The sequence below is a fragment of the Pristiophorus japonicus genome, chromosome 6 (genome assembly GCF_044704955.1).
Source record: "Pristiophorus japonicus isolate sPriJap1 chromosome 6, sPriJap1.hap1, whole genome shotgun sequence".
Classification (NCBI taxonomy): Eukaryota; Metazoa; Chordata; class Chondrichthyes; family Pristiophoridae; genus Pristiophorus; species Pristiophorus japonicus.
The window spans coordinates 110,245,666-110,317,754 of NC_091982.1; the positions used below are offsets into that span (position 1 = coordinate 110,245,666).

Consider the following 72,089-nt stretch of genomic DNA (forward strand, 5'->3'; position numbering starts at 1 on the left):
GTGAGACACCGGTTTTACACCACCGGCGGCGAGAAGGTAAATCGTTCCAGACTTCGTGGCAGACCTTCGGCGACTGGCGAGCCTATGTAAGTTCCCAGATGCATGCAGAGCGGAGATACGAGACTTTTTTATTGAGGGCATCGGGCATGCTGGCGTTTTCAAGAAACTGATTGAGACCAAAGACTTGACCCTGGAAACGGCGGCTTTGATGGCCCAGACATTTATCTCAGGGGAGAAAGAGATCAGAATGATGTTTGACAAAAACCTTGGTTTAAATGCAGCAAATGGACAGGGAGTCAACATTGTTAACGCAGCACACAGTTCTCCAGGCAGACAGGGGCAATCGGAAATGCCCGAGCATGTAGTCGAACCCAAAGGGGGAATTCAACAGAGACAATGGGTAGCTGAACGGTGATTCATGCCATCGCAATGGACAATGTGGCCAGTAATGGGGCCATCAACACCTGTCAATGATGCGCTTAAGGACAGTTACAGAGACAGTCAGAGACGATCGACTGGCAATGGACCTTTTGTTTCCAACAACGGCTCATGTTGGAGGTGTGGAGGAAAACACACAGCCAGAGCTTGCAGGTATCAGCAATATACCTGCAGAAACTGCAACGTCAGCGGTCACTTGGCGCGTATGTGCAGGAAGCCTGCAGCCAGGTTGATGTACGAGGAGGACGGGCCCGATGTAAGCCCTACGAGACCAAATGGACACTGGGGGAAATCGCCGGAAGCTGAAGTTCAGCGAGTTTATGTGGAGCACATATACAGTTCATATACCAGTACGCCACCGATAATGATGAAAGCGCTGCTCAATGGCATCCTAGTATCAATGGAGCTAAACACAGGGGTCAGCCAGTCCCTGATGGGTATCAAACAGTTCAACAAGTTGTGGGCGTCCAAGGCCAGGAGGCCAAAATTATTGCCGATTGTCGCACAGCTACGGACATATACAAAGGAGATCATTCCGGTGCTAGGCAGCGCCATGGTAGTCGTGACCCACAAAGATTCAGAGAACAGGTTGCCACTCTGGATTGCCCCGGGGCACGGTCCCGCACTACTGGAGAGGAGTTGGCTTGCTGTCATGAACTGGAAATGGGGCGATGTCAATGCAATTTCTTCTGTGGAGTGAATATCATGCTCACAGGTCCTGGACAAATTTGACTCACTATTTCAACTCGGAATTGGCACTTTCATGGGGACCAAGGTAGTGATTCACATAAACCCGGATGCCAGGCCAGTACACCACAAAGCCAGAGCGGTGCCGTACTAGTTGCGGGGAAAGATAGAAGGCGAATTGGACCGCCTGCTGAGGGAAGGCATCATTTCGCCAGTTGAATTCAGTGATTGGGCGAGCCCGATTGTGCCGGTGCTCAAGGCGGATGGGTCGGTCAGGATATGTGGTGATTACAAAGCCACCATTAATTGGGTGTCACTCCAAGACCTGTACCCACTACCAAGAGCGGAGGACCTCTTTGCGACGCTATCCGGTGGCAAACCTTTTTCAAAATTGGACCTGACCTCAGCTTACAGGACCCAGGAGCTGGCGAGTGAGCCGAAGAAGCTAACCACCATCACGACACACAAGGGGTTGTTTGAGTACAACAGATGTCTGTTCGGGATTCGCTCGGCCGGCGCAATCTTTCAACGAAACATGGAAAGCCTCCTCAAGTCGATTCCAAGGACGATGGTTTTTCAAGACGACATCCTCATCACGGGGTTGCGATATGGAGAACGCCTCCACAACCTGGAGGAGGTGCTAAGCAGACTGGACCGGGTAGGTCTGCGACTGAAAAAGGCGAAGTGCGTCTTCCTAGCTCCAGAGGTAGAATTCCTGGAGATGAGGGTAGCAGCAGACGGGATCAGACCTACTGCGTCCAAAACAGAAGCGATCCAGAGCGCACCCAGACCCCGTAACACGATGGAGCTGCGTTTGTTCCTGGGGCTCCTGAACTATTTTGATAACTTTCTTCCCAAATTGAGCACGCTGTTAGAGCCGCTACACATGCTCCTACGCAAAGGTCGCGAATGGGTCTGGGGGTTCAGCCAGGAAAGGGCTTTTGATAGAGCACGCAATTTGTTATGCTCCAACAATCTGTTAACGCTATATGACCCAGGTAAGAAACTTGTTTTAATGTGCGACGTGTCGTCCTATGGGGTTGGGTGTGTGTTGCAGCATGTTAATGCCAAGGGTCAGTTACAGCTGGTAGCTTATGCCTCCAGAAGTCTGTCCCAGGCAGAAAGGGGCTAAGTGATGGTAGAAAAGGAAGCGCTTGCATGTGTATATGCAGTAAAAAAAATGCACCAGTACCTTTTTGGCAGGAAATTTGAGCTGGAGACAGATCACAAACCCCTAACGTCCCTTTTGGCCGACAACAAGGCCATAAATGCAAATGCATCAGCCTGCATACAGATGTGGGCATTCACGTTAGTCACCTATGACCATACTATTTGGCACAGACCCGGCACTGAGAACTGCACCGATGCACTCTTCAGGCTCCCACTAGCCACCACCGAGAGGGCAACCGAGCATGCTGCTGAGATGGTCATGGCTGTTGAAGCATTCAAAAGCGAAGGCTCACCCATGACAGCCCGTCAGATCAAAGTCTGGACAAATGAAGACTTGCTACTTGCTTTATTCAAGAAATGTGTCCTGAATGGGGACTGGGCAGCCGTACAGGGCATGCCCTGAGAAATTTAAACTATTTCACAGGCGCAAAGATGAACTCTCGAATCATGCCGATTTCCTACTATGGGGAAACCGAGTAGTCATGCCCCAGATGGCCAGAGAGGCGTTCATCCGAGAACTCCACAATGAGCACCCAGGCATTGTCATGATGAAGGCAATTGCCAGGTCACACGTTTGGTGGCCAGGGATAGTTGCAGACATGGAACTTTGTGTTCGCAGGTGCAACACGTGTGCCCAGATGGGCAATGCGCCCAGGGAAGCCCCCCTTAGCCCCTGGTCCTGGCCCAACAAGCCATGGTCACGCATCTATGTGAACTACGCAGGTCCTTTCATGGGAAAAATGTTTTTGGTTGTAATAGACACCTACTCCAAATGGATCGAGTGTGTCATTCTCAATTCAAGCACATCCTCTGCCACAGTAGAAAGTCTATGGGCAATGTTCGCCGCCCATGGTCTACTGGACGTCTTGGTCAGCGACAATGGCCTGTGCTTTATAAGCACTGAATTCCAGGACTTCATGGCAGAAAATGGTATCAACCATGTCAGAACGGCACCATTCAAGCCGGCCTCAAACGGCCAGGCGGAACGAGCAGTGCAGATAATCAAACAGGGGATACTCAGAATCCAAGGGGGTTCCCTACAAAGCCGCTTATCACGCCTCCTGTTGGCCAATAGATCCTGACCACACTCGCTCACAGGTGTTCCACCCGCAGAGCTGCTAATGAAAAGGATGCTCAAAACCAGGTTATCCCTTATACACCCCACCATGAAAACAATTGTTGAGAGCAGGCGCCAGTCACAATGTGACTACGATGACGGAAATGCGAGGGCGCGATGTATTGATGTCAATGACCCTGTCTTTATCCTCAACTATGATGCAGGGCCCATATGGCTTGCAGGCACTGCGCTTGCCAAAGAGGTGAATAGGATTCTGGTAATTAAACTTACCAATGGACAAATCTGCCGCAAACTCGTGGATCAAACAAAAAGGAGATTCAGCAACCCCAAAGAAGAAGCAGAGGAAGAACACGATGTAGAGTTTACTCCACCACAGATCACCGAACACCGGAACCACGTGGAGGAGAGCCCAGTCACTGTAGGCAGTCCGGACAGGCCTGAGGCACCGCAAACAGCAGGCACTCAGGCCAGCGCCCAACAACCAGAGCCCCATCTCAGGCACTCTACAAGGGAGCGTAAACCACCAGAGAGACTTAACCTATGATCCCAATAAGACTTTGGGGGGGAGGTGATGTCATGTATTCAACTGTCATTGTAATCCATGTCTAAACTGACCTAAGTTGTACACTGTGAGAACACTGACCACTAGGTGGTGAATTTGTGGGAGACACTCCTAACCTGGACTTTCAGGTATAAAAGGGGAAGCTCCACCCATCTTCTCCACTTCAGTGCTGGCTAATAAAGGTTACTGGTCACAGAGTGACCTTCTCTCTAGTATGGGCCTCGTGTGCATTTGTACTGTATAGCAAGGACATATTAGATCATATGTTTAGATGAAAGTTAAAGTTAGCTCCTGACTATGAGGGATGTGGGTGTACTCCTAGGAATGACTACTGACACTATCCGGAGAGAATATCAAAGGCAGATCCAAAATTTGAAACAAACACTTTAGGACATCTTTACTATGTTATGGAGCTATAAAAATACAAATTGTTGTTTTATAGTTTTCTGGTTATTTCTGTTGATGTTACAAAATGCATCTATACTTTACTATACATTCCTTTCTTCAAACTACATATCGCGAGCATCATTATAATTTTTATGAAGAAAACAATTCATAATGCTGCATGACAAAATGTAACAAGCTCCCTACAATATACCATTGAGTTAATTGAACTCAAGTGATCCCCCCCCCCACTGTTGTCCCTAAAACTGAGAGAATTCCACACCAACTTCTGCTGTTACAAGTCATCTCATTACGGCACATGTCTACGAAAGAGGATTTGAGAGAAGTGTGCTTGTAAAACACCTTTTAATGTTTTTTTAAACATAAATTCCCCAATACTAGTCACCAAGTAACCGACGGTTTAGTTTTTCCAGTGCCGACGGTATTTCTCCAGCGAGCTGTTGTTTCAGATACTCCCTTTCGCCACCTCCTCACTCCAGAGCTGCAACATCCACACAGCAACACGAAAGGAGATGAGTGTTTGATACTGGAAGGAGCTGATTGTTACTGATGTTGAATGTGAGCGATAGTTAGAGCATGGTGACAACAAAAACACAGACACAAAACATGCAGGTGGTGTCGGGAAAACTCACAGGTGAAGAACAGAAAACATATTAGTACTGAGGACAACAGGATTGGAGCGACCAAGAGTCTGATGTGGGTCACAGACCTTGGCCTGAGAATTTACCCCACACAAAATACCGAGTGAAACCCTGATGACTTGCCCTCTGGATCAGAGCTTCCATCAAAGGAGGACTACATGTCACAGCAGATTAACAGCAGCAAAGTCAGCTCAGGTACCAGCAAACCAGCGTTAGTTTACATCTTGGGAAAAGGGTTTTTATGGGACACAAGGAAGGTATGAGCGAACTGATGGAAGTATGAATCAAGTTAACAGCGACTACAATTGAACTAAGTCCTGCAGATCACAAAAGGTCCGAATTTTTATTTTATATGTTCTTTTTTATATAATCGTTCACGGGATGTGGGCGTCGCCGGCAAGGCCAGCATTTATTGCCCATTCCTAAATGCCCTTGAGAAGGTGGTGAGCCGCCTTCTTGAACCGCTGCAGTCCGTGTGGTGAAGGTACTCCCATAGTGCTGTGAGGGAGGGAGTTCCAGGATTTTGACCAGCGACGATGAAGGAATGGCCGATATACTTCCAAGTCAGGATGGCGAGTAACTTGGAGGTGGTGATGTAGTTATAAACAGAGATACTCGCTATAATTTACAGGTTAGGATGGAATGATCGACACAATCCATGGTCACATTGACTGGTGAATTGGAGTGATGGACTGACGGGAAAGCTGTGTCTCTCCCAATAATTCATTAACTAATTTGCCGGTAAAGACTAAAGCCTGTTTTTGTTCTCAATGTCCAAGGTCTCACACTTGATGTAATTGTTGCTGGTGTTAACTCTCCAGTCTACCAGTGTTAGCCCCACACAGCATGCTGACTAACCCCTCCGTGAACTGAATGGATTTAATATTCAATCCAAAGATGGTTTCTGCTTGGCCACTGGCAATAATAATTTTTTTTAAATTCTCGCACAGTCATAAGGAAAGGTCAATAACCAGGGGGCATAGATTTAAAGTAATTGGTAGAAGGATGAGAGGGGATTTGAGGGGAATTTTTTTCACCCAGAGGGTGGTGGGTGTCTGGAATTCACTGACTGAAAGGGTGGTAGAGGCAGAAACCCTCACCACATTTAAAAAGTACTGGGATGTGCACTTGAAGTACCGTAACCTACAGGGCTATGGACCGAGAGCTGGAAAGTGTGATTAGGCTGGAAAGCTCTTGGTCGGCCGGCGCGAACACGATGGGCTGAAATGGCCTCCTTCCATGCTGTAAATTTCTATGATTCTATAAATGTTTATTTGAGTCCCTCTGGGTGCAGGGGCTTCATAACTGAGTACTGTATAATGCAACAAGAAGTTAAAAACCATCGCAGCAGAGGTGTTCTTACTTCTGACTGTACAAAGTGATTTTCTTTTAGCACATTTTGCCTATATTTTGTGTGTGTGTGTGTGTGTGTGTGTGTGTGTGTCAGAAAACATACTTAAACATTCCTTCTTGTATGTGTTACAATTCTGTTCACACATTTATATTTAATGACAATAAAACTTAAGAATACAATTGTTTTGTCCAAATTCTTATGGTTTTTAAAGTTACAGTGGTGAGATGGTGTGCACACTTTTAAATAATTGTTCTTTGGTTCTGTAACAGATGGTAATGTTCTCAGAAGAGCCTGCCAAGCAGAGAAAGAGAGCAGTCAACGTTTATAGATTAGCAGGATCCCCTCAGGTACAAAGTGCCATTGATGCTTTTCATTTGATATTGAAGGCACTGGAGGCGGTGTTGGATCTCGTCATCGATGCCTGTTCTTGTTGATAGGAGGCTCCCAAGAGAAAGGAAGTGGTCCACCGTGTCCAGGGCCGTGCAGTGGATCTTGATGACTGGGGGGCAGTGCTGTGCGGCGAGGACAGGCTGGTGGAGGACCTTTGACTTACGGATGTTTAGCGTAAGGCCCATGCTTTCGTACGCCTCAGTAAATACGTCAAATATGTCCAGGCATCGACGGCGAGATCCAACACTGCCTCCAGTGCACCAATGCCACCTGAGGAAACATAGAAAATAGGTGCAGGTGTAGGCCATTCGGCCCTTTGAGCCTGCACCACCATTCAATATGATCATGGCTGATCATTCACCTCAGTACCCCTTTCCCACTTTCTCTCCATACCACTTGATCCTTTTAGCCGTAAGGGCCACATCTAACTCCCTCTTGAATATATCCAATGAACTGGCATCAACGATTCTCTGCGGCAGGGAATTCCACAGGTTAACAACTCTCTGAGTGAAGAAGTTTCTCCTCATCTCAGTCCTAAATGGCCTACCCCTTATCCTAAGACTGTGTTCCCTGGTTCTGGACTTCCCCAACATCGGGAACATTCTTCCTGCATCTGTCCTGTCCCGTCAGAATCTTATACGTTTCTATGAGATCCCCTCTCATCCTTTTAAACTCCAGTGTATAAAGGCCCAGTTGATCCAGTCTCTCCTCATATGTCAGTCCAGCCATCCTTGGAATTAGTCTGGTGAACCTTCGCTGCACTCTCTCAATAGCAAGAACGTCCTTCCTCAGATTAGGAGACCAAAACTGAACACAATATTCCAGGTGAGGCCTCACCAAGGCCCTGTACAACTGCAGTAAGACCTCCCTGCTCCTATACTCAAATCCCCTAGCTATGAAGGCCAACAAACCATTTGCCTTCTTCACCACCTACTGTACCTGCATGCCAAATTTCAATGACTGATGAATCATGACACCCAGGTCTCGTTGCACCTCCCCTTTTCCTAATCTGCCGCCATTCAGATAATATTCTGCCTGTGTGTTTTTGCCACCAAAGTGGATAACCTCACATTTATCCACATTATACGCATCTGCCATGCATTTGCCCACTCTCCTAACCTGTCCAAATCACCCTGCAGCCTCTTAGCATCCTCCTCACAGCTCACACCGCCACCCAGTTTAGTGTCATCTGTAAACTTGGAGATATTACACTCAATTCATTCATCCAAATCATTAATGTATATTGTAAAGAGCTGGGGTCCCAGCACTGAGCCCTGCAGTACTCCACTAGTTACTGCCTCCCATTCCGAAAAGGACCCGTTTATCCCGACTCTCTGCTTCCTGCCTGTCAACCAATTCTCTATGCATGCCAGTACATTACCCCTAATACCATGTGCCTTGATCTTGTACACCAATCTCTTATGTGTTACCTTGTCAAAGGCCTTTTGAAAGTCCAAATACACCACATCCACTGGTTCTCCCTTGTCCAGTCTACCAGTTACATCCTCAAAAAGTTCCAGAAGATTTGTCAAGCATGATTTCCCTTTCATAAATCCATGCTGACTTGGACCGATCCTGTCACCGCTTTCCAAATGCACTGCTATTTCATCCTTAATAATAGATTCCAACATTTTCCCCACTACTGATGTCAGGCTAACCAGTCTATAATTACCCGTTTTCTCTCTCCCTCCTTTTTTAAAAAGTGGTGTTACATTAGCTACCCTCCAGTCCATAGGAACTGATCCAGAGTCGATAGACTGGTGGAAAATGATCACCAATGCATCCACTATTTCTAGGGCCACCTCCTTAAGTACTCTTGGATGCAGACAATCAGGCCCTGGGGATTTATCGGCCTTCAATCCCATCAATTTCCCCAACACAATTTCCCACCTAATAAGGATATCCTTCCGTTCCTCCTTCTCACTAGACCCTCGGTCCCCTAGTACATCTGGAACGTGATTTGTGTCTTCCTTCGTGAAGACAGAACCAAAGTATTTGTTCAATTGGTCTGCCATTTCTTTGTTCCCAATTATTAATTCACCAGAGTCTGACTGCAAGGGACCTACGTTTGTTTTCACCAATCTTTTTCTCTTCACATATCTATAGAAGCTTCTGCAGTCAGATTTTAGGTTCCCGGCAAGCTTCCTCTCATACTCTATTTTCCCCCTCCTAATTAAACTCTTTTTCCTCCTCTGCTGAATTCTAAATTTCTCCCAGACCTCAGGTTTGCTACTTTTTCTTGCCAATTTATATGCCTCTTCCTTGGATCTAACACTATCCTTAATTTCCCTTGTTAGCCACGGTTGAGCCACCTTCCCTGTTTTATTTTTACTCCAGACAGGGATGTACAACTGTTGAACTTCATCCATGTGATCTATAAATGTTTGCCATTGCCTATCCACCATCAACCCTTTAAGTATCATTTGCCAGTCTATTCTAGCCAATTCACGCCTCATGCCATCGAAGTTACCTTTCCTTAAGTTTAGGACCCTAGTTTCTGAATTAACCATGTCACTCTCAATCTTAATAAAGAATTCTACCATATTATGGTCACTCTTCCCTAAGGGACCTCGCACAACAAGATTGCTAATTAGTCCCTTCTCATTACATATCACCCAGTCTAGGATGGCCAGCTCTCTCTTCGGTTCCTCCACATAATGGTCAAGAAAACCATCCCTAATACACTCCAGGAAATCCTCCTCTACCTCATTGCTACCAATTTGGTTAACCCAATCTATCTGTAAATTAAAGTCGCCCATGATAACTGCTGTACCTTTATTGCACACATCCCGTATTTCTTGTTTTATGCTTTCCCCAACCTCACTACTACTGTTTGTAGTGTTTGAAGACGAGGCCCTCAAAACTGCCGCCAAGCTCATGGTCTCCAGGGCTGTAGTAATATCCGCCCTCCTTTATGGCTCAGAGACATGGACCATGTACAGTAGACATCTCAAATCGCTGGAGAAATATCACCAATGATGTCTCCGCAGGATCCGACAAATCCCCTCGGAGGACAGGCGTATCAACATCCTCAGCATTGAAGCACTGATCACACTCGATCAGCTCCGCTGGGAAGGCCACATAGTTCGCATGCCAAACACGAGACTCCCAAAGGAAGTGCTCTACGTGGAGCTCCTTCACGGCAAATGAGCCAAAGGTGGGCAGTGGAAAGGTTACAAGGACACCCTCAAAGCCTCCCTGATAAAATGCGACATCCCCACTGACACCTGGGAGTCTCTGGCCAAAGACCGCCCTAAGTGGAGGAAGTGCATCCGGGAAGACGCTGAGCACCTCGAATCTTAACGCTGAGAGCATGCAGAAATCAAGTTCAGGCAGCGGAAAGAGCGTGCGGCAAACCAGTCCCACCCACCCCTTCCGTCAACGAGTATCTGTTCCACCTGTGACAGAGTCTGTGGCGCTCGTATTGGACTGTTCAGCCACCAAAGAACTCACTTCAGGAGTGGAAGCAAGTCTTCCTCGATTCTGAGGGACTGCCTATGATGATGATTGAAGACACAGTTTGAAAGGCCCCTCAATTTTATCAGCAAGAAGTAGTATCATTCTATTAATGTCCAGCTAGTATGTAATGCTATTCTCACTTCGCACATGAATATGAGATACTAATGTTGCTGAATTCGATTAATTTGTGCTTCAGCAATCTGTGGTAGCTATATTGTTCATCTAGAGCCTGGGCAGAACATAGCATAAGAAATAGGAGCAGGAGTAGGCCATTTTGCCTCTCGAGCTTGCTCCGCCATTCAATAAGATCATGGCTAATCTATCTTGGCCTCAACTCCACTTCCCTGCCCGCTCCCCATAACCCTTAACTCCCTTATCGTTCAAATATCTGTCTATCTCCACCGTAAATATATTCAATGACCCAGTCTCCACCGCTCTCTGGGGCAGAGAATTCCAAAGATTCAAGACCCTGAGAGAGAATAAATTCCTCCTCATCTCCGTTTTATATGGGTGACCCCTTACTTTCAAACTATGCCGCCGAGTCCTAGATTCCCCCACGAGGGGAAACATCCTCTCTGCATCTACCCGGACAAGCCCCCTCATAATTTATTATGTTTCGATAAGATCACCTTTCATTTTTCTAAACTCCAATGTGTATAGGCTCAACCTTTTTTCATAAAACAGCCCCTTCATCTCGGGAATCAAACTCGTGAACCTTTTCTGAACTGCCTCCAATGCAAGTATATCCCTCCTTAAATAAGGAGACCAAAACTGTATGCGGTACTCCAGGTGTGGCCTGACCAATATCCTGTACAGTTGTAGCAGGACTTCCCTACCTTTATGGGTGATTTTAACCTCCATATTGATTGGACAAATCAAACTGGTCAGGGTAGCCTTGAAGAAGAGTTCATAGAGCGCATAAGGGATGGGTTCCAGTATGTAATGGAACCAATCAGGGGGCAGGCTATCTTAGATCTGGTCCTGTGTAATGAGACATGATTAATAAACAATCTCCTAGTAAAGGATCCCCTTGGAATGAGTGATCAGAGCATGGTTGAATTTCAAATTCAGATGGAGGGTGAGAAAGTTGGATCTCTAATCAGCGTACTAAGCTTAAATAAAGGAGACTATGAAGATATGAGGGCAGAGTTAGCTAAAGTGGACTGGGAAAATAGATTAAAGTGTAGGACGGTTGATGAACAGTGCTGTACATTTAAGGAGATATTTCACAACTCTCAAGAAAAATACATTCCAGTGAGGAGGAAAGGGTGTAAGTGAAAAGATAGCCATCCGTGGCTAACTAAAGAAATAAAGGACAGTATCCAACTAAAAACAAGGGCATACAAAGTGGCCAAAACTAGTGGGAGGACAAAAGATTGGGAAGCTTTTAAAAGCCAACAAAGAATGACTAAAAAAATGATTAAGAAAGGGAAGATAGACTATGAAAGTAAACTAGCACGAAATATAAAAACAGATAGCAAGATTTTCTGTAGGAATATGAAAAGGAAAAAAGAGTGGCTAGAGTGAATGTTGGTCCCTTAGAGGACGAGACCGGGGAATTAGTAATGGGGAACATGGAGATGGCAGAAATTCTGAACAAATATTTTGTATCAATCTTTATGGTAGAGGACACTAACAATATTCTAACAGTGGAGAGTCAAGGGGCTATAGCGAGGGAGGAACTTAACAGAATCACAATCACTAAGGAGGTGGTATTCAGTAAGATAATGGGACTAAAGGCAGATAAATCCCCTGGACCTGATGGCTTGCATCCTAGGGTCTTAAAAGAAGTAGCGACAGGGATTGTGGATGTGGATGCATTGGTTGTAATTTACCAAAATTCCCTGGATTCTGGGAAGGTCCCAGCAGATTGGAAAACTACAAATGTAACGCGCCTGTCTATATCCCTTTCCAGATTCTTTGTGTCCTCTTCACAACTTGCTTTCCCACCTATCTTTGCATCATCAGCAAATTTGGCTACATTACACGGTCCCGTCATCCAAGTCATTAATATAGATTGCAAATAGTTGAGGCCCCAGCACTGATCCCTGTGGCACCCTACTAGTTACAGTTTGTCAACCTGAAAATGACCTATTCATTCCAACTCTCTGTTTTCTGCTAGTTAGCCAATCCTCTATCCATGCTAACCCCGTGAACGTTATCTTGTGCAGTAACCTTTTTATGTGATACCTTATCGAATGCCTTCTGGAAATCCAAATACACCACATCCACTGGTTTCCCTTTATCCATCCTGCTCGTTGCATCCACAAAGAATGCTAACAAATTTGTCAAACATGATTTCCCTTTCATAAAACCATGCTGACTCTGTTTGACTGTATTATGATTTTCCAAATGTCCTGCTACTAATTCCTTAATAATGGACTCCAGCATTTTCCCAATGACAGATATTAGGCTAACTGGTCTATAGTTTCCTGCTTTCTGTCTGCCTCCTTTCTTAAATAGGGGGGCTATATTTGCGATTTTCCAATCCGCTGGGACCTCCTGAATCCAGGGAATTTTGGAAGCTTACAACCATTGCCTGCCCTGCCATCTCCATTGTTTTTTATTTAACGAATTAGGTTTTCAAGTTTTGAAATATCAAATTTTCTACTTATAGTTTTTAATCTGTATTTAGTTTAAAGCCCTACCTAGAGCCTTAGTTATTGGATTCTTCTTTTAATTTAAACCAATGCCCAAGTTTAGGAAAAAGAGGGAAATAGAAAAATACTCACCAACCAATCACTTACCTGCTTTCCTGTGACATCACACTTTGATTTTTTTTTCCTCTCTCCCCTTACAGGTCCATTGGCGCTGCTCCCAGTTAGCTCTTTTAATCTCCCGCTGCTCTTGCGCTGGTCTCCGGTGCTCTTTTAATCTCCCACTGGAGAACAGAACAAATCGTCCCAATTAAGTCCTGGAAGTCCTGAGCAATGCTACTGCTCAGGGTATCTTACAAGGAATCAATTGAAGCAGTCATCGAGCAGTTCTGAAGCGCACACCTGTCCTTAGATCTTCCTCCTGAGCCTTGAGGCTGCAGACCTCTCCTGGAATGCCACGTGTGGTCTACAAAGTCACTCAAACCTCTGTCACTGTGTTGCAGATTCAGATCATGGACTCCTTCAAACATAACCACCATCTGCAGGACCGTCATAGAAACCATCTTCACTGTCTGCACATGAGTTCCATTCTCCTGACATTTTCCGTTGGAAGACTGCTCCACGAAGATCTGGGACGCTAGACTTTTCAGCCAGGGGCAATTGTTTCTTGTTCCTCCAGACTTGAATGCCTCCTACTCTTGGGTCCTTCTGTTCACCAGTGCTCTGTGATATTTACTCTACATCACTCAGAACATTCAGCCCTGAATGGGTGTAACTGACCTCTTGCTTGAGTAAGTAAAGTGCCAAGATGCTCACCTGCTCATCAATGCTCAACTTGGGTTCTGCCAGGACCACTCGGCTCCAGACCTTATTACAGACTTGGTCCAAATAGGAACAAAATAACTGAATTCCAGAGATGAGGTGAGCGTGACTGTCCTTAATGTCAAGTCAGCATTTAATTAAGTGTGGCATCAAGGGGCCCTAGTAAAATTGAAATCTGTGGGAAAACTCTCCACTGGCTGGAATCATACCTAGCACAAAGGAAGATAGTTGTGGTTGTTGGAGGTCAATCATCTCAGTCCCAGGACATTGCTGCAGGAGTTCATTGAGCAGCATTCGAAGTTCAACCATTTTCAGCTGCTTCAACAATGACCTTCCCTCCATCATAAAATCAGAAGTGGGGATGATCGCTGATAGACAGCACAGTGTCCATTCGCAACTCCACACATAATGAAGCAGAACATGCCCGCATGCAGCAAGATCTGGACAACATTCAGGCTTGGGCTGATAAGTGGCAAGTAACATTCAAGGCATAACAAGCGAGAGTCTAACCACTGCCCCTTGACATTCAATGGCATTACCATCGCTGAATCCCCCACCATCAAATCCTGGGGTCACCAGTGACTAGAAACTTAACTGGACCAGCCACAAAGATATTGTGGCTACAAGAGCAGGTCAGAGGCTGGGTATTCTGTGACAAGTGTCTCACCTCCTGACTCCCAATAGCTTTCCACCATCTACAAGGCACAAGTCAGGAGCGCAATGGAATACTCTCCTCTTGCCTGGATGAGTGCAGCTCCAACAACACGAAGGATGCTCGACACCATCCAGGACAAAGCAGCCCACTTGATTGGCTCCCCATCACCACCTTTAAACATTCACTCCCTCCACCACTGGCACACCATGTCTGCAGTGTGTACCATCAATAAGATGCACTGCAACAACGCGCCAAGACTTTTTTGACATCAGCTCCCAAACCCACGAACTCTACCATCTAGAAGGACAAAGGCAGTAGGTGCATGGGAACATCATCATCTGTAAGTTCCCCTCCAAGTCACACACTATCCTGACTTGTATAAAAATTTCTGTTCCATCATTGTTGCTGTGTCAAAATGTTGGAACTCCCTATCTAACAGCACTGTGGGAGTATCTGCACCACATGTTCTGCAACAGTTTAAGAAGGCAGCTCACTACCACCTTCTCAAGGGCAATTATGGTTGGTCAATAAATTTTGGCCTTGGTAGCTATAACCTCATTAGTGTCAGCCGTGGCTCAGTGGGTAGCACTCCTGCCCCTGAATCAGAAGGTTGTGGGTTCAAGTCCCACTCCGGTGACTTGAGCACAAAAATCTAGGCTGGCACTCCAGTGTACTACTTAGGGAGTGTTGCAGTCTTTCAGATGAGGTGTTAAACTGAGGCCCCATCTGTGCTCTCAGGTGAACGTAAAAGATCTCATGGCACTATTTCGAAGAAGAGCACGGGAGTTATCCCTGGTGCCCTGGCCAATATTTATCCCTCAACCAACATTTCTAAAAACAGATTATCTGGTCATTATCACATTGCTGTTTGTGGGAGCTTGCTGTGTGCAAATTTGCTGCCACGTTTCCCACATTACAACAGTGACTACACTCAAAAAGTGCTTCATATGCTGTTTGATTCTACTTTTGGTTTATCAGTTCCAGAACTATTGAAGGTGGGGATGAGACTGTTTAACTGACGGTCAAATTCATCCAATCATCTAATGTAGAGTCTGTTTGCTTTCCAATTGACGTGGGAGGGCGGTGTGCAGTGAGGATGGACATGCTTGGAGCATGGGGGCGGGGTATTGGAGGTAGGAGGTTATGTGACGTCAGCTCCCAGAAATACATCATTCGCAGCCCTGGGTGGAAGTTTCACTCTGCCTCCTCACTGAAGGACAAGCCCAGGAAAGTCACGTGGCTTTGCTAATAGTAAACAGGATGAAGTCACACTTCATGGAGGGGAAATATTAAAGTCGAGTACCCATATTAACAAAGAGTTTATGCTTTAATTTAAATTTGTATGGGAACTTGCACCTTAGATTTGTGCTCTCTTAATTAATGCATCTCTTGTCATTCCGCAATGATGCCCAAAGAAAGCCTGAATTTACAATAAGGGTGAATGATATTTAATTGTAAAAACAACACTGACCTATTCTTGAGGTAGATGCAAATGAGATCTCGTAAAAGCCCACTCTGCCTGACAGTCTGTTGACCACTAGTTTCCTGGGCAGTCACATTTAGAGCGCAGGTCATTAGGCATATCTTTTAGCTCCTGGATTAAAACACTTAAGAATAAAGAGAATGTATTTACACAGCAGTGCAAAACAGAATGAGGTATCTATCTAACGAACAGATGCTGCACATTGTAACTCCATAGAGGCAATGATAATCAAGTTGTTCAGTTTTAAATCAACTCGGCAGTTGTTTTGAAACCATAAACAATAAAAATGCACTTGTCTTTCTCTTTTATACACCAAAGGCTTCATTTTATTAAAAGATGATATAATGTTAAGCTCCGGAATAATCCCAGACTGTGATCTTAACGTTCAATTTTACCACAAAAATTTTCATCGCAGGGTTTATATTTGACAACCAATAGAAAGGAGCGCAATAAATAATTGTCGCTTCAACCTGTAATGAAAGTGTTGTTACCCAACAGTCATTTAAAAAATGTTAAAACGTCCAGTGTCAGTGCAATGTATGAAGATTTGATTGATGGCCAGACTGAATCGGTGATCTGTCCATTTATCTAAATTTTATTATGTTTAATTTTTGGTGCTGTTGGAAAAGAAGTTATGAATATTCTTTGGAGCCTCATTTATCTTCATAAATGAAATGATGCAAATTGAGGAGCATTTTCACGTCAATGCATTATCTGTGGCAACACCGATTTTAATGAAAGGAAGCATTTGTTCAGCAAGAGTAAGTGACTGCATAACCAAATGAGAATTTAAAACCTTTTCCTTATAACACTGGAAGGTTATTGGCTGAGGAAATGCACCTGAGGCCACAGGGAGTATTCAGATGTCAAGATACAAGAGTGAAGAGGCATATCTTTTTCAAAGCAAGCCTTTATTTACATTGCCAGAAGCAAGGACGTCCATATATCCTGGAAGGCTGTTTGCATCTATTGCATTGAAATTTATTCTATATTCATTGATGCCGTCTTATTAGTGAAGCAGTGAACCTTAATTAAAATCACTAAAGTTCTGGTGATTTCGTTGACAGCCATTCCTTAACAAATGCATAGTAAAATAAAATCAGACTCCAGTTCTTTTGGCTAAAGTAAACAGTTCACCTTTTTAATTTTTAACTTTGTAGAAGAGATCAGGCTTGCATAGTAACATAGGAAACACAAGAATATGAGAAGGGGCCTTCAACCTCTCTTTGGAATGCAAAGATAACCCCCGCTACTATTCTCTACTGCTAATCGTCTTCTTAAATCCACCCTCACCCCTGTCTCCACCACACTCACCTCCAACAAATGGACTTCTTTGTCTCAAAGATTGAGACCATCCGTTGCCTCTGCCAGTTCCCTTCCTTCCCCCTAGCTCACCGCGTCAAACTTCTTCTGAAGTTCCCTGCCCCCCCCGACCCCTGCCCTAGTCCTAAACTCGAATCTTGCTCCAGTTTCTCTCTGATCTCCCCTCTTGACCTCTCCATGCTCATCTTGTCCATGAGACCCACGTCCTGCTCCCTTGACCCTATTCCCACTAAACTGTTGACCACCCAATTTCCTTTTCTGGCTCCCATGTTAGCTGACATTGTAACTGTTCTCTCTCCTCAGGTACTGTCCCCCTCTCATTCAAATCTGCCATCATCATCCCTCATGCAGGTCAGCGAGCACAGAGATGATGGGTGAAAGGGACTTGGTGCGACTTAGAATACGGGCAGCAGAGATTTGGGTTTATGGAGGGTGGAAGATGGGAGGCCGTCCAGGAGAGCATTGGAATACTACGTTAAAGGTGTTATAGAAATACAAGTTGCTGTGATTGCTGTTGTGGTAATAACGAGCTGCTTTTATTTCCAGGCCCTCAAGAATATTCCTGTCAAAGAACAAAGTAATACAAGAAAAGATATTGGAGTGTAATTGCTGCAATGTGCTTTCTCCTATCAAGGGGCCATCTAGTGTTCAGTTAACAATATGCAAGAACCATACATTATCACAACAAATTACTAATCTGTATGAGACAGTACACTGTAAAAACTGACCATGTGTTTATTGTGTTATCGCACCTAGTCATCTTTTCTCAATAACTAATTTTGTCAATTTTGATTCATTCAAAATAAACCAATTCCATGAGCACGCAAACTGGTTTAGAAGTGTGACTGTCAGCCAGAAGATTACGGTGATAGAACTGGAATGAAACATCTGAGGGTGACCAATATTTCATATTTTGTAGTTTATGAAAGGCTCCAGGGTCTTGAGTATATCACGGCAGAAATGGAGTGACATCTCTCCCTGCTTTGCAAGTGCCTGCTATGTCAGGTGTTGGCAGACAGGGCATATTATCAACCAGGGTTACAATGCATTTGTTGCTTATCGCCCTTGCTGTCTCACTGAGATGCACGTCAGTAAATTTACCATTGAAAAGATTTGAATTTTGGGTGATGTCATCTGCAAATATTTGTTGTCTGTCAAAATCAAACACAATTTAGCTTACCATTTAAAACTGGATTGATAGCTAGTCTGAACTGCTGGTAATTTGCAGCTAGTGCTGGAAACATATACTGCAAGCTTGTAGTGCGGGATACAAATTCATAATCAACGGCAATTGTGTAAACTGTTGGTATTTGGGAATTGAAGAAATGCTAAACTGAAGTTATACAAAAGCCCAGAGAAAATTGTTTAATAGAATGCAACATGATCCGAAATGAAATTGGCATTTGCCCATAGAGATAAAGGAAATCCCACTCCCAATACCATTCAAAGAATAATTGACAAAGGACAAAAGTCGGTTGGAAACCTGGAATTTAAATGTACAAGTAATGGGAAATGTTAATTTTTTTCAGGATTTATATTTGACTTGGTTTTGGAGATCAACATTAATTAATATACGTCAGAAAAACTATTCACAAAGCCAAATCTGCTAGTGCTTTTGCTGCAATCAGGAAGGTACTGAGCAGCACAGAACATCCATAACCACATTAAGGTGGACCATAAATAGCAGACGCCTCAAATCGCTGGAGAAATACCACTAACGATGTCTCCGCAAGATCCTGCAAATCCCCTGGGAGGATGGACGCACCAACGTCAGTGCTCTCGATCAGACCAACATCCCCAGCATCAAAGCACTGACCACACTCGACCAGCTCCGTTGGGCGGGCCACATTGTTCGCATGCCCAACACAAGACTCCCAGGGCAAGCGCTCTACTTGGAGTTCCTGCACGGCAAGCGAGCCCCAAGTGGGCAGAGCAAATGTTTCAAGGACACCCTCAAAGCCTCCTTGATAAAGTGCCATATCCCCACCGACACCTGGGAATCTCTGGCCCAAGACCGCCCTAAGTGGAGGAAGAGGGAGGACGCTGAGCACTTCGAGTCTCGTTGCCGAGAGCATGCAGAAATCAAGCGCAGGCAGCGGAAGGAGCGTGCAGCAAACCAGGCTCCCCACCCACCCTTTCCTCCAATGACTGTCTGTCCCACCTGCGACAGAGACTGTAATTCCTGTATTGGATTGTACCGCCACCTGAGAACTCACTTTTGGAGTGGAAGCAAGTCTTCCTCAATTTCGAGGGACTGCCTATGATGATGATGATGGAGGTTCAGGGCAATGGTGGCCTTCACTGCCACTGCCAATGCATTGCAGGTGGTTCATTGCACCTGCAGGTCTTCTTTGACCAGGTGACATGTCTCTGTCAAGGCTCCCCTGGTAAGGCTGAGCTGTCCATTAAACCTCTCTTCTGCCATGCCCAGGAAACTCACTGTTGTCACATGCCAGCTGCCTGGCATCGTATCGACTGGAGGTGTATGAGTTCTATGGCCTCTAACCCCTTTGGACCACCCTCTGCTGCTGCTTCTCTGTTCCATTGCAATATACCCACCAAAGACTATTGCATCCATGCTATCAGACAGATAGCTCCCCCATGTTATTCGCTTGAAATGGGTTATACTTTGAAATCTACTTTTCAGTTAGCTCACTGATGCCACATCTGACTTAGAATAACCTACTTTCAATGTGGCTTTGCGGCTGTGGAATGCTGCTTAAATTCACCACTGATTATCTCTACCAAGGTAAATGGGCCTCTCTCCTTACTTTACACTGGCCTCTTTAATCGCATATATGGTATCACTGTTATGTATACAACCCCAGGCAACCTGTACAATACCGCCACCGGAGGGCTTACCTATTGGAGTCTCAAGTGATCCCAGCATCCCTTGGGAGCACTGTATATAAGCAGGCCTCCCAGTACCAACACTCTGGAGTCTGAATAAAGGAGCTAAGGTCACACTTACTCATTGTCTACAATACTTAGTTGCATTACTTTGTTATGAGCATAACAATTGGCGATGAGATAACGAACAACCACACGAAAATGCAGAGAAGTGTTGATATCCTGGAGAAGTTCTCAGAAGGGGACAATTGGGAGGCCTTCGTGGACCGACTCGACCAATACTTTGTAGCCAACGAGTTGGAAGGGGATGAGAACGCTGCCAAAAGAAGGGCGATCCTCTTCACCATCTGCAGGGCAACAACCTATGGCCGCATGAAGAATCTTCTTGCTCCGGTGAAACCAACAACCAAATTGTATGAAGAACTGTGTATGCTGGTCCGGGAGCACCTAAATCCGAAGGAAAGCGTTCTGATGACAAGGTATCGATTCTACACGTATCAGCGGTCTGAAGGCCAGGAAGCGGCGAGCTACGTCGCTGAACTAAGGCGCCTTGCAGGACGTTGCGAATTCGATGGATTCCTTGGGCAAATGCTAAGAGACTTTTTTGTGCTTGGCATTGGACATGAAGTCATCCTTTGCAAACTATTGACTGTTGAAATCTGTCAAATCTGAGCAAAGCCATAACGATAGCCCAGGCATTTATGTCCATCAGCGATAACACAAAACAAATTTTGTAGCATAAAGAGGTTTCGGCAAGTACTGAACACAAAATAATGTCGTTTTCAGGCAAGAATGCATATGGCAGAACGTACACGCCTGCAGCTGCATGACTTCAGATGACCCAGAGTGTGCCATTAATCGTTAAAGCGAGGCAGTTAACAACTTCTTGGTGCTGTGGAGGTGATCATCAAGCCCATTAATGCCGCTTCAAACACTATGTGTGCAAACACTGTGGAACAATGGAACACCTCCAGCGAATGAGCAGCTGAGCTGCAAACCCTGCAAACCACCACGTTGCAGAGGAGAACAAATCCATGGCGGATCAGGCTGAACTAGAGACTCGAACCGAGGAGGCAGAAGTGTACAGGGTACACACCTTCACCACGAAATGTCCACCGATCATGCTAAAAGTTGAACTGGATGGAATTCCAGTATCCATAGAACTGGATACTGGTACGAGTCAGTCTACCATGAGCAAAAAAGCCTTCGACGGGCTATGGTGCAACAAAGCACACAGGCCCAAGCTTAGCCCCATTCATACCAAGCTAAGAAGTTAGACTAAAGAGCTGATCCCTGTAATTGGCAGTGCAGCAGTAAAAGTCTCCTATGATGGAGCAGTGCACGAACTCCCACTATGGATTGTATCAGGTGATGGCCCCACACTGTTCGGCAGAAGCTGGCTGGGAAAAATCCGCTTGAACTGGGACGACATCCGAGCGCTCTCGTCCATTGATGACGCCTCATGTGCCCAGGTTCTGAGCAATTTGCTGTCGTTGTTTGAGCCAGGCATCGGAAGTTTCTTGGGGGTGAAGGTACAGATCCACTTGGTTCCTAGTACACGATCCATCCACCACAAGGCACGGGCGGTATCGTATATGATGCGAGAGAAAGTGGATATTGAGCCGGTCAGGCTGCAGCGAGAAGGCATCATTGCGCCGGTGGAGTTCAACGAGTGGGCCATTCCAATTATTCCGGTTCTCAAAGGCGATGGCATGGTCAGAATTTGTGGGGACTATAAAGTAATGATTAACCATTTTTCGCTACAGGACCAGTACCCGCTACCCAAGGCAGATGACCTATTTGCGACCCTGGCTGGAGAAAAGACGTTTACCAAGTAGGACGTGACCTCGGCCTACATGATGCAGGAGCTGGCAGAACCTTCGAAAGGCCTCACCTGCATCAACACGCACAATGGTCTGTTCATCTACAATAGATGCCTGTTTGGGATTCGATTGGCCGCAGCAATTTTCCAAAAGAACATGGAGTCTGCTAAAGTCGGTTCCACGCACCGTGTTTTCCGGGGCGACATACTGGTCACAGGTCAGCACACCATCGAACACTTGAAGAACCTGGAAGAGGTTCTAAGTCGGCTAGATCGCGTGGGACTCAAGTTGAAACACTCAAAGTGTGTTTTCCTGGCGCCAGAGGTCGAGTTCTTAGAGAGAAGAATCGCGGCAGATGGCATCAGACCCACGGCGCCAATACAGAGGTCATCAAGAACGCGCCGTGACCACAGAATGTGACGGAGCTGCGGTCGTTCCTGGGACTCCTCAATTATTTCGGTAATTTCTTTCCCAGGTTAAATACCTTGCTAGAACCCCTACGATGCTATGCAAGGGAGATGACTGGGTATGGGGGAAATCACAAGAGGCTGCTTTTGAGAAAGCCAAAAATCTGTTATGTTCCAACAAACTGCTTGTCTTGTACAACCCATGTAAACATTTAGTGCTAGCTTGCGATGCATCTTCATACGGGGTCGGTTGTGTGTTACAACAAGCTAACGAATCGGGAACATTGCAACCGGTCGCCTATGTATCCAGGAGTTTGTCCAAGGCCAAAAGGGCCTACAGCATGATTAAAAAAGCTCTGGCATGCGTTTACAGGGTGAAAAAAATTCACCAATATGGTCTCAAGTTTGAGCTACGAACTGACCATAAGCCGCTCATATCGCTATTCTCAGAGAGCAAAGGGAATAATACCAATGCCTCTGCCCGCATCCAAAGATAGGCGCTCACGCTGGCTGCATACAACTATGTAATCCGCCACAGAGAACTGCGCTGATGCTCTCAGTCGGCTACCATTGCCCACCACCGGGGTGGAAATGGCACAGCCTGCAGACTTGCTGTTAGTGATGGATGCATTTGAAAACAAAAAGTCATCCATTACGGCCCGCCAGATCAGGACCTGGACCAGTCAGAATCCTTTACCGTTGCTTGTAAAAAAACTGTGTCCTCCATGGGAGCTGGTCCAGCATCCCAGCAGAGATGCATGAAGAGATCAAGCCATTCCAGTGGCGCAAAGACGAAATGTCTATTCAGGCGGCCTGTCTTTTGTGGGGTAATCGCGTGGTTTTGCCTAAGAAAGGCAGGGAAACTTTCATACGTGACCTACACAGTACCCACCCAGGCATAGTAATGATGAAAGCTATAGCCAGATCCCATGTGTGGTAGCCCGGCATCGACTCAGATTTGGAGTCTTGCGTGCGCCAATGCAACACTTGTTCTCAACTGAGCAATGCACCCAGAGAGGCACCGCTACGTTTGTGGTCATGACTCTCCAAACCGTGGTCGAGGATCCACGTTGACTTCGCTGGCCCGTTTCTAGGCAAAATCTTTTTGGTTGTAGTGGATAATTATTCAAAATGGATTGAATGTGCAATAATGTCTGTAAGCACATCCACTGCCACCATCGAAAGCCTATCTGATGTCCTTGTCAGCGACAATGGGCCGTGCTTCACCAGCGCTGAATTCAAGGAATTCATGACCCGCAATGGGATCAAGCACATCACATCTTCCCCGTTCAAGCCCGCATCCAACGGTCAGGCAGAATGGACAGTCCAGACCATCAAGCAAAGCTTGAAATGCATGTCGGAAGGCTCCCTGCAGACCCGCCTGACCCGAGTCCTGCTCAGCTACCGCACCAGACCCCACTCGCTCACCGGGGTTCCCCCAGCCGAGCTGCTCATGAAAAGGGCACTCGAAACAAGACTCTCTCTTGTCCACCCCGATCTCCATGATCACGTCGAGGGCAGGCGGCATCAACAAAGCATGTACCATGATCGTGCAAACTTATCACACGACATTGAAGTCAATGACCCTGTATTTGTACTCAATTATGGACTTGGTCCCAAATGGCTTGCTGGCACTGTCATAGCCAAAGAAGGGAATAGGGTGTTTCAGGTCAAACTTGCCAATGGACTAACTTGCAGAAAGCATTTGGACCAAATCAAACTGAGATTCACAAACAGCCACGAGCAACCTGATGAGGACACCACCAACTTCGACCCTCCAACATACACACAAGTGACAACTGACATCACGGTTGACCACGAAACTGAACTCACCATCCCCAGCAGCCCGGCAAAGCCAGCTGCCCAGCGAAGAACCAACCAACTCACCCACACCTGCATTTGCACCGAGACGATCGACAAGGAAGCGAAAAGCCTCAGATTGTCTCACCCTGTAAATAAGTGTACTATTGACTTTGAGAGGGAGTGATGTTATGTATGCAACCCCAGGCAACCTGTACAATGCCGCCACCAGAGGGCTTACCTGTTGGGAGTCCCAATGGATCCCAGCCCTATAAGCAGGCCTCCCACACTGTACCAGCACTCGAGTCTGAATAAAGGAGCTACGGTCACACTTACTCATTGTCTACAGTACTCGGTTGCATTACTTTGTTATGAGCATAACAACTGTGACCATTGAATGAAAGAATGCCATACTCCTCAATCATTTTCAAAACTAAAAAAGAATAGATAGTGTTCCCAAGGCATTGATCATGGGTAGTCCAGGGTCTGGAGTGTGGTTTCCGATGTTGACTGTGGTTCATTTATAGCATATCACATGACTGAAACAAGATAAAAATATTTCCCACCCCACCAACTCTGAAAGAGCGAGGCCTCACAACTTTAAGATCTGTAACACTATTTATCTACCATGCTCCAGTCCCTGACTCTGGGCTCTTATGCATCTCCCTCTTCGCATGCCATTGGCTGGTGGGCCTTTAACCACCTCGGCCTCATGCTCTCCTTCACACCCATCTCTTTGACCAAGCTTTTGGTAACCTCATCTAATATCTCCTTCTCAGCTCAGTGCAATCAAGCCTCTGCTTAGTGCCTTAGAATGTTTATTCTACATTAGAAACTATACAACATTGTAAGTTTTTGTTAAAGTGCAGATGTTGTAGTTTTGATTTTCAGAAGAAACGTTAAACCGAGGCCCTGTCTGCACTCGCTGATCCCAGGGCACTTTTCGTAGAAGAGCAGGGGAGTTCTCCTGGTGTCCTGGCCAATATTTATCCCTCAACCAACAACACTGAAAAACAGATAATATGCTCATTATCTCATTGTTTTTTGTGGGACTTTGCTGTGCACAAGTTGGCTGCCGTCTTTTTCTACATTATAAGTGACTACACTTTAAAATTATTTAATTGGCTGTAAAGCAATTTGGGATGTCCCAATGTCGTGAAAGGCACTATATAAATGCAATTTCTTACTTTTGTTCTAGATTTCAGCTGCTCTTCTTGCGGTGCTGAGCATTATCAAAAGCTACGACTTGCATTTAAATGCAAAGCTTGTGCAGTTACATACCAAGAAGAAAAAAATATTCTATTTGTGCCAAAATTGACAGGGTGTCAAGATTACACATGTGCCACACACAATCTGAAATGAATGATTTATTCCACACACAGCTTGAAGTAGAAGCCACACTGAGGTGAAATCTTTCTTCAGCGAGGGTTGAGTCAAATTGTTCTGCTCTCATCCATTCGGTTCATTATCAGCGTTTCCGGAGGCCTGGGAGCGGTTTTCCTGACTCTCACCTTAATTGGGAATGGTAGATGGTAGGAAGAGGGATCGAAAGAGGAGGACAAATCATTCAGAAAATGGGAAAGGAGAGTGGCTGATTGCTGATGAGGCAGCGTCTTCTGACTGGAGGTGAGGAAGAGATTGTAGACACCAGCATATGTCATTGCATGATCATAGTCAGCATGATCACTTGGCTGAGGAAACCCTTATTGTGATAATCTGTCGAAATTCAATTTACATATAGGGATCTTTGGAACTCATTTCAGCAAAAAAAAAGGAAAAGCATTAGGGCATTTTAAATAAAGATAAGGATTTGTAAGAACTATGTAATCATGCAAGCTGCAGTACAGAGTCTTTTCAAAGAAACAATTCACACATCTGTCAGTCACTGATGGAATTTAAAGTAGGGCCAGTTTGTATCAGTATTGCACGTCAATTTTGATCTGCCAGGGATTGGGATTTTATTTTTCAGGTTGTGGTATATCTTGAGTCACAGTGAAAAGCAAGAATTGATATTATTTCATTGTAAATGATTCCTTAAGGAGAGAACTGAAGTTCTGTATGCATTCGAGGAAAGAAATTGTAGGGTTAGAAATTACTGCTCGCGATATTAATGAACAAACACTTAACATGTTTGTGTAACATTCCGTTGCTATTTGAGGCGTCATTACCCTATCTAAAATAAAGGGGTAAATGTCCACTTTAATATGATCAGTGACATTTCAAATGTTTGAACAGCAATACTGCAAAGAATAATGTTAGGCTGTTATGGAATGCCAGAGGAGTCATCTGATTAGTATTCTATGGTCAGGTTTGTGAAAGCATGCTGCATTAAAAGGTAATGCAAATATATGCGGTGTGGTCACAGTGGAATCAGGAGTACTCCTCTTCAGGTGCTGTATCTGCTGCAGAGCACCGAGCTGTACTGCACCCCATAATGTGAAGTCGGCTCACTAACTTCTTATGTGCAGCTCGAGTGAGGGACAGGAATGACTGCAGCAATGGCCAGGTTGGAGAATGTGTCAGTTCAAGACACAGCTCTGGATGGTCCTGCTGCAGGAGGTATTGGCCAGCAGGGTGGACTTTCCTTTGGTGCTGAGGGGCACTGTGGTACGAGAGTGGCATAGATGGAACTGGCAGAAAGAGTCAATGTTATTTCACCGGTGCACAAGAAAGTTTACAAGTCTCCGTGAGGTTGCCACGGTCACACTTTGACAAATGTTATAATAGTGCCTTACAACGCAGACTCACTGAACCTCATATTAAGCTTGGCACAAAATCACAGAGTGAGTACTCTGCAATTGTTCGCCTACTCCCTAAATGCACAGGCTAGCCCATCCCTTTGCCTCACACACTGCATTGTTGCCATGCCAATGTATCTGCCCTGTGATTCACAAAATTGCAACAAATGTTCTTGTCATGCAATAGATTCCCATCATGAGGAGAGCTAGAGGCCCATGCATGCCCCAGGCCCAGCTCCTCACAGCAGCCTGCATCACTCAGTCTCTACAGTGACAAGCACCAGTGTGGGACTGGGGTCAGCTCGTGAGTTGCAGGATGGAGCACTTAGTGAGGAGCAGAGAGGAGGAGTAAGTGCAGATGCAATTGGAGGAACTGCAACCTATTGGTTGGTTGGTCAACTCAAGGTCTCCGGTAGTTGCCACGCAAAGGATTTGGACCTCACAGAGCCTGACTATGAAAATGAGGTTTGATGGCTCAGTATCAGCTGTTTAATCAGACATTTGAGAGTTTGCCAATTACATAAGAATATAAGAAATAGGAGCAGGATTAGACCATTTGAGCCCTTGAGCCTGCTCCGCCATTCAGTAAGATCATGGCTGATCTGACCTTGGTCTCAACTCCACTTCCCTGCCTGCTCCCCATAACGCTTGACTCCCTTATCATTCAAAAATCTGTCTATCTTTACCTTAAATATATTTAATGACCCAGCCTCCAAAGCTCACTGGGGTAGAGAATTCCAAAGATTCACAACCATCTGAGAGAAGAAATTCCTCCTTAATTTAGGTTTTAAATCGGCAACCCCTTATTCTGAATCTATGCCCCCTAGTTCTAGATTCCCCAATGAGGGGAAACATTCTCTCTGCATCTACCCTGTCAAGCCCCCCCCCGCCAGAATCTTATATGTTTCAATAAGATCAGTTCTCATTTTTCGAAACTCCAATGAGTATAGGCCCAACCTGCTCAACCTTTCGTCATAAGACAATCACCTTCATCTCAGGAATCAACCTCGTGAACTGCCTCCAATGCAAGTATATCCCTCCTTAAATAAGGAGACCAAAACTGAATATAGTACTCCAGGTGTAGTCTCACCAACACCCTCTACAGTTGTAGCAGGACTTCCCTACTTTTATACTCCATCCCTCTTGCAATAAAGGCCAACATTTCATTTGCCTTCCTAATTACTTGCTGTACCTGCATGCTAACCTTTTGTGTTTCATGTACAAGGACCCGCAGATCTCTCTGTACCTCAGCATTTTGTAATCTCGCCCCATTTAAATAATAATTGTTTTTTTTATTTTTCCTACCAAAGTGGATAACCTCACATTTTCCCACATTATACTCTATCTGCCAAATTTTTGCCCACTCACTTAATCTATCTAAAGCCCTTTGTAGATTCTCACAATTTTCTTTCCCACCTATCTTTGTATCATCAGCAAATTTGGCTACGTTATACTCGGTCCCTACATCTAAATCATTAATATGGATTGTAAATAGTTGGGGCCCCAGTACTGATCCCTGTGGCACCCCACTAGCTACAGTTTGCCAATCGGAAAATGACCCATTTATCCCAACTCTCGGTTTCTGTTAGTTAGCCAATCCTCTATCCATGCTAATATATTATCCCCAACCCAGTAAGCTCTTATCTTGTGTGGAACCTTATCAAATGCCTTCTAGAAATCCAAATATACGACATCTACTGGTTCCCCTTAATCCACCTTGCTGGTTACATCTTCACTCTGCTCGTTACATTGGCCTATACAGTTCAAGAACATCCATGGAAGACTCCACAACCTGCATCTGTCCAATGCTGCATGACTGCTTGACTGAGCTGCAGACCGTGACTGAGAACTTGGCCGCTTCAGGGCACTGTGCGCACAGCTTCTCCATCTTCATAAAGAGTGATATGAATGTGGCTTTACAGGCCTTGGGCTCCAAACTATAGCATACTGTCGTCTCTGCATTTATTATGTTGAGGAGCTAGATAATTGTGGCTTCAAGATATAAATAGATACTATTACTATTACACAACACACACAACACAACACACAGAACACACCGATAATCCCCAATTAGTTATCGCCCATGCTATTCATCGTTAACGTTACATGCTAATACGCTTCGTATGCAATTGAATGCATGGTTATATCTACGGTCTGAAAATACATTTAATAAGATCGAGGTTAGGAACTAATGCATGACACCAAGATTACCAGCCTAATTAAAATCCAGCAGATCTACATTTGAATTAATGAGTCATTCCATCATTACAATTTATTTAATAAATGTAATATTTACTCTTCCGGAACCAACGAGGTCGTTCCAGCGCTTGCGGCACTGGTGCGGCTCACGGACCTCATGTGTAGTGGAAGAGACTACTTCGGCAATCTCTGCCCAGATACGTTGGTACACCCGGCGGGGGGTGGTTCTCCACGACCACCCTGGCTCAATTGGGCCCAACGATTTTCAACCTCCGCAACAAGCGCAGCATTGGGTAGCCAGAGAGCAAGAGAGAGGTGCTGGTGTACAAAACACTTTCTTCGCCCCCCCCCAAAACTCTCCACCTCCTCCCCCCCCACCCCGCCCTGCCCCAATACACTCTTTCTCTCCTCATCTCCCCCTGCTCCCAATCAAAACTCTCAAGCACAACCAATAAATAAAAAATAGAACCGAAGCCCAACCTTGCCCGGGAATTCAGCAGACCGGCCGGCCGGTGCGGGAGGCCACTCGGCCGGGGATAGGGTGCAGCAAGATCAGGGCATCCCTTTGGCTGGGGATAGGGGTTGCGAGCATTGGGTCCTGCTCACAGCTCGCTGGACACGCTAGGAGGGCAGGAGCATGCGCGCAGACTTCACTGAGCATGCGCACAGGTTCCGGCACTGTTTTCGGTGCTGGCCTGTTGCTCCGCCCCCACTTCAGAATGCATGCCAGGACTCCGGGGACTCCGAAGAGCGGCCAGGATGGGGCCCCTTTTTTCAGGCGCCCTTTCCAACGCGCAAAGTCGGCGCGCTTAAGGTAACTGCGCCGAAAATAGGAGTTGGGCAAAGTTGGGCCCTCAGTCAGGGTGAGTAAAATCTAGGCTAATGTTTCCTGCTGTGAGACAAATTAAGTTGATTGGGCAAGAAATGCTGTTGTATGCATGGGTTTTGACGTGAGCCCAAGGCCAATGCAGACATCATTTTACTTGTTAGATGACTGTTAGATACCTTGACCAGATGTGTGGTCGATCACTCATCTGCCTTACAACTCTTACTGAGTGACCTGTTCCTTGTGCAGGCAAGTCTCGTGTCTCCTGTTTCGGTCATCTTCTGCACTGGTTGTTGCTGTTTGTTCTTTCCTGCCTGCTCCTTTGCAAAGTGGGGTGAAGTTGTATAAGATGCAGCAAGCAATAGTAATTGTGGAAACTTTGGCCAGGCTGTCCAGCATGCCTGCTCTGACCCTGGCCTTACTCCCCCAGAAGCAACCGATAGAGACCGATGGCTAGTGAGATACTCATGGGCAGTGCACAATCACATGTTCCCACAACTAACACCCACAGGTTGCAGATAGGTTGCAGTTCTAACAAGATGTGAGCAGCTGCAAATTGAAACCCAAGGGCACCATGACACGTAAACAAGGTCAACAAACAACTACTTGGTGCAACTGTCAAACAGACTTCTCTTCACGGAACAACATGACTCAGTGGGCCAACCTTTCAATGCCATTGTGTGCTGTCATTGTGTTCCAGCAGTACTCTTCAGGAGCTGAGCCTGCATTTTGGGGCAGGGACCACATTAAAAAAAACAATGTTTAGCGACTTAATGAGCATACCTCTTAGTGTCGTAGACAATTTATACTGTTTGCGCAACAGGCCGTAAGCCTCAGCTCCTGGTAATACAGGTTGCCAACACCGCTAGTGTTGCTGTGCACCTAATGCTTATCAGCATTACAGGCATTGAGCAATGTATTATCAGTCCTATGCTTTATCGGTGGAATTTTTTTACACATTTAAATAAAACAAATTGAGAATGAGTAACATAGAAACATGGAAAATATGTGCAGGAGTAGGCCATTCAGCCCTTCAGCCTGCACCACCATTCAATAAGATCATGGCTGATCATTCCCTCAGTAGCCCTTTCCTGCTTTCTCTCCATACCACTTGATCCCTTAGCCATAAGGGCCATATCTAACTCTCTCTTGAATATATCCAATGAACTGGCATCAACATCTTTCTGCGGTAGAGAATTCCATAGGCTAACAACTCTCTGAGTGAAGAAGTTTCCCCTCATCTCAGTCCTAAATGCTTAACCTTTATCCTTAGACTATATCCCCTGGTTCTGGACTTCCCCATCATCGGTAACATTCTTCCTGCATCTAACCTGTCCAGTCCCGTCAGAATTGTATATGTTTTTATGAGATCCCCTCTCATCCTTCTAAACTCCAGTGAATACAGGCCCAGTCGATCCAGTCTCTCCTTATATGTCAGTCCTGCCATTCCAGGATTCAGTCTGGTGAACCTTCGCTGCACTCCCTCAAAAGCAAGAACATCCTTCCTCAGATTAGGAGACCAAAACTGAACACAATAGTCCAGGTAAGGCCTCACCAAGGCCCTGTACGACTGAAGTAAGACCTCCCTGCTCCTATACTCAAATACTCTAGCAATGAAGGCCAACATACCATTTGCCTTCTTCACCACCGCCTGCTATACCTGCAAGTCAACTTTCAATGACTGATGTACCATGACACCCATGTCTCGTTGCACCTCCCCTTTTCCTAATCTGCCGCCATTCAGATAATATTCTGCCTTTGTGTTTTTGCCACCAAAGTGGATAACCTCACATTTATCCACATTATACTGCATCTACCATGTATTTGCCCACTCACCTAACCTGTCCAAGTCACCCTGCAGCCTCTTAGCGTACGTCATGAAAGATGATTCAGCAGCGTGAATGAAGTGCAATCACAGCCATTATCAAATATACAGCTGTTTTGTAACTCAGCTTGCATTATACACATAAACTTCAGAGGCTAGCTCTTATTTCTATAAATAGATTGATTTGTTAACCGTTGGAAATGTTTAACCTGTTTGCTAACCTGACTAATCTCTTTAATATTGTACTGCAAAATGTACATGTGTTGTACGCATTCGCCTCTGCGGGTTCTTCTGAAAGGTTACACAGCTTGGCCCCGAAATTCTGCGAGGGTTCGCCCTATCTCCCAATAAAACGTTGGCAGGAGATCGGCAGAGCTCCATGGAGAAATGACGTAAACGTCCGCAAACAGCTATTTGCCCCATTTTCAGCCGGTCTTCCGCCAAAGTTGAGGTACTGGATTGGGGGTGGGGTGTTCCTGTAGATTTTCCGGCCGAAGAAAAATATTCAAGAGCAATTTTGACCTAACACCACCTAACGGGGTAGAAATTGCATGGCGAATGATCCCTGCACAGGAACAGGTCGGCCCGAACCCCAATTGAAATGGGGCCTCGGGCGTGATTTAAGTCAGACATCTGTTAAGCTACGGACACCTGCTGCGCGTCTCCAGCCAGCTCATCGGCCAATCAGGCATCAATGTCGGACCACTGCTGATAACTGCAGGAAAAGGGGTTGGAGTAAGCTATGGGATGGGAGCATTCATAATACCACTGGAGTTGGAGGAGCATTCCTGGTGCTCCTGGCTCCATAGCACATTTTAAAAACATATTTTTTTTCAAACCTGCCTTTCCGTGTCTGTTGTGGCAGCTGCTGAAGAATACTGACGCCTGCCTCGTGCATTGCTGACTAGTTTTGAAAAGAGGTTCTGCAACGAGCTTTAGGTCCCTAATTTACATATTCAATGGGCATAACTCCTGCTTTAGGCATCCATCTGGAATGCATAAAGAATGGCCCCATGATTTTAGCATCGGGAGCAAGGCCTGCACAGATTGAGAGCAGGTGGTCCCACGGCTAAATTGGTATGCGTTTTACGCCCAGAGAACGAGCATAACGAATTTCTACCCCAATATGTTTCAACTACAGCATCATAAATATAATGGGGCTGACTTTCCTCACCCTCCCACTCTTCCCTCCCCCTGCCAACCTACCCCGACTGATGACACCAAATTGGAAAATAGACAAATTGTGAAAAGCATTGTCAAAGACTGCAGGGAATATGCAGAAAGAAGGATAATGTAGATTAATGTAAATGGATGTGAAGTAATGCATTTAGAATGAAGAATAAATAAAGATAATGCATCTTAAATTATAAGATTTTAAGTGGAGCAGAGGGGGTGAAGGATGTCAATGTGCAAATGCACAGGTCACAAAAGGTGACAACCCAAATGGATAAGACCATTAGAAGAGAAAACAGAATCCTTGTTTATCTAGAGGAGGTGATGGTGAAATTGTACACATTATTAGGATTCAGTTAGAGAATTTTGCACAGTTTTGGGCATCCCATTATTGGAATGAGGCAGTGTAGGATGTTAACAAAGAAAAGAGAAACAGTTATGAAAGGAAACTTGAGACATTGGGGCTTTTTTCAATAGAGCTGAGGAGGTGACCTAATTGCCATCTTCAAGATTATAAAGGGTTGCGATAAGGTCATGGTGATCCACTGGGTGACAAAACAATACTGGGAGGGCACAAGTTTAAGATAATCACAAGAAGAAAGTTGAGGTAATAAAAAAGCTCTTTACGCACAGTAATGGTTAGAATGTAGAATTAATTGTTTTTGAAGCCAAGTGCATCATTTATTTTAAAAGGTAACTGGATAGTTGTTTGGTAAAAAAGAGTCATGTTATAATGTGTGGGAAGCGAGCAGGAAAGTGCTATTAGAGTAGGTGACTCATGCAGAGAAAAACATTGGTGCAGACTTGATGGGCCGCAACATCCTTTGTAAAAACACTTGAGTTTGCATTTTCTTCTGCCATCAGTCCATCTTGTGGGGTTAATCAGATGGGTGGCAATCGGAAATGAGACAGAGATCAATTAATTTGAATCTCCAGTCATATCAGTGCCGGCCCAATTTCCACCATCATTTCTTGGGCTGGGAGGAAAGTGCTCCAAACAGAAGGCAGCATCATTTAAATATGGCTGCGTTTATTTGTACTAACGGAATGGCAGCCATTTCTCTGATTGGCTCTCCATTATTACATGACCTATTGCTGATTGGCCCCATTGGAGAATAAGCCACACCCTGAATTTCCTCAGGAATGTGTAACTGCAACCGTCCAGCCCAAATTCTGACCGATTTTCCAATTTGTAATTCGATCCATTCTAACTTCAGAAGCCACAGAGGATAGATCTCCCCAAAAGCCACTAAATTCCAGCTGAAGTTCCTTACCTCAGCACAAGTGCATCCCTTCGCCAGCTGAAGTCCCTTATCACCAACCCCCCGCGACACCATAGATGGGGCATTGTGTGCGGATTGTTAACATGTTTATTGGGCATGAAGTGAATCGTAACAGTGCTGTGACTTCTGGATTTCATCCACCCCAATGATGTCCCTTGTAACACACGCACCGAGCTTCAACACACCAGCGGGTTGGAAGAATGCGATTGATCTTCCCTGAGTTCCCTCCCCCTCCTCTTATCCCTCCACCTGTGTCTCTCTCTTCCACCCCCAGGCTCTCTTTCTCTCTCCCCCCTCCCCAAGGTCTCTCTCTCTTCCCCCACCCCCAAAGGCTCTCTTTCTTAACCCCCCCCGCCAAGGCTCCCCGCTCTCTCCCCCTGCAAGGCTCTCTCCCCGCCCCCCCACCCCAGGCTCTCTCGTCTCCCCCCACAAGGCTCTCTCTCCAACACCCTCTCAGGCTCTCTCTCTCTCTCTCCCCCCCCCTCCTCTCGGCCAGCTGCCGCTTCTCTCCCCACCGCCCCTCACGACACAGTCGGAGATGCTTTCGGGGGCTTGGGGCTGCTCGGAGCTCGGGCGGGCCTGATGGATTGGAGGATCAGTGCTGTGGATGGCTACATAGTGGAGGCAATGTGGTGTTCGGGACCGGTTCCAGTTCCGGTTCTGGGCATGGGGGTGGGGGGGTGGTGAACGGAGGGAGGACGCATGTGCAGAAAAAGGTTAGTGGAAAGTGCGCTGCGCATACGTCAGGAGACACAACTATTTTGTTGCAACATTAATACAAGTGCTACTGTTGGTACTATCACAAGGTGTGCCACCAGAGGGCACAGCAGTGGGAGACTTGTAGGTTACCTTTACAGGTGTGCCTGGCCTAGTATAAAAGGCAGGCCACCAGGTGTGATCCTCACTCTGGAGTTAACTAATAAAGGACTAAGGTCACTACAGTTCATGTACAACACACTGCCTCGTGGAGTCATTGTTAGAGCTTCTAAAGGACACTAAAATTGGCGATGAGATTACGAACCATGAAGTGTGGCTACAAGCAGCCAACACACACGAGCTGCAGAGCAAGCGGCATCAGCAGGGCAACGGCACCAGTAGTGATACCATGCCCCTGGGTCGGTTCCACCTCTCAGGCACCCGATGGCACCAACTGCCACAAGCCTGAAGGAGCAGACAGCCCCAAGGCTATACCCCTAGATGTAGGGTCACCCGCCACTGTTCCCCCGAAGGAAACAAGCACCTATCAGGATCCCAAACCAAACGACGCTCAGGCCAGCGAGTCAGCAGTTCACTGTGCACTGCTAGACGACAGCTCCTCAGGGAGCAGCTGTGACACAGGGTGCAAAGAAAGGACAGGGAGGTCACAGACATCTACTCCAGAGTGAGGAACAGGCCTTAGGGGCCGGCTTATATACAGTGCTCCCAAGGGATGCTGGGATCCCTTGGGACGTCAGGGGCTGTGCTCCCTGGTTGCGGAACATGGGAGTGCATGCTTTACAGATACACAACATCACTCCCCCTCAAAGTCAAAGTGAAAACTATTTACAAGGTGAGGTGGTTGGGAGCCTTTCTTTCCCTGGTGGACCGTCTCGGTACAAATATGTCTGTTCTGGTGTGTTGGCTGTGCCCTCGCTGGGCTGGCTGCTGGGTGAGCCTTGCTGGGCTGTTGGGCGTGATGGATTCGATTTCCTAGTCCGGGGTGATGTCGTTGATCCTTTGGGTGTGTGTTGTGGACTCAAAAAAGGTGGTGTCTGCTGTGGGTTGTTCAGGGCAGTCTATGAACAGCAGCCTCGTTTGGTCCAGGTGCTTTCTGCAAATTTGTCCATTGTCTCGTTTGACTACAAACACCCTATTCCCTTCTGTAGCTATCACCGTGCCCGCGATCCACTTGGGACCATGTCCATAGTTGAGCACAAACATAGGGTCATTCAGATCAATTTCCCGTGACACAGTGGTGCGACCATCGTTTACATTTTGTTGCTGCCGCCTGCTCTCCACCTGATCATGCAGGTTGGGGTGAACCAGCGAGAGTCTGGTTTTAACTGTCCTTTTCATGAGTAGCTCAGCCGGGGGCACCCCTGTGAGTGAGTGGGGTCTCGTACGGTAGCTGAGCAGTACTCGGGACAGGCAGGTTTGGAGTGAGCCTTCTGTGACTCGTTTAAGGCTCTGTTTGATTGCTTGTCTTGCCTGCTCTGCTTGCCCATTGGAGGCTGGTTTAAACGGGGCCGAGGTGACATGTTTGATCCCATTGCGGGTTATGAATTCTTTAAATTCGGCACTGGTGAAACATGGCCTGTTGTCACTGACCAGTATGTCAGGCAGGCCGTGGGTGGCAAACATGGCACTCAGGCTTTCAATGGTGGCAGTGGCGGTGCTTCCCGACATTATTTCACATTCAATCCATTTTGAAAAAGCATCCACCACCACCAGGAACATTTTACCGAGAAACAGGACTGCATAGTCGACATGAATCCTCGACCATGGTCTGGAGGGCCAGGACCACAAACTTAGTGGTGCATCTCTGGGCGCATTGTTCAACTGAGCACACAGGCTGCATTGCCGTACACAGGACTCTAAGTCAGAGTCGATACCGGGCCACCACACGTGGGATCTGGCTATCGCTTTCATCATTACTATACCCGGGTGTGTGCTGTGGAGATCCGAGATGAACGTCTCCCTGCCCTTTTTGGGTAGCACTATGCGGTTACCCCACGACAGGCAGTCTGCCTGAATGGACAGCTCATCCTTTCACTGTTGGAACGGCTTGATTCGCTCTTGCATTTCAACAGGGATGCTGGCCCAACTCCCATACAGTACACAGTTTTTTTACTAGGGACAGCAGAGGATCTTGGCTGGTCCAAGTCCTAATCTGGTGTGCCGTGACAGGTGATTTATCATTTTCAAACGCTTCCATGACCATCAACAAGTCTACGGGCTGTGCCACCATCAACAAGTTTGCAGGCTGTGCCATTTCCACCCCCGTTGTGAGCAATGGTAGCCGACTGAGAGCATCCGCACAGTTCTTGGTGCCCGGCCTGTGGCGGATGGTATAGATATACACTGATAGCACGAGTGCCCACCTTTGTATGCGGGCTGAGGCATTAGTATTTATCCCCTTGTTTTCAGTGAACAGAGATTTGAGGGGCTTGTGATCGGGTTCCAGCTCAAATTTGAGGCCAAACAGGTACTGATGCATTTTCTTTACCCTGAACACACATGCTAATGCCTCTTTCTCAATCATGCTGCAGGCCCTCTCGGCCTTAGACAAGCTCCTGGAGGCATAGACGACAGGTTGCAACTTCCCCGCAACGTTAGCTTGTTGTAATACACACCCGACTCTGTACGACGACACATCACATGCTAGCACAAGTTTTTTACGTGGGGTATACAATACAAGCAGCTTGTTGGACCATAAAATGTTTCTGGCTTTCTCAAAAACAATTATTTGTTTTTTTTCCCCATTCCCAGTTCTCACCTTTGCGCAATAACACATCGAAGGGCTCTAAGAGGGTGCTTAACCCCAGTAGGAAGTTACCAAAATAGTTGAGGAGTCCCAAAAACAACCGCAGCTCCATGATGTTCTGTGGCCTGGGCGCGTTCCTGATAGCCTCTGTTTTGGCGTCTGTGGGCCGAATGCCATCTGCCGCGATCTTTCTCCCCAAAAACTCCACTTCTGTTGCCATGAAGATGCATTTCGACCTCTTCAGCCGCAGCCCTACGCAATCCAGTCGCCGGAGGACCTCCTTCAGGTTTTGTAGGTGCTCGACGGTGTCCCGATCCGTGACCAATATGTCATCCTGAAAAACCACCATGCGTGGTACCGACTTGAGTAGGCTCTCATGTTTCTCTGGAAGATCGCTGCAGCCGACCGAATTCCAAACGGGCATCTGTTGTAGATGAACAGTCCCTTATGCATGTTGATGCAGGTGAGGCCCTTTGAAGACTTCTCCTGCGTCATGTAGGCCAAAGTCAGGTCGAGTTTGGTGAACGTCTTGCCTCCTGCCAGTGTCACAAATAGGTCATCTGCCTTTGGTAGCGGGTATTGGTCCTGTAGCGAGAAACGATTAATAGTTACTTTATAATTGCCGCAATCCTTACCGTGCCATCACTTTTGAGTACTGGAACAATCAGCCTGGCCCACTCGCTGAATTCCACTGTGGAGATGATGCCCTCGCATTGCAGCCTGTCCAGTGGCAGTTGTTGTTGTAATTCTAGTTGTTGTTGTAGTTTGACCAGAAGTGCAACTTTGAATGGAAAGATTCGATTTTCATTTTAATTTGAGAAAAATAAAACTCTGCTTCTCATATCTTCTTCTCCTGGCCTCCATTTCTATGGTACTGCTGGCAGCTGTCATTGACGTCTGAAATATTTATTTCTGCATCCAATAACTAAAGGAGAATGAGTCATGTATGTACACACCATTACTGCACCTTTCCACGGTCATTTTTCCAAATGTTTAGACGTCACGTTAAACCAGTGACATCTCAAACACGACAATGTTAAACTAGCCGGTTCCAAATAGCGTTTATATGGATTGTATAAATAGCGCACTGAGACCCGAATGGAACAATGAGAGCTGACTGACTGAAGACATTTTTCACACTTGACTATTTGTAGCTCTGTTCTGTCGATAGATTTTTCTTTCTGTTTCATTCCTCAGGCCATATATAATATAAGAACATAATAAATAATAGCAGGAGTGGGCCATTCGTCCCTTCGAGCCTGCTCTGCCATTCAATGAAATCATGGCTGATCTTCGACCTCAACTCCACCTCCCCGCACTAACCCCATATCCCTTGATTCCCTTAATATCCAAAAATCTATTGATGTCTGCCTGAATATACTCAACGGTAACAGTCCCTGTGAGCATTCCTGGGTTGAAGGCAACATTTTGTTGACCCATATTACATTACAACGTTAAGTGACTACTCTTCAAAAGCTACTTCATTGGCTGTAAAGCCGTTTGGGATGTCCGTTGCTCGTGAAAGGCGTTGTATAAATGCAAGTATTTTTTTGTGATACAACTGAAGCATTTTCTATTGCTCCTTGGGTCTAAAAAAGATGCTAATTAAAAAGGTTGCCGGAACTGAACCTTTTGCTTAAAGGTTTAATTTTGGGCTCTTGCATGGGTGGTAGATGCCAGTGCGTGGATTTTTTTTAACGTGTGGTGGCCGTTGCACACCAGCCACCATATGAGCTTAACAGAGCTAGGTCTTGGTCCAGTGACAAGAATTAACCAAGACGACTGGAGACCAGCTCTGTTGCACGGACCTAGTGCACAGTAGCAGGATATTTGGAAAAGCATGATTGAATCAAGCAGAGTCAGCATGGTTTTATGAAAGGGAAATTTACTGGAGTTCTTTGAGGATGTAATGAGCAGGGTGGATAAGGGAGAACCAGTGGATGTGGTGTATTTGGATTTCCAGAAGGCATTCGTTGACATGGACTCGCTTGGTAAAGGCAGTGTGAAGCTGAGTCAGTCGGGCCAGAGGGACTTGAGGTTTGATTTCCAGTCTGCGAAGCGTTAGCTGATCTCTGCCCAGCTGGCAGTAACAGTGCTATGGTGGCTGTTACTAGGGGAAAAAAATCACCCAGGATTCCCGCTCCTGCTCAAAAGTGCGCATGTATTGATTTCGGGATGAGGACAGGATCCGGCATGCCTCCTGCTCAAAAGTGCGCATGTATTGATTTCGGGATGAGGACAGGATCCGGCATGGCGGCGCTGCCCCCCATGATGGAATAGCTTGCCAACTCTCACTGACCAGCCTTGCACGTGCAGCCTTGTAATTAAGACAGGCTTTGAGAGTGTCTGTAGACCCTAACAGCAGCGGGAGCCAATATCTTCTGAAACAAAGGGAGCAAAATTTGCTGGTGGATAGCTTAATTTTAGCAAATGGTTGCTTCTTTAGGTCATCATGCCTTCTTTTAAATAGCGATTGCTTCAAAAAATGACTGGATAAAGAAAATCTTTTGTTCACCTCTGTGAGTGTTCATTCCACAAAGTTGTGTACGTACTTATGAAGTTGTTTTTTTATAAAAGCTTTCTCTGTTATGAAGGAACAATAATCATTCACTGGGTCATAAGTTGTGGCATTGCAGAGATAATTTTAAAGGAGAATGGTTATATGATGTGACTGGTTATGATACAAAAGCAAAAAGGAAAAGTAGTAAGTTAAAAAGTTGAGGGGTTGAAATTAGTTATGGCCGTTTTTGAGGCGGTGTCACCGTCTGAGTGCTGATTTTAGGCGCAGGCTCAAATTGCTAACTTCAGTTTTAACTCCCAAAGAGGAGAGAGCAGCACTAAAACATGGCGTTGCACATCTATCCTCGGCACCAATGGGGCGGGAGCTCAGGAGGCTGACTCAATTCCACAATGGGAGGCTGCTGCCATGCTAGGGAGAAAAATGGGAAGAAAAAAACCCGAAAACTTCTCCGATCCACACACACACTTCCCCATTCTTAAAACTAATGAAAACATGCAGAAATAAATAAAGAGAAACATTTACCTTGCTTTCTGGGTGATTCCGCCCGACAACCGCTCTTTAACCACCACTTTTTCCTGGCCGTACAGCCACCCGCCGGTACAGCAGCCGAGCAAAGCAAATATCGCGACAGAGGCGTCAGAGGCGTTGTACGCTGGATGACGTCATCACGCGGGTGGCTTTAGCCGGTGCAGCATTGCCTCTTGGCTCCTCTGCCAAGGAGCTGACTCAATTTCAGCCGGAGTGGACACCGTTTAACGACGACGGTAGGCCTTTGCCGCCCGTTTGCAGCCTACCGCCGGCGGTAAGGGGCCGCGTCCACGACCCAATTTCCACATCTCTGTATCCCAGTAAATTGGCGGTGAGTTACGTCCCATGCGAGATACACAAAACTAAATGGGTTATTCAGTTTCCATCTCTCATATTCAGTGTCTAATACCCGATTATAGAGCAGTACTGGCAGTGCCTTGGGAATAAGAACATAGGAACAGGAGTAGCCCATTCAGCACCTCGAACCTGTTCAATTAGATCATGGCTGATTTGTATTCTAATTCCATCCACGCGCCTTGGCTCTATGGGGCCAAAATTCCATGCAGCCAGAAAGCTGGTGGTGTTAAGGCCTTTTTTCCTCGATTAGTGTCGCAAAGTTTGCAGCGGTCATTGGATCCAAATTCAGCTTTTTGACCACAAAAACGTGTTCCAGTCTTATTAGGCCTTCAAACCTGAAAGTGTGCAGTCTTAATTGGGGTGTTATTCCCACAGGAAATTCACCCTTAGGGTGATGTGGCAGCTGCCATTGCAGCACAGGCGCGAGGGAACGAGCAAATCGGTGCTGCTTTGGAAAGGATGGCCACGGCCCTGCAAGATTTGATGGAGCGTCTAAGTGCTGTCATATCTGGTGGCTTTCAGACTGTGGCTGCTTGCATGCAGTCTCAGCTGGATGCCCCCTGAGACCTCAGTGTTGCTTTCGCGGCTGGGTCCACCATGGACCACGGGGGACCTTCCGGTGTGGCGCCACAGCACCGACCTGAGCTCCCTCAGATTGGTGGTGGTGGTGATGTGCCGCCCCTGGTGAGTTATTCAGGCTCCTCGGCCCAGGATACGGATGATGTGCTCCCTCCGGCTTACAGCATTCCTGGCCCCAGACCCTGTCACTCCGCCAGTGCCTCCACACATGGCCTTTCCCGAGCCAAGTCAGACTGAACCCTCCTCGTCTCCAGCCGGCCCTTTCAGGCCCAAAGCCGCTCGAGGACATCCTGGAAGGACATCTGCAGCTTCCACACAGGGAACACAGCAGCCTTCCCAGACACATCATGCAGCCACTGAGGCGAAGTCGCAGGTTAGGCAGGCGTAACATCATCATAGGCAGTCCATCGAAGTCGAGGAAAGCATGCTTCCACTCTAACAGTGAGTTCTCAGGTGACTGAACAGTCCAATATGTTTTGTATAGAAGAACTCCACGAGGCTGAGTACTGTGAGCTAAACTTAGTATGACCTTAGTCTTCTTTATTACAACTCCAGAGTGCCTAAACAACATGGCAGCCAACCTTTTATTCTGGCCCTGCACACATGTGTAGGTGACCATTAGTGTTATGTATGCAACACTATATAACCAACATTCTACCACCACCAGAGGGTGTATCTGTTGGAGTCCCAAGGGATCCCAGTATCCCTTGGGAGCACTGTATATAAGCAGGTCTCCCATGCTGTACCAAGTCGGGGCACCATCGAACACTTGCAGAACCTGGAAGAGGTTCTAAGTTGGCTAGATCATGTGGGACTCAGGTTGAAACGCTCGAAATATGTTTTCCTGACGCCAGAGTTCTTAGGGAGAAGAATCATGGCAAACAGCATCAGACCCACCGATGTCAAGACGGAGGCCATCAAGAACGCGCTGAGACCACAGAACGTGACGGAGCTGCAGTCGTTCCTGGGACTCCTCAATTATTTCGGTAATTTCCTACCCGGGTTAAGCACTTTGCTAGAACCCCTTCACATGTTGCTATGCAAGGAAGATGACTGGGTATGGGGGAAATCACAAGAAACAGCTTTTGAGAAAGCCCGAAATCTGTTATGTTCCAACAAACTGCTTGTCCTGTATGATCCATGTAAACGTTTAGTGCTAGCTTGCGATGCATCTTCGTAAGGGGTCAGGTGTGTGTTACAACAAGCAAACGAATCGGGAACATTGCAATCGGTCGCTTATGCATATAGGAGCTTGTCCAAGGCCGAAAGGGCCTACAGCACGATTGAAAAAGAAGCTCTGGCATGCATTTATAGGGTAAATAAAATTCATCAATATCTGTTTGGGCTTAAGTTTGAGTTAGAAACTGACCATAAGTCGCTGATATCACTATTCTCAGAGAGCAAAGGTATTAATACCAATGAACCTACTCGCATCCGCATTCACGCTGTCTACATATAACTATGTAATTCGCCACAGGCCAGGCACAAAGAACTGCACTGACGCCCTCAGTCGGCTACCATTATTCACCATCGGGGTGGAAATGGCACAGCCTACAGACATGCTCTTGGTGATGGATGCATTTGAAAATGAAAAGTCACCTGTTACGGCCTGCCAGATCAGGACCAAGACCAGCCACGATCCTTTACTGTCCCTTGTAAAAAAAACTGTGTCCTCCATGGGAGCTGGTCCAGCGTCCCAGCAGAGATGCATGAAGAGACCAAACCATTCCAGCGGCGTAAAGACAAAATGTCCATATAGGCGGACTGTCTTTTGTGGGGTAATCGCGTGATTTTGCCCAAGAAAGGCAGGGAAACGTTCATACGCGACCTACACAGTACCCACCCAGGCATAGTAATGATGAAAGCTATAGCCAGATCCCATATGTGGTGGCCCGGCATCGACTCAGATTTGGAGTCTTGCGTGCGCCAATGCAACACTTGCTCTCAACTGAGCAATGCACCCAGGGAGGCACCGCTAAGTTTGTGGTCATGGCCCTCCAAACCGTGGTCGAGGATCCACGTTGACTTCACTGGCTCGTTTCTAGGCAAAATTTTCTTGGTTGTTGCGGAAGCTTATTCAAAATGGATTGAGTGTGTAATAATGTCTATAAGCACGTCCACTGCCACCATCGAAAACCTACGAGCCATGTTTGCCATGCACGGCCTGCCTGATGTCCTTGTCAGCGACAATGGGCCATGTTTCACCAGCGCCGAATTCAAGGAATTCATGACCCACAATGGGATCAAGCACATCACACCTGCCCCGTTCAAGCCCGCATCCAACGGCCAGGCAAAACGGGTAGTCCAAACCATCAAGCAAAGCTTGAAACACGTGTCGGAAGGCTCTCTGCAGACCCGCCTGTCCCGAGTCCTGCTAGCTACCGCACAAGACCCCACTTGCTCACCAGGGTTCCCCTGCCGAACTGCTCATGAAAAGGGCAATCAAAGCAAGGCTCTCTCTAGTCCACCCTGATCTCCATGATCACGTCGAGGGCAGGCGGCATCAATAAAGCATGTACCATGATCACACAAATTTGTCACGCGATAAAGAAGTCAATGACCCTGTATTTGTACCCAACTATGGACATGGTCCCAAATGGCTTGCTGGCACTGTATTAGCCAAAAAAAGGAGTAGGGTGTTTCAGGTCAAACTCGCAAATGGACTAACTTGCAGAAAGCATTTAGACCAAAGCAAACTGCGATTCACAGACAGCCACGAGCAACCTGAAGAGAACAGCACCAACTTCGACCCTCCCATACACACACACAAATGGTAACTGACATCACGGTTGACCACAAAGCTGAACTCACCATCCCCAGTAGCCCAACAAGGCCAGCTGTGCAGCAGCCTAGCGAAAGCCCAACCAACTCACCTGCACTGGTGTTTGTACCGAGATGATCGACTAAGGAGCAGAAAGCCCCGGATCGTCTCACCCTGTAAATAAGTGTATTATTAACTTTGGGATCGAGTGATGTTATGTATGCAACACTATATAACCAGCATTCTATCGCCACCAGAGGGCATATCTGTTGGAGTCCCAAGGGATCCCAACATCCCTTGGGGGCACTGTAGAAAAGCAGGCCTCCCATGCTGTACTAGTACTCTGGAGTTAGAATAAAGAGACTAAGGTCATACTTACTCACATCTACAGTCATATTGCCTTATTTGAGACATAACTATTAGGACTCCAACAGTGGCAAGTATTACATAGTTACATACATAACCACTCCCCCTCAAAGTCTTCGATAGAAGTTATTTACAAGTTGAGGCGATCCGGAGGCCTTCACTCCCTGGTTGATCATCTAAGTTCAAACCCTGGCCTGTGTGAGTTGGTCGGACCATTGCTGCACTGCACCGCAGCTGGTCTGCCGGACTGGCAGGAATGGTGGGTTCCTCCTGGTGATTGACAGCGAGGTCGATTGCTGGTTGGGTGTGTGTTGGTGGATCATAGATGGTGATGTCCTCCTCAAGTCGTTCCTGGTTGTCAGCAAATCGCTATTTGGTCTGATCTAAATGCTTTCTGCACATTTGGTCATTTAACAGTTTGATTATTAATACCTTATTCCCTTCCTTGGCCAAAACAGTGCCAGCAACCCACTTGGGACCATGTCCGTAATTCAGACAAACACAGGGCCATTAACATCAAAGTCACGTGAAACAGCCTTGCGATCGTGGTACATGTTCTGCCGGTGTCACCGGGTTTCCACGTGATCATGAAGATCTGGCTGGACTAGGGAGAGCCTGGTTTTGAGGGCTCTCTTCATTAACAATTCTGCTGGTGGATCCCCGGTGAGTGAGCGGGGTCACGCCCAGTAACTGAGCAGAATGCTAGACAAGCGAGTCCATCATGCGTTTCATGCTCTGCTTGATTGTTTGGACTGCCCGCTCCGCTTGACTGTTAGACGTGGGCTTAAGTGGAGCATAGAAACATAGAAACATAGAAAATAGATGCAGGAGTAGGCCATTCGGCCCTTCGAGCCTGCACCGCCATTCAATAAGATCATGGCTGATCATTCACCTCAGTACCCCTTTCCTGATTTCTCTCCATACCCCTTGATCCCTTTAGCCATAAGGGCCATATCTAACTCCCTCTTGAATATATCCAATGAACTGGCATCAACAACTCTCTGCGGCAGGGAATCCCACAGGTTAACAACTCTCTGAGTGAAGAGGTTTCTTCTCATCTCAGTCCTAAATGGCTTACCTCTTATCCTAAGACTATGTCCCCTGGTTCTGGACTTCCCCAACATCGGGAACATTCTTCCCGCATCTAACCTGTCCAGTCCCGTCAGAATCTTATACGTTTCTATGAGATCCCCTCTCATCCTTCTAAACTCCAGTGAATAAAGGCCCAGTTGATCCAGTCTCTCCTCATATGACAGTCCAACCATCCCTGGAATCAGTCTGGTGAACCTTCGCTACACTCCCTCAATAGCAAGAATGCCCTTCCTCAGATTAGGAGACCAAAACTGAACACAATATTCCAGATGAGGCCTCACTAGAGCCCTGTACATCTGCAGTAAGATCTCCCTGCTCCTGTACTCCTAGCTATGAAGGCCAACATACCATTTGCCTTCTTCACCACCTGCTGTACCTGCATGCCATCTTTCAATGACTGATGAACCATGACACCCAGGTCTCATTGCACCTCCCCTTTTCCTAATCTGCCGCCATTCAGATAATATTCTGCCTTCGTGTTTTTGCCCCCAAAATAGATAACCTCACATTTATCCACATTATACTGCATCTGCCATGCATTTGCCCACTCGCCTAATCTGTCCAAGACACCCTGCAGCCTCTTAGCATCCTCCTCACGGCTCACACCGCCACCCAGTTTAGTGTCATCTGCAAACTTGGAGATATTACACTCAATTCCTTCATTTAAATGGTTAATGTATATTGTAAAGAGCTGGGGTCCCAGCACTGAGCCCTGCGGCACTCCGCTAGTCACTGCCTGCCATTCTGAAAAGGACCCGTTTATCCCGACTCTCTGCTTCCTGTCTGCCAACCAGTTCTCTATCCACGTCAGTACATTCCCCCCAATATCATGCGTTTTGATTTTGCACACCAATCTCTTGTGCGGGACCTTATCAAAAGCCTTTTGAAAGTATAAATACTTTCCCCTTGTCCACTCTGCTAGTTACATCCTCAAAAAATTCCAGACATGACATGCTTGATGCCATTGCGGGTCATAAACTCCAATCCCAAGCTTGTGAAACACGGTCCATAGTCGCTGACAAGGACATCGGGCAAGCCAGAGGTGGCAAACATGGCCCGGGGGCTTTCAAAGGTTGCTGTGGACGTGCTGGATGACATGATTACGCATTCAATCCATTTGGAGTAAGCGTCCACAACTACTAAAAACATCTTTCCTAGAAAGGGGCCGGCAAAATCTACGTGGATCCTGGACCACGGTTTGGAGGGCCAATACCATAGACTCAGTGGAGCCTCCCTTGGTGCATTGCTCAGTTGCAAGCAAGTATTGCACTGATGCACGCAAGACTCCAAGTCCAATCAATGCCAGGCCACAAAACATGTGACCTGGCAATTGCCTTCATCATGACAATGCCTGGGTGGGTACTGTGTAGGTCACGTATAAATGTTTCCCTGCCTTCTTTTGGCAAAACCACACGATTACCCTATAAGAGACAATCCGACTGGATGGGCATTTCATCTTTGCGTCGGTGAAGCGGCTTAATTTCAACTTGCATTTCCCCAGGAACGCCGACCAGTTCCCATTTAGGACGCAACTCTTTACGAATGATAGCACAGGATCCTGGTTGGTCCAGGTCATGGTCTGGCGAGCGGTGACGGGTGACCCCTTGCTCTCAAAAGCATCCATGACCAATAGCAGGCTGCGCCATTTCAACCTCAGTGGTGGGTAATGGTAGCTGGCGGAGAACATCGGCACAGTTTTCAGTGCCTGGTCTGTGGCAGATAACATAGTCATAAGCGGATAATGTTAGCGCCCATCTTTGGATGCGGGACGAAGCATTGGCATTTATACATTTGCTCTCTGAAAACAGCAAAATGAGCACCTTGTGGTCAGTTTCAAGCTCAAAGCTGTCATGTATTCAACTGTCATTGTAACCCATGTATAAGCTGACCTAGGTTGTACACCTTGAGAACACTGACCACAGGGGGCAAAATTGTGGGAGACACTCCTAACCTGGACTTTCCGGTATAAAAGGGGAAGCTCCACCCACCGTCTGTCTCTTGAGGTCTTGGTAATAAGGGTAACTGGTCACAGAGTGACCTTCTCTCAAGTATGGGCCTCGTGTGCATTTATACTGTATAGTAAGGACATGTTATTGGCGACAAGAAACTGGGATTTAAACCACGTGAGCATGGCCACTAGCAGCACAGAAGAGAGGGACTGTGTTGGTGATGATTGGGTTGACTTTATTGAGAGAGGACAGCAAAGTTTTGTCACTAAGGAATGGTTGGGACAGGATTCGGCCGACAAACGCAGGGCTCATCTCCTGACGGTTTGTGGATCCAGAACATACTCCCTGATGAAGGACCTTCTAGCGCCAGAGAAGCTGGCGGACAAGATATTTGAAGAGCTCAGTAAGTTGATTGGGGAACACCTTAAACCGACGAGCAGCATGCACATGGCGAGACATGGGTTTTACACGCATCAGTGGCGAGAAGGGCAAAGCGTTCCAGACTTCGTGGCAGATCTCCGGCGACTGGCGAGCCGATGTAAGTTCCCAGATGCATGCAGAGCAGAGATGCTGCAAGACTTTTTTATCATCGGGCACGCTGGGGTTTTCAGGAAATTGATTGAGACCAAAGACTTGACCTTGGAAGCGGCGGCTCTGATAGCCCAGACAATTATCTCAGCGGAGAAAGAGACCAGAATGATTTATGGCAAAAATCTTGGCACAAATGTGGCAAACGACTAGGGAGTCAACATTGTTAACACGGCACACAGTTCTCTGGGCAGACAAGGGCAATCGGACATGCCCCAGCATGCAGTCGAACCCAAAGGGGGAATTCAACAGAGAAAATTGCTAGCTGAATGGTGATTCATGCCATCACAATGGACAATGCGGCCAGTAATGGGGCCATCAACACCTGTTAACGGTGCACTTAAGGACAGTTACAGAGACAGTCAGAGACGATCGACTGGTAATGGACCTTTTGTTTCCAACAACGGGGCCTCCAGCTCATGTTGGAGGTGTGGAGGCAAACACCCAGCCAGAGCTTGCAGGTATCAGCAATATACCTGCAGAAGCTGCAATGTCAGTGGTCACTTGGCGCGTATGTGCAGGAAGCCTGCAGCCAGGTTGATGTACGAGGAAGACGGGCCCGATGTAAGCCCTACGAGGCCAAATGAATACTGGGGGAAATCGCTGGAAGCTGAAGTTCATGTGGAGCACATATACAGTTCATACACCAGGACGCCACCGATAATGATGAAAGTGCTCCTCAACGGCATCCCAGTATTAATGGAGCTGGACACGGGGGCCAGCCACTCCCTGTTGAGTATCAAACAGTTCGAAAGGTTGTGGGTGTCCAAGGCCATGAGGTCAAAATTATTGCCGATTGACGCACTGCTACGGACATATAGAAAGGAGATCATTCCGGTGCTAGGCAGCGCCACGGTAGTCGTGACCCACAAAGATTCGGAGAACAGGTTGCCACTCTGGATTGTCCCAGGGGATGGTCCCGCGTACTGGGGAGGAGTTGGCTTCCTGTCATGAACTGGAAATGGGGCGATGTCAATGCAATTTATTCTGTGAAGGGAGTATCATTCTCACAGGTCCTGGACAAATTTGACTCATTGTTTCAACCCGGCATCAGCACTTTCATGGGGACCAAGGTAGTGAATCACATATACCCGGACGCCAGGCCAGTACACCACAAGGCCAGAGCGGTGCCTTATGTGATGCGGGAAAAGATAGAAGGTGAGTGAAGGCATCATCTCGCCAGTCGAATTCAGTGACTGGGCGAGCCCGATCATGCCGGTGCTCAAGGCGGATGGGTCGGTCAGGATATGTGGTGATTACAAGGCCACCATCAATCGGGTGTCACTCCAAGACCAGTACCCGCTACCGAGAGCGGAGGACCTCTTTGCGACGCTATCCGGTGGCAAACTTTTTTCAAAATTGGACCTGACCTCAGCTTACATGACCCAGGAGCTGGCGAGTGAGTCGTAGAAGCTGACCACCATCACGACACACAAGGGGTTGTTTGAGTATAACAGATGTCCGTTCGGGATTCGTTCGGCCGCCGCGATGTTTCAGCGAAATATGGAAAGCCTCCTCAAGTCGATTCCAAGGACGGTGGTTTTTCAAGTCGACTTCCTCATCACGGGTTGCGATACTGAAGAACACCTCCACAACCTGGAGGAGGTGCGAAGCAGACTGGACTGGGTAGGGCTGCGACTGAAAAAGGCAAAGTGCGTCTTCTTAACTCCAGAGGTAGAATTCCTGGGGAGGAGGGTAGCAGCAGACGGGATCAGACCTACTGCATCCAAAACGGAAGCGATCCAGAGCGCACCCAGACCCCGTAACACAATGGAGCTGCGTTCGTTCCTGGGGCTCCTGAACTATTTTGGTAACTTTCTTCCCAAATTGAACACACTGTTAGAGCCGCTACGCGTGCTCCTACACAAAGGTCACGATTGGGTCTGGGGGCACAGCCAGGAAAGGGCTTTTGATAGAGCATGCAATTTGTTATGCTCCAACAAACTGTTCACATTATATGACCCGTGTAAGAAATTAATTTTAAAGTACGATGCGTCGTCCTATGGGGTTGGGTTTGTGTTGCAGCTTGTGAATGCCAATGGTCAGTTACAGCCGGTAGCTTATGACTCCAGAAGTCATAAGGGGCAGAAAGGGGCAACAGGATGGTAGAAAAGGAAGCGCTAGCATGTGTATATGCAGTAAAAAATACGCACCAGTACCTGTTTCGCAGGAAATTTGAGCTGGAGACAGATCACAAACCCCTAACGTCCCTTTTGGCCGACAACAAGGCCATAAATGCGAAAGTATCGGCCCGCATACAGAGGTGGTCACTTACATTAGCCGCCTATGAATACACAATTCAGCACATATCGGACACCGAAAACTGTGCCGATGCACTCAGCAGGCTACCACTAGCCACCACTGAGGGGACAGCTGAGCATGCTGCTGAGATGGTCATGGCTGTTGAAGCTTTCGATTAAGGTCTGGACAAATAAAGACCCGCTACTGTCTTTAGTTAAGAAATGTGTCCTGAATGGGGACTGGGCAGCCATGTACGGGGCATGTCCTGAGGATTTTAACCGTTTCATTGGCGCAAGGATGAACTCTCGATTCAGGCCAATTGCCTACTGTGGGGAAACCGAGTAGTCATGCCCCAGAAGGGCAGAGAGGTGTTTATCAGAGAACTTCACAATGAGCACCCGGGCATTGTCATGATGAAGGCAATTGCCAGGTCACACGTTTGGTGGCCAGTGATAGAAGCAGACCTGGAACTTTGTGTTCGCAGGTGCAACAAGTGTGCTCAGCTGGGCAACGCACCCAGGGAAGCTCCCTTTAGCCCCTGGTCCTGGCCCGCCAAGCCATGGTCACGCATCCATGGGGACTACGCAGGTCCTTTCATGGGAAAAGTGTTTTTGGTTGTAGTAGACGCCTACTCCAAATGGATTGAGTGTGCATTTTAAATTCAAGCACATCCTCTGCTATGGTAGAAAGTCTATGGGCAATGTTCGCCACCTATGGTCTACCGGACGTCTTGGTCAGCGACAATGGCCCGTGCTTCACAAGCACTGAATTCCAGGACTTCATGGCAGGCAATGCTATCAACAATGTCAGAACGGCACCGTTCAAGCCTGCCTCAAACGGCCAGGTGGAACGAGCAGTGCAGATAATCAAACAGGGGATGCTCAGAATCCAAGGGGATTCCCTACAAAGCCGCTTATCACGCCTCCTGTTGGCCAATAGATCCCGACCACACTTGCTCACAGGAGTTCCACCCGCAGAGCTGCTAATGAAATGGACGCTCAAAGCCAGGTTATCCCTTATACACCCTACTATGAAAGAAATTGTTGAGAGCAGGCGTCAGTCACAATGTGATTCCCATGACAGGAATGCGAGGGCGCGATGTATTGATGTCAATGACCCTGTTTTTGTTCTTAATTATGCTACAGGGCCCAAATGGCTTGCAGGCACTGTGATTGCCAAAGAGGGGAATAGGGTTTTGGTAGTTCAACTTACCAATGGACAAATCTGCCACAAACACGTGGATCAAACTAAAAGGAGGTTCAGCAACCCCATAGAAGAAGCAGAGGAAGAAGATGACATAGAGTTTACTCCACCACAGGTGATCAAACACCGGAACCAAGTGGAGGAGAGCCCAGTCACTGTGGGCAGTCCGGACAGGCCTGAGGCACCGCAAACAGCAGACACTCAGGCCAGTGCCCAACAACCGGAGCCCCAACTCAGGCGCTCTACAAGGAAGCGTAAACCACCAGAGAGCCTTAACTTGTGATCCCAATAAGACTTTGTGGGGGAGGTGATGTCATGTATTCAACTGTCATTGTAACCCTTGTATAAGCTGACATAAGTTGTACACCTTGTGAACACTGACCACAGGGGGCGAACTTGTGGGAGACACTCCTAACCTGGACTTTCAGGTATAAAAGGGGAAGCTCCACCCACCATCTGTCTCTTGAGGTCTTGGTCATAAATGTAACTGGTCACAGAGTGAACTTCTCTCAAGTATGGGCCTCGTGTGCATTTATACTGTATAGTAAGGATATATTAAAACCTAAGTCCAAATAGGTATTGGTGCATTTTCTTAACCGCCCATACACATGCTAATGCCTCTTTCTCATCCATACTATAGGCTCTCTCAGCCTTAGACAGACTTCTAGATGCGTATGCAACCGATTGGAGGTTGTCCGATACATTGGCTTGCTGTAACACACAGCCGACCCCGTACGATGAGGCATCACAAGCTAGCACTAAACGTTTACATGGTTCATAGTGTACAAGTAACTTATTTGATCATGGCAGGTACCTGGCCTTCTCAAAAGCTGTGTCTTGAGATTTTTCCCAAACCCAGTCATCACCCTTACTTAGCAACATGTGCAAAGGCTCGATCAACGTGCTCATTCCGGGTAGAAAGTTACCAAAATAGTTGAGGAGTTCCAGGAACGAACGCAGCTCCATCACATTCTGTGGTCTGGGTGCATTCTTGATGGCCTCGGTCTTTGCGCCTGTGGGCCTGATGTCGTCTGCTGAAATCTTTCTCCCCAAAAATTTGACTTCTGGTACCAAGAAAACACACTTGGAGCGTTTCAGCCTGAGTCCCACTCTGTCTCGGCAACTTAGAACCTCTTCCAGGTTGTGTAGATGTTCGATGGTGTCACGACCAGTGATCAGGATTTTGTCTTGAAACACAATGGTGCACGGAACAGATTTCAGCAAACTTTCCATGTGTCTCTGGAAAATGGCTGCAGCCGAGCGAATCCTGAAAGGGCACCTGTGGTATATAAACAGTCCTTTATGTGCGTTGATGCACGTCAGTCTCTTCGAAGATTCAGCCAGCCCCTGTGTCATGTAGGCGGAGGTTAGGTCCAACTTGGTGACTGACTCCCACCCCCTGCTAACGTTGCGAATAGGTCATCCTACCTTCTAGTCTCCGCAGATTCTGACCATGCCATTGCTTTTCAACACCGGAACAATTGGACTGGCCCATTCATTGAACTCGACTGGCGATATGATTTCTTCGCGTTGGAGTCTGTCCAGTTTGATCTCGACTTTCTCCCTCATCATGTACAGAACCGCCTGAGCCTTGTGATGGATGGGCCATGCATTGGGGCCTAGATGGATCTGTACCTTGGCGCCTGTGAAGTTGCCGATGCCTGGTTCGAATAGCATGGGAAACTTGCTCAGCACCTGAGCACACGAGGCATCATCCACTGAAGATAGTGCTTTGATATTGTTCCAATTCCATCTAATCTTTTCTAGCCAGCTTCTGCTGAACAGCATTGGGCCATTGCCTCGAACAATCCACACTGATAGGTCATGCACAGCTCCATTATACAATACCTTCACTGCTGCACTTCCAATGACTGGTATGAGCTCTTTGGTGTCGGTACGCAGCTTTGCATTAATCAGGCTCAGTTTGGGCCTTTGTGCTTTATTGTCCCACAGTTTCTCGAAAGCCTTCTGGCTCATTATTGACTGAGTCGCACCCATATCCAACTCCATGGATACTGGAACTACATTTAATTTGACTTTCAGCATTATAGGAGGGCTCTTGGTGATGAAGGTATGTACCCCATACATTTCTTCCTCAGGTTGAGTTGCCTGTGCTGCGTGATCCCCGCCTGATCAATCATCCTCTGCCACATGATATTTCGCAGCACGTTTGCACATTCGCTGGAGGTGCCCCATCATAGCGCAGCCTTTGCACACGTAGTGCTTGAATCGACATTGATGGGCCCGATGATTACCCCCGCAGCGCCAACACGGTGCTAATGGATTCACATGGCGGACTCTGAGTCATCACAGGTCTTGCAGCCGCAGACGTAAAGGCCCTGCCAAATGCAGTTCGGTTTGCTAGCGACGTAATTTTATGCACAGTACTTGCCGGTGAACTTTGATGTTGAGAAGATATCTTTTTGGTGTTATCGTCCGTAGCCATGCATGCCTGGGCGATCGCGATGGCCCTGCTCAGATCTCGGGTTTCGGCAGCCAGTAGCTTTCAAAGAATGACCTCGTGGCTGATGCCCAGCACGAAAAAGTCCCGCAGCATTTGCCCTAACGCAGCTCCAAAATCGCAAGGTCCCGCGAGGCGTCTCAGGTCGGCGACATAATCCGCCAAGTCCTGGCCCCCGGAGTGATGGTGCATGTAAAAACGATATCTGGCTATGAGGATACTCTCCTTTGGCTTGAGGTGGTCCCAAATCAGCTTGCACAACTTTGTATATTCCTTCTCCATTGGTTTTGTCGGTGCGAGCAGATTCTTGATGAGGCCGTATATTTCAGGCCCACAGACGGTGAGGAGAACCGCCCTGCGGTTGGCCGCGTTAGTGTCTCCTTCCAGCTCGTTGGCCATGAAGTACTGGTTGAGACGCTTGACGAAGGCTTCCCAATCATCACCCTCTATGAATCTCTCTAATATTCCAATGGGAGTTATGGTTGCGTGAAGGTTTGTACTCTGTTACTCGTCGCCAGTTGTTGTGTATAGAAGAACTCCACGAGGCTGAGTACTATGAGCTAAACTTAGTGTGACCTTAGTCTTCTTTATTACAGCTTCAGAGTGGCTAAACAACATGGCAGCCAACCTTTTATAGTGGCTCTGCACGTGTGTGCAGGTGACCATTAGGACTCCAACAGTCGCGCTCTCTGGTGACAATTATTACATAGTTACATGCATAACACAATGTGGGTCCTACAGTCTCTGTTACAAATGGTGCAGACAGTGGCTGAAGGAAAAGGTGGGTAGGGAGACTGGGGTGATACACGTTCCTTCCCTGTCTGCGCTTTGTTTCTGCATGCTCTCAGCGACGAGACTCGAGGTGCTCAGCGCTCTCCTGGATGCTCTTCCTCCACTTTGGGCGGTCTTGGGCCAAGGATTCCCAGGGTGCCGGTGGGGATGTTGCAATTTAGCAAGGAGGCTTTGAGGGTGTCCTTGAAGCATTTCCTCTACCCACCTGGGACTTGCTTGCTGTGTCGAGGCTCCGAGAGGAGTGCTTGTTTTGGGAGTTTCAAGTCTGGCATGCGAACGATGTGGCCCGCCCAACGGAGTTGATCAAGTGTGATCAGTGCTTCAATGCTGGCAATGTTGGACTGAGCGAGAACATTGATGGTGCATCTATTCTCCCAATGGATTTGCAGGATCTTGGGGAAGCAGCACTGGTGGTACTTCTCCAGCACTTTGAGGTGTCTGCTGGAAATAGTCCATGTCTCTGAGCCATATAGGAGGGCGGGTATTACTACTGCCCTGTAGACCATAAGCTTGGTGCCAGATTTGAGGTCCTGGTCTTCAAGAACTCTCTTCCTCAGGTGACCGAAGGCTGCGCTGACACACTGGAGGCGGTGTTGGACGCCGTCATCGATGTCTGCCCTTGCTGACAGTAGGCTCCCGAGGTATGGAAAGTGGTCCACGTTGTCCAAGGCCTCAGCGTGGATTTTGATGACTGGGGGGCAGTGCTGTGTGGCGGGGTCAGGTTGGTGGAGGACCTTTGTCTTACAGATGTTTAGTGTAAGTCCCATTCTTACGCACCCCTCGGTGAAGATGTTGACGATGGCTTGGAGTTTGGCCTCCGAGTGTGTGCAGACGCAAGCATCGTCTGCTTACTGTAGTTCAATGACAGAGGATGGGATGACCTTGGATCTAGCCTAGAAGAGGCGGAGGTGGAACAGATTACCATTTGTTACCGCTCGGAAAGCTGAGCTGGGGCAATGTTTCCAGTCTGAGCCCCTGGATTGAGTGTTCTGTTTTCTCTCTGTGAATCTCGGGATGTCTATTTCTCTCTCTCTCTCTATAGTTTTTTCCCCATTTTCTATTTCTCTATTCCTATATCTCTCTCTCCCAATCACATTTTCTCATTCTGTTTCTCATTCCCTTTCCTCACTTCTATCGCTTTCTCCTTTCTCTTTTGCTCCCTTCCCTCTCCCTCTCTCTCCCACCCTCTCTCTTTCCCTCTCCCTCTCTCCCTCTCTCCCTCTCTCTTTTCCTCTCTCTCTCTCTTTCACCCTCTTTTCTTCTCCCTCTCTCCCTCCCTCTCCCTCTCTCACACTCTCTTTCTCTCTCACTCTCTCTCTTCCCCCCTTTCTCTCTTCCCCTCTTCCCTTGAGTGCGGATTCTGTGCTGGACATCCTCAGGTTTGGACCTTACCTTCTTGTCTCTCTCTGCTCCCATGGCTCCGAGATCTCTGCCACTCTGCCCTAAAAGTTGGCGGGGTCACCGTCAGCTGAAGGGCCAGCTTCTCCACGCTGAAAATGGGTCTGGGGGTAGAGCGGCAGCGGTGCATTCTTTTAGCCGTCACTACTGCCGTAAGCCCCACACCGCCTCGAGAGTCGGCAGTGGCCCACACCGCTGCAAGACCTCACGGGCCAAATCGATGTTGGGGCGGCCAGTTCAGCCCAAAGTGGCGGCCATTCGATTTTGACAAATGGCCACCGGAAACGGGCAGGACCAGTCCTTCCCGGGACTGTGAATTTCGGGGCCCATATCCCTTAATAACCTTGGCAAGCAAAAATCTAACAATCACAGATTTAGGATACCCATCTTCACTATTGGCCAGCTTATATTTTGTTATAGAAGTCAATCTTGGCTCAGTTGTAACACACATATCTCTTGTCAGAAGGTTGTGGGTTCAAGTCCCACTCCAGAGTTCAGTACTGAGGGAGTGCTGCATTGTCGGAGGTGCCGTCCTTCAGCTGAGACATTAAACCGAGGCCCCGTCTACCCTCTCAGGTGGACATAAAAAATCCCACGGCACTATTTCAAAGAAGAGCAGGGGAGTTCTCCCCAGTGTCCTGGCCAATAGTTATCCCTCAACCAACATCACTAAAACAGATTATATGGTCAGTATCACATTGCTGTTTGTGGGACCTTGCTGTGTACACATTTTTTGCCATGATTCCTGTATTGCAACAGTGACTACATTTCAAAAATTACTTTATTGGCTGGAAGGCACTTTGGGACATCCTGAGGTCATGAAAGACGCCATATAAATGTAAGTTCTTTCTTTAATATAGGGAATTGTGATTGTGTGAAAAAAAGCAGAGTAATAGTAAGCAACATCAGTCCATTTTTGTTGATCACCCAGGCCACATTTTTAAACTCAAGATTAAAATTGATTTGAATGACTTTAGTGGAAGTTTTCTGACGAGGTCACTGACTGCCTAATCTCCACCCATTAAAATCAGTCATGCAGTCAGTAAATAGTTGAGCGGTTCTTGGAACATAGGAACAGGAGTAGGCTATTTAGCCACTCAAGCTTGCTCCGCCATTCAATTTGATCAAGGCTCATCTGCATCTCAGCTCCATTTACCCGCCTTAGCTTCATAACATTTGATGCTCTTCCCTAACAAAAACCTACAATCTCAGTGTTGAAAGCTCCAATTGTTCCCCAGCACCCACTGCCTTTTGGGAAAGAGAGTTCAAGATTTCCAAATTATCTCGGTTTGTTTCAATCATTTGCTAGCTGTCTAATAGTGAGCAATTTGAAAATCTACTCATTGGAGCTATGTATTAATAATAATGTATATATCAGACAGCTAAATTAGCTGTGATGAATGGATTAATAATTAAATACATTACTGCTTATTAGCCTTATTGCAAGGTTCTTTGTATTTATGTTGACAAAAATGTTATTGTAATTCCATTCAATACTGCAGCCTGAAACAGTGAATAACCCAATTATAATTTGGGAAGATAGTATTGTTCTGAGATGGATTTGATAGGACTTTGTGGAAAGCACAGAACTCGCTCGTAAAGGCCAACAAAAGAGATACAGCGACATTCAAATTATGTTTTTCTGTGATTAAGAATATGACAATCGTTACTGCAGATCATTCCAAATGGTAATTGGTCTGCAGATAGAATCAGCTCAAAATAGTTGTACTGGAGTGTTCACCAGATTTTCTCATGTAATGATCTTTATTTGTATCTTATACTTCTATGCATCATTTATATTCTGTTTCATTCTAACTTGTCATCAATCCAGTGACAAACATTAGTGCTCTTTACTCCTGACGCATAAACAAAATTAAGTGAACAGTTGTGCTGAGTCAACGAGAACCTGTTGCTTTGAGGGACTGGGCCTGTCTCTTCAAACGTTTTACCCAATGGAACAAGATCAGCTGAAAATACTGCTATTCAAAATTTGACAAGGGTAAAGGAAATATAAATGTGTCTCTTTAAATTGCAAACAATCAAATCAAATCAAATATATATTCAAACAAAATCCAACAAGGTGCTTGTATTTCAATGGAATGGCCTCAGGCTTCCTTCTACATTTTTCTTGTTTGGGGCAGCAGTTTGGACAATTTATTCCATAACTTTTATGTTTTGGAGCTTTGTGTATCAAAACAAGCTGATCATCTTCTGTGAGTGTCCTGGCCAATAGTTATCCCTCAACCAATATCACGAAAAAAAATTGACATTATCTGTTCATTATCTCATTGCTATTTGTGTGACCTTGCTGTGCGCAAATTGGCTGCCACGTTTCCTTCAGTAAAGCAGTGACTACCACTTCAAAGGAACTTAATTGGTTGTAAAGTGCTTTGGTAAATCTTGAGGTCATGAAATGTGCTGTATAAATGCAAGTTCTTTCTTTAGTGAACCTAGTTTTCAACTATGACAGAAAGAAACCAATAGCAACCATATCTTAATGCATCATGGAAAATATGTTTGATTTTTGTCACAGATGTTTCCTCAGTTGGTAGAGTTCTCACTACTTAGTTAAAAAACTGTGGATTCAAACACTCTTACTTGAGCACAAAATCTGGGCTTCAGGGACTATGCTCACCAATCCTTCCTTGACAGTCGGTAATGGGTCACGGTTTCGGGGTGCGTTAGATTTTGTCGATTCTGCTAGCCGTACCCCAAATATAGGAGAGGACTTCTTGCTGCGTGTTCCTCAGTTGGGTGGTGTCCGCTGATGCGGTAGGGTGCGTATTGGATTTATGGGGTGAGTACCCACTTTCTTCCTTCAGCAGTAGATTTTAAAATTCTTTCAGGTAATGTTTTGCCCGTTGGTAGCTCAGGGATAGCTTGTAGAGTGAAAACAGCTTGCGAATCTTCGGGTTTTCGTCAAGTTGACTTCGGTTTGGAAATCGTTGGTCGCGGTGGCTCAATATTACCAATTTGGTTGCTGGTAATATCTTGATGGTTGCTTCGTGAGCCTCTTGCTGCCGCGGCGTGCTTGGTGTCCTGGTCATTTGCGATGCTGTCTTGGTTGATGTTCTGAAGAACCAGGTTAACGAAGCTGGTGTGCTGGTCTTGAAGTCTGCCAGGTCTGAAGCATACGAAGCTGGTGTAGAAACCAAGTGCAGTCCTGGCTGTAAAAACAGGCCTTAATTATACTTTGAGAGACTTCATTATCTGTCCCCAAATCAACCTTGGTTCTTTGTTTAGGTTTTGCAGCTCAGCTAACTGAAACTTGATTAAGTTTTAATCTGGCATTGATAGACTTTTCTGATTTGATTAGCTCTTGTCCATTGTGATAGCGCTGTTTTTTGTTTCCGGAAGTCTGGCCTGAGCCAAATATTTCTATGTCTGTTGAAAAGGTGTTGGAATATGTATGTGACATTTGGTTCCTCTGTGTGGGGTGAATAATGTTTCTTCCGTGGTCGATTGTTTAAATGCTAATGTTTTCTAGGGGCAGGTTTCAGGGGTAAACAGTTCCCAGACAAATTGATTAGCTCCAATGTCCAAACTGGCCTTTTAGAGATTGACCCCACCCCTTTTCTTACAGATCCAACATTTACCTTTTAAAAATCCCAAACTTGGTTAAAAATTGTAGATTTCTTCCATAAGCATTTTCGGATCCCAAACTTTCTGGTAGATAGTTCCAAATTAAATTTCCTTTCCAATGAGTCCAAACACTGGGGGGTTCTTCCATGAATTTTGCAACTCTACCGTCCCCCCTGTGACACTCTACATACTTGAGTGTCATGCTAGGTGAACAAACTTCCTGATTCCCGAGAGTCAACCTTCCCCTGTAATTTACCTAGCTAAACCCAAACGTACATTCCTCTTTGAAATGTATTACTATTTACAGGTAAATTCAGTCATAAGTTACATTACAGCAATAGTGGGGGTCCAACGCCCCTTCATTACTCCAGTTTCACAAAAAATACACAGTAAAACACACATAGTAAAAACCTTTTAACATTTGTTTTCTTTACAGCAGGTGGAATCTAAACCGGACCTCACCAGGTGACTGCAAATTTTCTGCAGTGTCCTATCATATTTTGTGTTTTCCTCCCTGATACAACCCTTAAGTTCAGCTAGGGCTCATCCAGCATCCTCTGGTGTTGGGACCGATGACCTCTACCTCTCACCCTGCAGGTAGTACACCATAGGTAAAGAATAGTCACAAGCTGGCAGATAACTAAACCGTGGGAAACTATTCTGATCCCGGCAGGGACCTCTATATTTCTGAAAATATCCCACCAGGGTGGAACTGTGATCTCCAAAATCTCGACCCCTATCTCAATTGTTTTTTGTTCTAAAATATAGAAAAGTTTCTGTGATACTTCTACAGCTTTCAGCAAGGCAGTAAGATGTTCAGGTCGAGGGGGGATTTCATAGCCAAAATGTGTAACATAATCCTGCAGGTTTGTAATGTCTTCCTTCACAGTGAGATGAACAGTGGAGGGTTCAGGAATGGGGACAATCCGTTCCTGGGCCACTTGAGCTGATGCCTCGGGTTTAAAACAGAAACTGTTGTCACTCACCGGACACCAGAAGTGTCCATGTTGGTAGTGGGGCGCACTGGTGGTGACACAATATGTCCCACCTCCTATATATACCAGCTGTGGAGGAACATGATCTTCTTATGCCATCACTTCCATGGTGCAATTGATAGGATCCGCGCCTGCAGAAGCAAACCCACATTCTGATCGAGCAAAACCATCATCCATGCTATTAACAATACCCGTTCCATACTGAACACTGGGGCTACATCGTTCCAGGTCCCTCTTCTCTGCCTCCCGGTACCCCACACTATTCCCAATATTCAGATCACAAAGCTGTTCTTTATCTACATGTCCATAGCCCAGTTCATAAAATTCCTGAAACATCACTTTTAACAGAGCTTCATATACCTTCTCCGTCTTCTTTGGGCACCACACAGGCAGGGTGGACTTCAGTCAGGTTCAGGATCATGAATGCCACGGAGTAGTGCCCGTCTGAAACAAAACTTTGTCAGTAGGGAATTAACACCAACCCATTCCCCAGACCCCTGGTGGTGGTGGGACACCTATCTACAGTCGTCTGTACCATCGGAGCTCTGAGCGGGGGGCATCCTGGTGTATGAGATGAGCTCTGTGGCCTTGATGGTGTTCGGGGGATTTGGGATCACACAGACATTGGGCCTCAAACCCACACAGACAAGATAGACAAGTCATGACATGGATCCCTTGTTTCTCCTTCCACCACCTTTCTCAACACAATCTCATATCTTTGGTTCGATTCGTTCCTATTAAGACAAAAAATGAAAAAAATCTTTTGCTTTGTTGGGGCCGCCCTCTCACAGGTCCTTCTCCAGTTATTCACATTTTTTCATCTTTAAATCAATTTAGCTAAGTCAAATGTCCAGCCTTTGTGATCTCTATTACTGGAGTTCACACAGTACTGTCCCATACAGGTTCAAGTTCATCTACACCTTGAGGTCATTGCCCTATAAATCAATTACACCTCTCCGGTAATTGCCTGCTTGAAAGAAAAAGAAAAGAACATCCATCGTGGCTTTTCTGTTTGCCCAATGGGTTAATTCATCAAGCTGGTTTTCCCTTACTGTTACTGAGGGAAAACACACTCACATATAACTTAAAATATAACTTCAAAATTTTACAAATGTTCGGAATAATTATTTCACTCTTGACAAGGTGTTGCTTTCTGCTTGTACAGAGTGTTACATTTTTTTTTCGACAAACATACATATTAATGCCAGGTACCATGTATACCAACAGTTTACACATTACACTGGTTCTCTCCTTCATACACAATAGCAGCACACAGCCTTTTCTCCACTGGTCACATTCTTGAATTGGTCAGAACATTTTTATTTTAAAATACCAAATATATGTGATTGCCTCATGTCTGGAACTAGAGGTTTTTCACACAATTTAAATCAACCAAAATTCCACCATGGCCAAAATGAAAGTTTGGTTTTCCCAGGTTAATTAACCTCAATTCCAAATTAATTCAAACCAATTTAAAACTAACCAGTGCCAGTTGAAAAAAAACCCTACACAGACACACACACACTTAAAGACAAGTTACAAACCATCCACATGCTTTTCATTTTACCATTCACACTGAAACATCAGAGATCGTACAGTAATGCGATGTACATTCGCCACCCGTCTCCGGGTGGCCAGGCTAAATCATGTTCTGTTCCTTCCTTTTGCGGCCTCTGGGCAGCTTGTATGGCTGGATGTAAGATGATTTGTACCTCAGGACCTGGAGAACTGGGGGTTTCCCTGAGTCCCAGATGATCGGGGGAATGGCCCCTCCGGTACTACAGCACACTACCCCGTTCTGTGTAGCTGCTGGGTCCATGTCGTTCCCTGTGTGCTCCATGCAGTCTGAGGCTGCAGGCTGGGGACTCTCAGTTGGTGGCTAGTCCATCACTACCTCTCCCGTGAATCCCTCACCGCCGAAGGCTGCTGGCTGGGGGTCCTTGTCCGTAGAACGGTTCACTGTTCCCAATGGTAGTGGGATGGAGAACGACCCAGCCTGTTCGTTCCCTGTGAAACCCATTAGACTGTACGGGACCCCATTAGATAGAGGTGAAGTGGCTGGGTTATTTGCGTATACAATGGTGCTTGAGGCTTCAGTATCTAGCAGATAGATCCCTGTCACCTTCTCCACCTCCATCTTAACGCACAGTCCCTTATGTGTATCGTATTCTAGGGGACACAGGAACACAGGCGGTGCCGGTTCTAGTCATGGGTCGGGATTTGGCGGGGCAGATGGGGTTTCCCTGCCGATAGCTGTAGCTACCTTCCCTGGGCCGTCCAATATGGACCGGAGCGCGGCCAAGAACTCCTCGAAGGAAGAGGGAGAGTTCTGCGCTCTGGGTCCGGGTCCAGCCTTTTAGGCAGGTGCTGGGGGTTCCTTTGCTACATTATCTTCCAAGGGTTACTGCAATCCTTTCTCCACTGCCCACTTTTCTCACACCCAAAACAGTTACGCTTGGTGTCGGAAGAGATACCCCCTTCCTGGTGCCATTCCCTCTTTGCTTGGTGGGGCCTTAACTCATGTACCCCCCCCTTGTGTGGGTTCTCCTCTGTCCCTCGGGTTAGTTGCCTGATCACTGACTCCTCAGTGGTGTTGGCATCCCTAGGATCGAACCGCAGCTCGGCTTTGGCCTTCACCCGTGGCAAACTGTTTGCCACCAGGCTCTGGAACCAGTGGACCCTCTCATCCCTGGTCAAGTGATCCCGGTTGAGGGTCCCACTGCAGGCGCTCTCATGGATGGGCCACAGCCTTTCTGTGAAAGCTTGTGGGGTTTCCCCTGCCTGTTGCATTGTCTTCTCCACTCAGGAGAAGGGACTCCCATCGTTCAGGCCCATAGCCTCCAGGATTTCTTCCTGGATGGCCACAGATGTACTTTTCCCTCTCTTGGTGTTTGTGGAGAGAGACTGGTACAATCTACTGTCTAGGGAGAATAGGAGCATTTTTGCCATTTTGGAGTCGTCGCACCCTTCGATGCCTGCCGCTGAGTCTACTTCCAGAAAGTGAACCGAAGGGTCCCCTTTATGGGTGAGCTTATCCAGGTGGGTTACCATGGTTCTAAGCTGCTGGGTGCTGTGGAGGACCACGAAGTTACTTTCGAGGGGCCCTGCTGCCCCACCGAGAGTGGGCGCACCGTACTTCTGCTGCCGTACTGGGCACATCAGCCCCGGCCCTTGTCGTACTGGCGTCACTCTCACTTCTCCCTGCCCAAGCCGAGTCACAACCCGACGCCACAGGTGGTGGTGCACCGTCCCCGTCTGCCCCACAAACTGTTCACCCCTCCTGCTGCCAGACCGGGCTAAGCCCCGGCGCTACAGGTACTGGGTGAAAGTGCCTCCCCGTTCCCCCCTCCTGCTGCCAGACCGGGCTAAGCCCCGGCGCTACAGGTACTGGGTGAAAGGTTCCTCCCCGCTCTTCCAGGTCTGCCCGAGCTGTACCCGGGTTTATTAGGCAGAATATGCCTTTGGCCTTGGAAAGAACAAGGTTCAGACTCTTTGCTTTTGGCAGGGAGCGTGGTCTCCAGTCTCCAACCCTCTGCTGCTTGCTATCTTGTAAGCGGCCTGTACATTCCTTAACTTCTTCTCCTGCTCTTTAATTATCCTGGTGAGGCGGGTGTTTTCCTCCCGCAACACCAGTTCTTGACCCTTCGCTTCGGTGACCTGGCACTGAAGGTAATCCTGGCGGTTTCTATGTGTTTCCACTAATCGTAGTTTCCCTTGCTTTTGCTTGCCTAACTCCTCAAATAATCTCTCCCCCATGATCTCTGGCACTTGAGTGTTCCTCGGACTCCCTGAGGTCTGCCTCCAGCGACTCGACTTTCTTGTCCAATTGCTGGACCTGTCGGTGTGGGAAGACTAACCATATTGCTTTCTCCACAGAGCGCTTATGGTCCTTACTCTCAGTCCATTTGGCTGCAGCGCCCACAGGACGCTCAGCGCGCAATAGGTTCAGTACCCATTTCTTTGTTGTATTGACTTTCTTGAATATGTGAGAGGAAATCCTCTCTTCCATTTTGCTTCTTTCCTCAAAAACAGTGTCTACTGCATCACACCCTTTTGACCAAGCTCCTACCTGGCTCGCCATTCTGTAGGGGGTGGTGTCAGTGGGGTCAGTTTGCCTTCCCTGACTCAGAGCGGTTGTGAGTCGCTCCCACTCCCTGGTTCTCAAGCCTGGATTTATTAATCAGGGTGCGATAAAGTACAGCAGACAGCTGTTTTGTACAAAGAAATGTATGGTTTTTATTCAAGAAGAATGAATACACCTTTTATTAAAACTGAGAAAACTTATCACTTTAGATGAAATAAAACTTATCACTTTAAATGAGAGAAAACTTATCACTCTAATGGGGAATCCTTTACTCAAACACAAGTGAATACACAGCAGTACAACACCTCCCACCTCCCAATTCCTCCTATATAACTAGGTTAGGCTCTGGGGCTTCAGGGACTATGCTCACCAATCATTCCTTGACAGTCGGTAATAGGTCACGGTTTCAGGGTACGTTGGATTTTGTCGATTCTGCTAGCCGTACCCCGAATGTAGGAGAGGATATCTTGCTGCGTGTTCCTCAGTTGGGTGGTGTCCGCTGATGTGGACTTATGGGGGTTAGTACCCACTTTCTTCCTTCAGCAGTAGGTTTTAAAGTTCTTTCAGGTAATGTTTTGCCCGTTGGTAGCTCAGGGATAGCTTGTAGAGTGAAAACAGCTTGCGAATCTTCGGGTTTTCATTGAGTTGACTTCGGTTTGGAGTCGCGGTGGCTCAATATTACCAATTTGATTGCTGGAAATATCTTGGTGGTTGCTTTGTGGCTTTCTTGATGTCCTGGTCGTTTGTGATGCTGTCTTGGTTGATGTTCTGAAGAACCAGGTTAACGAAGCTGGTGTGCTGGTCTTGAAGTCTGCCAGGTCTGAAGCATACGAAGCTGGTGGAGAAGCCAAGTGCAATCCTGGCTGTAAAAACAGGCCTTAATTATACTTTGAGAGACTTCATTATCTGTCCTCAAATCAACCTTGGTTCTTTGTTTAGGCTTTGCAGCCCAGCTAACTGAAACTTGATTAAGTTTTAATCTTTGATAGACTTTTCTGAGTTGATGAGCTCTTGTCCATTGTGATAGCGCTGTTTTTTGCTTCCGGAAGTCGGGCCTGAGCCAGATATTTCTGTGCCTGTTGAAAAGGTGTTGGAATATGTATGTGACATTTGGTTCCTCTGGGTGGGGTGGATAATGTTTCTTCCGTGGTCGATTGTTTAAATGCTAATGTTTTCTAGGGGCAGGTTTCGGGTAAACAGTTCCCAGACAATTTGATCAACTCCAATGTCCAAACTGGCCTTTTAGAGATTGACCCCACCCCTTTTCTTACAGATCCAACATTCCCCTTTTAAAAATCCCAAACTTGGTTAAAACTTGTAAATTTCTTCCATTAGCATTTTCAGATCCCAAACATTCTGGTAGATAGTTCCAAATTAAATTTCCTTTCCAATGAGTCCAAACACTGGGGGGGCGATTCTCCCATGAATTTTGCAACTCTACAAGAGTACTATGTCATTATTCGAAGTCCCGACAACAAATTATCTCTTCGCCATTACCAAATTCTGATCCATTCATCTCAATGCAGTGTGTGCAAAATGGCTGCCATGTTAGCCTACACAGGAAGAATGACTGCATTTCATGAGTAATTCATTTAACGTGAAGTTGCTTGGGCATGTCTTGAGGGATCCCAAAGGAACTAGAGAAATACAAGTTATTTTTCTTCGCTGCAAATATGGTCTGGAGTTTCCTGAAACTGTTTTTCTGGCACTCTCAATCGAGGTGTGTCGTTTTTGTCTGTCTCCAAGCGCGCCGTAAAAAGACGTCGGTATTCTGGCCGCTCCCCAGCCTCTCTTCGGTCGTGGTGCAGGGTGGCCCAGTGGTTTGGGGGTGGAGCCAGGCCCCGGCGCTGAAAACAGTGCCGGGACTTCTGCACATACGCGCTAGAGTCTGCGCGCATGTGCAGTAGCTCCCGACAGGCCGAATCTGTGAGTGCGCACTGCAGGCTGTGTGGGAGGGGCCCGAAGCACGCCGTCCCTAGCCCTGGCCGAATGGGCTCCATCATCGGTGGCTCTCTGCGTTCCCTAAGGTCGGACTTCTATTTTTTATTTGTTATTTACTGATTGATTTTGGTGCTTTAGGTGCAGGGTTCCTTCTATTTTTTTTATTTGTTATTTATTGATTGCTTATTACTTTGGTCTTGGTGCTTTAGGGGCAGGTTTCCTTCTATTTTATTTGTTAATTAATTGCTTATTATTTTTTGTGCTTTGTTTGGTGCTTGGGTGGTGCTTTAAATTTAGTTACTTGCGCCGATTCTTTAACTCTAGGTAAGGTTTTTCTGTGCGGACAGAAGTGGCAACATACGCTGGCCTAAGTTAGTTTGGAGCAACTATTTGCTGGCCAAACACCTAAAACAGGGGTAAGTGGCTGGGAACGCCCCCTTTTGAAAAAAATACTGAACTAAAAAAAAACCTAACTAAATCATTTACACTGGCGCAAATTAAATGGCCAGAATTGCAACTAAAAATATACTCCAGAAAAATCAAGTTGCTCCAAAAAAAAGGAGCAACTCCTGGGGAAACTTGGGCCCATTATCACAGAACTGGTCGCCATACTATAAAAAGGACATAGAAGCACTGGAAAAAGTGTGAAAAGATTTAACAAGAATGGTACCAGAATGGTACCAGGTTATAGCGATTGGGAAAGTTTAAACAAGCTGGGGCGTTTTTCTTTAGAAAAGCGAAGCTTTAGAGGAGACCTGATGGAGGTCTTAAACATTAAGAATGGGTTGGACAGGGTAGAGAGAATGTTTCCACTTGTGGGAGAATCCAAACCTATGAGCCATAAATACAGGATGGTTACTGATAAATCCAGTAGGGAAATAAGGAGAAATAGGTTTACTCAGATAGTGGTTAGAATGTGGAACTCACTACCACAGGAAATGGTTGAGGCAAATAGCTTAGATGCTAAGCTATCTTAGACGATTACATGAGAAAAAAGGGAATAGAAAGATATGTTGACATACTGAGATGAGGCAGATAGAATGGATGGAGAATCGTGTGGAGTATAAACACCAGCTCAGACTAGTGAGACCGAATGGCCTGTTTCCGGATTGTATATTCTGTGTAATTCTATGTAGAAACATAGAAACATAGAAAATAGGTGCAGGAGCAGGCCATTCAGCCCTTCTAGCCTGCACCGCCATTCAATGAGTTCATGGCTGAACATGAAACTTCAGTACCCACTTCCTGCTTTCTCACCATAACCCTTGATCCCCCGAGTAGTAAGGACTTCATCTAACTCCCTTTTGAATATATTTAGTGAATTGGCCTCAACTACTTTCTGTGGTAGAGAATTCCACAGGTTCACCACTCTCTGGGTGAAGAAGTTTCTCCTCATCTCGGTCCTAAATGGCTTACCCCTAATCCTCAGACTGTGACCCCTGGTTCTGGACTTCCCCAACATTGGGAACATTCTTCCTGCATCTAACCTGTCTAAACCCGTCAGAATTTTAAACGTTTCTATGAGGTCCCCTCTCATTCTTCTGAACTCCAGTGAATACAAGCCCAGTTGATCCAGTCTTTCTTGATAGGTCAGTCCCGCCATCCCGGGAATCAGTCTGGTGAATCTTCGCTGCACTCCCTCAATAGCAAGAATGTCCTTCCTCAAGTTAGGAGACCAAAACTGTACACAATACTCCAGGTGTGGCCTCACCAAGGCCCTGTACAACTGTAGCAACACCTCCCTGCCCCTGTATTCAAATCCCCTCACTATAAAGGCCAACATGCCATTTGCTTTCTTAACCGCCTGCTGTACCTGCATGCTAACCTTCAATGACTGATGTACCATGACACCCAGGTCTCGTTGCACCTTCCCTTTTCCTAATCTGTCACCATTCAGATAATAGTCTGTCTCTCTGTTTTTACCACCAAAGTGGATAACCTCACATTTATCCACATTATACTTCATCTGCCATGCATTTGCCCACTCACCTAACCTATCCAAGTCACTCTGCAGCCTAATAGCATCCTCCTCGCAGCTCACACTGCCACCCAACTTAGTGTCATCCGCAAATTTGGAGATACTGCATTTAATCCCCTCGTCTAAATCATTAATGTACAGTGTAAACAGCTGGGGCGCCAGCACAGAGCCTTGCGGCACCCCACTAGTCACTGCCTGCCATTCTGAAAAGTATCCGTTTACTCCTACTCTTTGCTTCCTGTCTGACAACCAGTTCTCAATCCACGTCAGCACACTACCCCCAATCCCATGTGCTTTAACTTTGCACATTAATCTCTTGTGTGGGACCTTGTCGAAAGCCTTCTGAAAGTCCAAATATACCACATCAACTGGTTCTCCTTTGTCCACTTTACTGGAAACATCCTCAAAAAATTCCAGAAGATTTGACAAGCATGATTTCCCTTTCACAAATCCATGCTGACTTGGACCTATCATGTCACCATTTTCCAGATGCACTGCTATGACATCCTTAATAATTGATTCCATCATTTTACCCACTACTGAGGTCAGACTGACCGGTCTATAATTCCCTGTTTTCTCTCTCCCTCCTTTTTTAAAAAGTGGGGTTACATTGGCTACCCTCCACTCCATAGGAACTGATCCAGAGTCAATGGAATGTTGGAAAATGACTGTCAATGCATCCGCTATTTCCAAGGCCACCTCCTTAAGTACTCTGGGATGCAGTCCATCAGGCCCTGGGGATTTATCGGCCTTCAATCCCATCAATTTCCCCAACACAATTTCCCGACTAATAAAGATTTCCCTCAGTTCCTCCTCCTTACTGGACCCTCTGACCCCTTTTATATCCGGAAGGTTGTTTGTATCCTCCTTAGTGAATACCGAACCAAAGTACTTGTTCAATTGGTCTGCCATTTCTTTGTTCCCCGTTATGACTTCCCCTGATTCTGACTGCAGGGGACCTACGTTTGTCTTTACTAACCTTTTTCTCTTTACATACCTATAGAAACTTTTGCAATCCACCTTAATGTTCCCTGCAAGCTTCTTCTCGTACTCCATTTTCCCTGCCCTAATCAAACCCTTTGTCCTCCTCTGCTGAGTTCTAAATTTCTCCCAGTCCCCAGGTTCGCTGCTATTTCTGGCCAATTTGTATGCCACTTCCTTGGCTTTAATACTATCCTTGATTTCCCTAGATAGCCACGGTTGAGCCACCTTCCCTTTTTTATTTTTACGCCAGACAGGAATGTACAATTGTTATAATTCATCCATGCGGTCTCTAAATGTCTGCCATTGCCCATCCACAGTCAACCCCCTAAGTATCATTCGCCAATCTATCCTAGCCAATTCACGCCTCATACCTTCAAAGTTACCCTTCTTTAAGTTCTGGACCATGGTCTCTGAATTTACTGTTTCATTCTCCATCCTAATGCAGAAATCCACCATATTATGGTCACTCTTCCCCAAGGGGCCTCGCACAATGAGATTGCTAATTAATCCTCTCTCATTACACAACAGTCTAAGATGGCCTCCCCCCTAGTTGGTTCCTCAACATATTGGTCTAGAAAACCATCCCTTATGCACTCCAGGAAATCCTCCTCCACTGTATTGCTTCCAGTTTGGCTAGCCCAATCTATGTGCATATTAAAGTCACCCATTATAACTGCTACACCTTTATTGCATGCACCCCTAATTTCATGTTTGATGCCCTCCCCAACATCCCTATTACTGTTTGGAGATCTGTACACAATTCCTACTAACGTTTTTTGCCCTTTGGTGTTCTGCAGCTCTACCCATATAGATTCCACATCATCCAAGCTAATGTCTTTCCTAACTATTGCATTAATCTCCTCTTTAACCAACAATGCTACCCGACCTCCTTTTCCTTTTATTCTATCCTTCCTGAATGTTGAATACCCCTGAATGTTGAGTTCCCAGCCCTGATCATCCTGGAGCCACGTCTCCGTAATCCCAATCACATCATATTTATTAACATATATTTGCACAATTAATTCATCCACCTTATTGCGGATACTCCTTGCATTAAGACACAAAGCCTTCAGGCTTGTTTTTTTAACACCCTTTGTCCTTTTAGAATTTTGCTGTACAGTGGCCCTTTTTGTTCTTTGCCTTGGGTTTCTCCGCCCTCCACTTTTCCTCATCTCCTTTCTGTCTTTTGCTTTTGCCTCCTTTTTGTTTCCCTCTGTCTCCCTGCATTGGTTCCCATCCCCCTGCCATATTAGTTTAAATCCTCCCCAACAGCACTAGCAAATACTCCCCCTAGGACATTGGTTCCGGTCCTGCCCAGGTGCAGACCGTCCGGTTTGTACTGGTCCCACCTCTCCCAGAACCGGTCCCAATGCCCCAGGAATTTGAATCCCTCCCTGCTGCACCACTGCTCAAGCCACGTATTCATCTGCGCTATCCTGCGATTCCTACTCTGACTATCACATGGCACTGGTAGCAATCCCGAGATTACTACTTTTGAGGTCCTACTTTTTAATTTAGCTCCTAGCTCCTTAAATTCGTTTCGTAGGACCTCATCCCTTTTTTTACCTATGTCGTTGGTACCAATGTGCACCACGACAACTGGCTGTTCTCCCTCCCATTTCAGAATGTCCTGCACCCGCTCCGAGACATCCTTGACCCTTGCACCAGGGAGGCAACATACCATCCTGGAGTCTCGGTCGCGGCCGCAGAAACGCCTATCTATTCCCCTCACCATTGAATCCCCTATCACTATTGCTGTCCCACTCTTTTTCTTGCCCTCCTGTGCAGCAGAGCCAGCCACGGTGCCATGAACTTGGCTGCTGTTGCCCTCCCCTGATGAGTCATCCCCCTCAACAGTACTCAAAACAGTGTATCTGTTTTGCAGGGGGATGACCACAGGGGACCCCTGCACTACCTTCCTTGCACTACTCTTCCTGCTGAACCATCCATATGATAGAGGAGTCTACTATGGGCTGGATTCTCTGGTCCTTTGCGCTCCGGGTTTCGCCCCGGAGCGCCGTGAAAAGCGGCAGTGAGGTCTCCTGCGCCCCACCGTGATCCTCCGGTCGGATATTATGGCGGCACTGAATAGGACCGCCGGGAAGAGCTGTGCTGGGTGTGCAACGCCTCTGGTTGCGACACTGGCAGTACTTTGGACTCTTGCCCGAACCGTCCGTCCGGAAGTGCGCCCGCAATGACCCTTGGGAATCAAGGGCCAGAGGAAGGTAAAGTAATCCG

General features: G+C 46.7%; 1 long non-coding RNA gene across 1 annotated transcript; it reads right to left on the reverse strand.

The window, feature by feature from the left end:
- Positions 1-6,549: 6,549 nt before the first annotated feature.
- Positions 6,550-40,572, reverse strand: LOC139265206 (uncharacterized). The gene is made up of 3 exons (XR_011593505.1): positions 40,495-40,572; positions 15,730-15,865; positions 6,550-6,626 (listed from the first exon to the last, which is right to left on the reverse strand). It is a non-coding gene; the product is annotated as an uncharacterized lncRNA (long non-coding RNA).
- Between the last annotated feature and the right edge of the window lie 31,517 nt (positions 40,573-72,089).